This window comes from Choloepus didactylus, chromosome 6, assembly GCF_015220235.1.
Source record: "Choloepus didactylus isolate mChoDid1 chromosome 6, mChoDid1.pri, whole genome shotgun sequence".
Classification (NCBI taxonomy): domain Eukaryota; kingdom Metazoa; phylum Chordata; class Mammalia; order Pilosa; family Megalonychidae; genus Choloepus; species Choloepus didactylus.
The window spans coordinates 30,316,294-30,388,382 of record NC_051312.1 but is presented as its reverse complement, the minus strand read 5'-3'; the positions used below and the strand labels follow the sequence as shown (position 1 = coordinate 30,388,382).

At 37.4% G+C, this 72,089-nt stretch overlaps 2 protein-coding genes, 1 long non-coding RNA gene and 2 pseudogenes across 3 annotated transcripts; 4 read left to right on the top strand and 1 right to left on the bottom strand.

Annotated features, from left to right (window-relative positions):
- Positions 1–4,076: 4,076 nt before the first annotated feature.
- On the top strand, positions 4,077–5,058 carry LOC119536868 (olfactory receptor 4C5-like). Its single transcript, XM_037839577.1, has one exon. It carries the CDS (start codon positions 4,114–4,116, stop codon positions 5,056–5,058), a length of 945 nt encoding a protein of 314 aa, XP_037695505.1. The 5' UTR covers positions 4,077–4,113.
- Positions 5,059–43,086: 38,028 nt separating this feature from the next.
- LOC119537952 lies at positions 43,087–53,576 on the top strand. The gene is made up of 3 exons (XR_005217490.1): positions 43,087–43,671; positions 50,193–50,280; positions 53,536–53,576. It is a non-coding gene; the product is annotated as an uncharacterized LOC119537952 (long non-coding RNA).
- On the top strand, positions 46,359–47,857 carry LOC119537950 (olfactory receptor 4C5-like). The gene is made up of 2 exons (XM_037840593.1): positions 46,359–46,564; positions 47,104–47,857. The coding sequence occupies exons 1-2, from the start codon at positions 46,359–46,361 to the stop codon at positions 47,855–47,857; spliced, it is 960 nt and encodes a 319-aa protein (XP_037696521.1).
- A 12,990-nt stretch (positions 53,577–66,566) lies between the features above and the next one.
- LOC119535886 lies at positions 66,567–67,448 on the bottom strand (annotated as a pseudogene).
- A 2,158-nt stretch (positions 67,449–69,606) lies between these two features.
- LOC119536867 lies at positions 69,607–70,418 on the top strand (annotated as a pseudogene).
- The last annotated feature ends 1,671 nt before the right edge of the window (positions 70,419–72,089 follow it).

Below are 72,089 nucleotides of genomic sequence, written 5' to 3'. Positions count from 1 at the left end.
AGTTCTCTTTTCCTCAATGGAGGATGACAACAGACAACAGTTTCCTCTATGCCAGAAGCCATTTAAACATTCCATGCATTATCTCAAATAACCCCACTAGGTCCAATAAGAAGTTTTTCTATCATGCTCTATACTCATATGTGGGAAAGGAGGCATAAAGAAGCTGAGAAACTTGTCTGGTTGCATAGATATTAAGTAAAACAGCCAGTCCTAGGGGGTGCAGTTTATTATACTCCAAAGCTCTTGCTCATAAGCATAATTCATAATTTTAATACTTTGCAGCAGTTTTTGTAACCTACATGTGTTTGTCCTTAGACCATCAACCAAAGCATAAACTTTTTCATTAAACTAAGTGTTTCATTTGTTATCTTGATCAATCCCCCCCATAACTCAGTGAGTCAGATAATGTTAGGATTGTTTTATGTGTTCTGATAAGCTCATGCACCCTTACTCCCATGACTAGAATATTCTGTGCCCTACTTCTAGACTGTAAGATCACTTACCAACCATAACCATAGAGAGAATGCTAACCCACCCCAGCTGTCTCTCCTCTCACACCCACCTCCTTGGTGTCACAGGTGTCACAGCCACAAGAGACAACAGGATGAACTCAGTTGGTTGCCATTTGGCTGAAGTTGCTAATTCTAATCCTTTGGGAGCTGAAAGTTCAGCACATCCCTGACTCCTTAGCTGGAGCACTGTCTATTTAACTATTTCCCCATAATCGTGCATGAAAACGCTGGGGATATTTGAGATTAGAGACCACTTCACAAAACCAGTCAAAGATTATAGGTGTTGTTTGTTCTTAAGTTTCCAAGCTATTTGGATCTAGACTCAAGGGCCAAAGGACCTATCTATAGGATGAGTGTAGGGTTTCTAAGAAAAAAGGCTTAAAAGAGCTGAATTCAGGGAGCTGTTACTCCAGGGTAAATTCACCTAATTGCAAAGTGTGGTATTTGCAATCTCTAAATATTCTGCTTTATCATAGTTTGCTCTTTTCAGGATTATAATCAGGTTAGTTTTGTTCAAGTGACTTATATAGCATAAGTCATCTTGTCACCAACAACACAAGAATGACAAACATGTAGGAAAGAGACCTAGGAGAGATGGCCTCCAATAGTCAGATGTTGCCCCATCTGTGTATTGTGAAGCCTAGAGATTTGCACACTCTGACTAAGGAAATTCCTATCTGAGCTGGGATATTGTGGCCCATGTCCACAGGATGGTGTGAGACCCAAGAGCAAAAGTAAACTCAGTGTATGAACTCATTTACTTGGACAGTCACTCTTAGCAATTATTTTTAGTCAATAACTGAGGAAAACATGCACTGTACCTAATGTAACAGTGGATGAACTTGCAAAGCAGCAGTTAATGATGGGTCAGTGGTTGCTAAGTCCACGCAGAGTGTTCTCTAAAAACAAGACACCTTGTCATAGACTGAGCCCATTACGTCTCCAAACACATTCAGAGAAGTAAGTACAAACAATTCTTTATTGATATTTTTCTCTATAGGTGACACTAGGGTTCAATTTGCAGGTAAGTTATATGTAAAACATATGTTTCCACTATAACAGATTTTTAAGAGTAATGACCAGAATATCCATTACTTAAAAAAGCAGTCACTCAAGTTGTTACAGACACAGACTGAGATAAGAAGATAAAACTTCTTTAATTAAATTATTTTACTAAATATTAAGGCAATATATTCTTTATAGAAAAAGATCATAAAATTTAAGAAAGCTGCCTACCAAAATTGCCATTAATACCATAAATCACATAGTAAAATTATTGTAATATACTGTTTTTAGACACTTTTCTACATACATATGCTATTTTATACAATTGATAGCCTGATATATATGGTATTTTATTTCTTTCATTTTCCACTCAGTATTATATTGAAAGTACTTTTCCACATCATTAATTCTTCTTAAAATTCACTTAAATGTCCACCTGATGTTTATAATTGTATATCTTAATTCATTTAATAGTTTCCTTTAAACTATTAGACGTCCTAATTTGTCTTCACTTTTCTACAATTATAAAAAAAAATTATGACATACCACCTGCATGTATAATTTTTCCCCATTATTTTATATCTAGAATAGATTTTTTGAAATGAGGAATAGTAGACTAAGGGGATGACCAATTATAAAGCCCTTACTACATAGAGTGAAATTTATTTGCAGAATATTCTAAACCAACACACACAAGCCTTGGATAATATAGTTCTCATATATCCTTGCTAATTTGCCAGTTAAAATTATTTCACATTATTTCACATAGAAGATTCTTCATGCCTTATTTTTCCTGAAATTATATTTTCATTATATCTGCCTTTTTTGTAAGTGGTGTGAGTAGACTTTTCTTTTTTGTAAATGCTATTTTTATAGAAATAGTTGTTGGTCATACTTTTCACAATTATTTTCAAGTGTGTTCCAAGTCTTTATGTCATTGAAGCTATCATATTTGTCCTATGTTTTATACATTTTGCTTAATATTCCCTTCCTAATATAGGTATGAGATACATACTTATCTCATTCTTTTCTATTTTTTAATATATTTATGCTTTTATTTAAGGGTTGAATGCATACAATCATTTTTTTTTATTTTTTTGTATCTTTTTTCCATTTTTTTTATGATAATATGAAGAGAAGATTTTTGTTACTTTGAAAAATTCCTATTAGTTACTGATAAACATTTATTACCCCAGTGCTATAGTCATAATATCCTATTCAACATGCTTTAAATTGATATCCTTTTAGGAATTGATCATATATGGTTCTTATTCAGTTTATATGTGTTCATCACTTTTGATAGTATTATTTAAATACCAGTAAGCTTTTGAATATATTTATCAAATCCAATATTTATCTATTTTCTTATATATCAATTTCTGCATTCAAAATTTATCCTGATATAACTGGTAGTTTCTGACTTCTTGAGGTGAGCATTTATTTCATTTATAGTCTCTCTTATTTCATTTATTTTCCTTCCTAATATAATATTGAGCAAATATACAAAGATCGGAATATTAATGTGCATAACATAATTTTTGTTCTCTTATCAATTATTTGGAATATAATTTTACCATTAGGGGACAAACTGTGACATAAGTATAACAATGCTCTTCAATTCATCTATGCCTTTGTTATTCTTATGTTATGTATGAAAAAAATTAAGCTCAGTAATATAAAGCATCATACAAACTACATGGCTATTCATCAGTGAAAACAAAATACAAGAATATTCTACTCTAAAGAATATGCTCTGTCCAAAAAATTGTGGGACTTTTGTTTCATCAAATTTAAGTATCCGTTTTCAGAACATGGTCAGAACATGTTTCATAATCTTCCTCAATGAATATTGATTTGCAAAATACCTCTGAAATCTAATTATATCTGAAGTTCCACAATAGTGAATTCAGGCTTTTCAAATAATTTGGGTGTTTATGCATTGCATCTTGCTGTCTTATTCTCTACAGGCTATCATGCCTTTGGAGATTTTGAAAAAGAATCTGTGGTTTTCTTATAAAATTCTCTTTTGATGTAGCACGAGCTCACAAACATAACTGTGAGGGTGTATCTTACTGCAGCTAAATATTCACTCATTTCTGTTGATTCTAAAATCACTACATCATCTCTAATTTCATTTTGAAATCACTTGATGCTGTCTATTCACCCTGAAAAACGGTAAAATTAGCATGCAGCGTAGCCTTCTCAACTTGTGTGATGAGAAGGAAACAAGGCAGAAGGGGCTGATAATTCCAGTCTCTGCTTTTCTTTCATTTTGTTCCTGTTTTCCTATGCAGAAAATACTAGGGCAGTGATTGAAAAGTATCCATCCATGTACAATTGCAGGAGATATCCCTGGCACTGAAGCAGTCATAAAATGTTGTGTATATGTGTGTATGTGTGTCTCTGTGTGTGTTCAGAAGAGGGCAATGTAATCAATGTGTGACTAATACTATGGCCCAGCTTTAAGGCTGGGGTTTATCTGCTTGACCAATCCTACAGGAACAAATAATCATGGGAGATGTATTATTTGCTTGATCAAAATTTATCTATCACGATTGCAATCCTTGTGCTCTTTGCAGACAAATCATTTGTCCAAATGACAAACTGGATTCATCAAGCAATGAACACCGTGACAGAATTTATCCTGCTCGGCCTAACACAGAACACAGATGTACAGAAACTCCTGTTTATTGTGTTTACACTCATCTACTTTCTCACTCTGACAGGCAACCTACTCATTTTAATGACAATCACTACCAGCCCACTCCTGGAATGCCCCATGTATTTCTTTCTATCTTTCTTATCTTTCATAGATATTTGTTTCTCATCTACCATGGCTCCCAAAATGATAAATGATTTACTTGCTAAGAAGAAAACTATCTCCTTTGGTGGGTGCATGACTCAGGTATTTACAGAGCATTATTTTGTGGGAACTGAGATCATCCTGCTCATGGTAATGGCCTATGACCACAATGTGGCCATCTGTAGGCCCCTTTACTACATGACCACAATGAGCTGGTGGGTGTGTGGCCTTCTAGTGGTCCTGTCCTGGGCTGGGGGATTTCTTCATGGTCTGATTCAAATACTTTTCATTGTGTGGTTACCCTTCCGTGGCCCCAATGTCATTGACCATTTCGTCTGTGACCTTTACCCTCTGCTGAAACTCTCCTGCACTGACACTCACATCTTTGGACTCTTTGTTGTCACCAACAGTGGGCTGATGTGCATGCTCAGCTTTTCTATTCTTATCACTTCCTATGTCTTTATTCTTTCCTCCAACAGAACTCACAGCTCTGAAGGACAGTGGAAGGCCATCACCACCTGTGCCTCCCATATTACTGTCACCTTCTTACTCTTTGTGCCCTGTATATTTGAGTACATTCGGCCCATGATCACCTTCCCCACTGATAAAGCAGTGGCCGTGTTTTATACTCTAGTAACACCCATGTTAAACCCTTTAATCTATACCCTCAGAAATGCAGAGGTGAAAAATGCCATGAGGAAGCTCTGGAGCCAAAAGATGATCTTGTGTATCAACTAATGTGAATAAAGTAGTGAATAAAGTAACTAAGCAATGAGCCAAATACTTAAAAAATATTTAAACAGAAGTGGATGATGGATATCTATTTTGCTAAAAATTCATGGTTTTTATGCCAATTGCTAAAGTTTTGGTGGACTTTTTTGAAAGATTGGAATCAACCAGAAATGAACCCAATTGGGAGATGAAAGTCCTAAGGTCAGACTTATGCCAAAATAAATGTTCCTATGTTTCATAACTTGAGGAAGCCCCATTTACATTGTAATCTGGGAGGACTTTTCCATGAATAAATTATTTTCTCTGGCTAAAACCAAGGCAGAATATAGAATTATTCCATTTATAGCCATAGAGCAAATTTGCACATGGTATTCCCAGTTAAAAGATACACGTAGAACACTTTTTCTTTCAAAAACAGCCTTCACAGTTCTTCATCTCCAAAATAAATCTTATAAGATGGATTTGTGCCTTAATAAATGGGACCAGAAGTAGCTTGCAAAAAAATAAAAATGGCTGTTCCAAAAGATATCTCAGTAATCATGACAGAGAGTCTGTGCTTTCAGATTTTAAGAGAAAATGCTAACCAGTTGCAGACCAATGAAATGGGGAGTCATTTGACACATAGACACTTAAAATTGCAACTATAAAAGAAAGACTCAGATGGAAAAAAAAAAAAAGGATCCATTCAAAGCCAGAAGAAGTCTGCCAATCTTCATGACCACTGTTATTTCTTAAGAATTGAGATATCACAAATTGTTTAATTGCCATGCTAAATCGTAGGCTAAATAAATATTACAAAGAAATTAATATTCAACAGTTTAGTAAACAATTTATTACATACAAGAAATTGGTCTTTCAATGATGGCTAGCCCATGCACATCAGCATATATCCCTGTGCTGCTCCCATCATATTTTCTGCTCTCTTGTATTTAAGTAAGACCATGTGCCCAGCTCACAGAAGTGATGTGTGCCTCACTCAATGTGAATGATTCAGGAGCCAATGTGTTACTATCCAGCTTTCCCCCTTCTTTGCCAAGCATTAAAATGGAAAAACTACACAGAAGAAGCATCATGGATTACTGATTATTTATATGGAGGACAATTACCCTACAAGACCACCCAACTGTCAGTGGATTTTACCTGATAAGGAAACAAAATTGTATGTGATAAACCAAAGACATTTCAGGATTCATTTATTACTACAGCAAAATACATCTTATTATGACTAATACATTGACTAAATTTATCTTTACAAAGGCCTATAGGTATTAATAAGAGAACCAGTTAGCATAGTCTTTGCATTATCTTGATTGTGAAATAGAGCAGAATGGATAAATAACAGTCCTTACAGAACAAATCCAATTAGAGCTTCTCCCTGCTTTGAAGTAACACAGTATACCAACAAAATATTTAGACAATAAATTTATACATCACTATTTTCCCTTTACTTAGTATGAAGGCAAGTCTGAAAAAGCTGTGCAATCATAGTAACAAGAACTATGAACTCTAGTGTGAACTCAATCTTCAATGCTTCTTGAGCAGATTTCTGGCTTCACTATGTGGTTCCCTCTTCTACATATTCTTCTCAGCATATACTCCAATTTTATACCAGTTTCCTACAAACCTCATTCCACAAATCACTCTCTCTTCTCGGAAGATAATTCCTCCTATTTATCAGAATATAGGGACCGGTTTTCCAAATGGAAGTCAACCCATTTGATGCTGGTTAAACCATTTGATACTCATCAAATATCCATGTTCTCCCACCATAATTTCATCCCACTTTTATTTAAGCGGGACCATGTGAATAGCTCACAGTAGTGATGTGTTCCACACTCGGGAAGAAATGTTTAGGAGTCAGTATTCCAAATGTCCACTTTCTTTTCCCTGCTGCAACAAAACTGAAAGACAGGCACTGCAATGGCAGGAATACACAGAGGAGGCAACCAGGATCACGGATTAATTAAACAAGAGACAAAAATGTCCTAGAGGATCATCCAACCCTCAGGGGATTTTGCTAGAAAAGGAAATAAAATTGAATATGTTAAGCCACTCAGATTTCAGGATTCATTTGTTACCACAGCAAAATGCAGCTTAACCTTATTAGTGCATTGACTAACTTCATCTTTACAAAGACCTATAGTTATTCATAAGAGAACATATTAGCATAACTTTTGCAATTTTCCTGATTCTAAAACAGTATAGAATGGATAAATTGCAATCTTACAAAACCAAGTCAAATTAGGACTACTCTCTGATTTGTTGTAACACACTACCCAACTGATATAATTAAATCATAAATTTATACATCACCTTTTTTCCCCTTTACCAAAGATGTAAGGTAATGCTTAGGAAAACTATGCTATCATACACTAGGGGGTGCAATAACAATTATGAACTCCAATGTGAACTCTTTCTCCAGTGTTTATCTAGCAAATTATCTGGCAGTTCCAGACAGTTCCCTCTTCTACACATTCTTCTTAGTGTAAGTTCCAATTTTGTTACAATTTCCTGTAACCCTTATCCCACCAATTCTCCTCTCATCTCAGAAGAAGACTATGCCTCCTACTTTTCAAGAAAATAGGGACCATCACAAAATCATTATTTCAATCTCAAGCCTCCTCACCAGTAATTATGTCTAAAACCCCTTTTCCCTATTGCCTTCCTGCCCAATAAGTAAAACACATGCAGGTACTTCAATCAAATTTTTAATGCAATTTTTTTTATTATTCATTTTATTGAGATATATTCACATACCACGCAGTCATACAAAACAAATCGTACATTTGATTGTTCACAGTACCATTACGTAGTTGTACATTCATTACCAAAATCAATCCCCGACACCCTCATTACCATATACACAAGAATAACCAGAATAATAATTAAAGTGAAAAGGAGCAACTAAAGTAAAAAAGAACACTGGGCACCCTTGTCTGTTTGTTTGTTTCCTTCCCCCACCTTTCCACTCATCCATCCACAAACTAGACAAATGGGAGTGTGATCCCTGTGGCCTCCCCCAATCCCACTGTCACCCCTCATAAGCCACATTTTTATACAATTGTCTTCAAGATTCATGGTTTCTGGGTTGTAGTTTGATAGTTTCAGGTATCTACCACCAGCTACCCCAATTCATTAGAACCTAAAAAGGGTTGTCTATATTGTGCATCAGAATGCCCACCAGAGTGACTTCTCGGCTCCTTTTGGAATCTCTCTGTCACTGAAGCTTATTTCATTTCCTTTCACATCCCCCTTTCGGTCAAGAAGATGTTCTCCATCCCACGATGCCAGGTCTACATTCCTCCCCGGGAGTCATATTCCACGTTGCCAGGGAGATTCACTCCCCTGGGTGTCTGATCCCACGTAGGGGGGAGGGCAGTGATTTCACCTGCCAAGTTGGCTTAGCTAGAGAGAGAGAGGGCCACATCTGAGCAACAAAGAGGCATTCGGGAGGAGGCTCTTAGGCACAATTACAGGGAGGCCTAGCCTCTCCTTTGCAGCAACAGTCTTGCCAAGGACAAATTCCATGGTAGAGGGCTCAACCCATCAAACCACCAGTCCCCTATGTCTGTGGTCATGTTAGCAACCATCGAGGTAGGGCAGGCCAATACCCCTGCATTCTCCACCAGCTCCTCAAGGGGGCTCGGCATATTTTTTCCTTTTTTTTTTTTTTTAACTATTTTTTTTTTCTAAATCAACTGTAGGAAAAATAAAAAAAATTTAAAAAAAAATTAAAAAAAACATACAATAAAAGAACATTTCAAAGACACCATAACAAGGGAGTAAGAAAAAGACAACTAACCTAAGATTACTTTACTTCCAACATTTTTTTACTCTACTCCAAGAAAGTAACCTAATATAGCAACATTTCTGTGAACTTGGTCCTACTATACCCATCAGAAATTAACAGACCATAGTCATTCCTGGGCATTCCCAGAACATTAAATTTACCCATGATAGCTTATCTGTTCTTCTTGGATTATTGTTCCCCCTTCCTTAATTGCTCTCTACTGCTAGTTCCCCTACATTCTACATTATAAACCATGCGTTTTACATTTTTCAAAGTTCACATTAGTGGTAGCATATAATATTTCTCTTTTTGTGCCTGGCTTATTTCGCTCAGCATTATGTCTTCAAGGTTCATCCATGTTGTCATATGTTTCACAACATCATTCCTTCTTACTGCGGTGTAGTATTCCATCATGTGTATATACCACATTTTATTTATCCACTCATCTGTTGAAGGACATTTGGGTTGTTTCCATCTCTTGGCAATTGTGAATAATGCTGCTATGAACATTGGCGTGCAGATATCAGTTCGTGTCACTAATGCAATTTTATTGAGATATATTCATATACCATACATACAAAGTGTACAATCAATTGTTCACAGTATCATCACATAGTTGTGCATTCAACACAATTAATTTTTTAAACATTTTCATTAATCCAAAAAATAAGAATAAAAATACAAATAGAAGTAAAGAAGAACACCCAAACATCTCATACTCCTTTTTCCCCTCTATTATTCATTTAATTTTTGTCTCTGTTTTTCTACTTATCTGTCCATATATTGGATAAAGGGAGTGTGAACCACAAGGTTTTCACAATCACCCAGTCACACCATATAAGCTCTATAGTTGTATGATCATCTCCAAGAATTAAGTATACTGGATTGCAGTTCAACAGTTTCAGATACTTCCTTCTAGTTATTCTAGTATACTAAAAACTATAAAGAGATATCTATATAATGCATAAGAATAACCTCCGGAATGACCTTTCTATGCCATTTGAATTTTCTCAGCCACTGAAACTTTATTTTAGTTTCTCTTCCCACTTTTTGTCAGGAAAGCTTTCTCAATTCTGTGATGCCAGGTCCAGGCTCATCCCTGGGAGTCATGTCCCATGTTTCCAGAGAGATTTACACTCCTGGAAGACATGTCCTATGTAGCAGGGAGGGCAGTGAGTTTACCTGCTGAGTGGGCTTAGAGAGAGACAGGCCACATCTGAGAAACAAAAAAGTTTCTCTGGGGGTGACACTTACACACAATTAAAAGTAGGTTTAGCCTCTCCTTTGCAGTCATGAGCTTCATTAAGGTAAGCCCTAAGATAGAGGACTTGGCCTACAAAAAATGTAGTCCCCAATGCTTGTGAGAATATCAGGAATTCCCCAGCTGGGGAAGTTAAATGTCTCTACATTTTTCCCCAGGGGGCCCTGTAAATACTCCTTACTCTCTGTGCAAATTACTCTGGAATATATTGGGTTTCAAGCTAACCTGTACAAACCAACCAGATCTCACCCCCTATTCAAGGTTCCATGTAATTATGGTGTACAAATAAACTGACTATACAAATTAAATTATGTAGCATCTTATAGAAAGTACAGATTTTGCACCAAATAAATATCTCTTCTTTTGGTGTGACATAGAAGTTGAAGTTTTAAAACACAGTCAATATCATCCTTTACTATTTAGTGTGGTTTATCATTTAGTTCTAATCAAGTCCATTTTGTTCATATCTTCAATTGAAGTCCGATCTCTCTCTCAGCTCTTTTAACATTTCCTTATGGGGTAATGCTGACATTCTTGGCTGCTGAACTATAGCTCTGAGTCTTGAGTGTCACACAGATACCAGAAGTTACAGGGACTGAACAGGTTATACACAAACAACTCAGCATCTCAGAATTTAGAGATAGCCACTACAACTTATGAACAAATGTAACTGCTAAGAGCTTACAATCTAGGAACCTTCACCACGAGCCTTCCCCTGACAACTCACACTCTTAGATTCAACTCTTAGGGTCTGCACATTATAGTTAGTCCACATTAGTGAGGCATTATAAGGTTTGTCTTTTTGATTCTGGCTTATGTCACTCAGTATACTGTCCTCAAGGTCCATTCACTTAGGTGAATACCTCACAACTTCATTTATTGTTACCGCAGCTCAGTATTCCATTGTATGTATACACCACAGCTCACCATTCCATTTATCAGTCAACGTACCCTTAGGCCACCTCCATCCATTGCAAACCATGAATATGGCTGCCATAAATACCAGTGTGCAATGTCCACTCATATCCCTGCTCTCAGTTCTTCCAGGTATATACCCAATAACGCAGTTGCAGGACCATATGACAACCCCATAGGTACCTTCCTGTGGAACCACCACACTGCCCTCCAGCTAGGCTGTGCCATTCTTCTTCCCTACCAACAGGGAATAGGTAAATCTCTCTCTCCACATTTTCTCCAGCACTTGTATTACTGTTTATTTTTTAACAATTTTATTCACACACCAATACAATCTACCCTAAGTAAACAATGATTCCCAGTATAATCACATAATTTGCATTTACCACCACAATCTATATGAGGACATTTCCATCTATTCCCCAAAGAAAGAGGAAAGGGAGAAAAAAATAGAAGAAAAATACCAAAGATAGGAGAAAAGTAAAAATAAAATACAATGAAAAGTTCAAGCAACATCACTACCACCAAGAATCTCATATCACTCCTTCTTATAGGCATTTAGCTTTAGTATACTGCCTTTTTTACAATTAATGGAAGCATTTTACAAAGTTACCATTAACTGTAAACTCTAGTCTGCATTGATTGTATTTTTTCCCCTATACCATCCAATTTTCAACACCTTGCAATGTGGGCATTAATTTGTTCTCCCTCATTTAAAAACATTCTTATATTTTTACATTTGGTCACCATCATTGACCACTCTAAGTTTCAGTAAGTTATACAATCCCAGTCTTTATCTTCTGTCTTTCCTTCTGGTGTTGTACATACCCTTAGCCTTCCTCTTTCAACTGTACTCATACTCATCTTTGTTCAGAGTACTTATGATATTGTGTCACCATCACACAATTATGCTATCCATTCCATTTCTGGATTTATACACTCAATCCTCTTGAACCTCTGTACTACTTCAGCATCAAATGCCCAATCTCCAACCTCCTTCTACCTGCTGATAACCTGTATTCTCAAGTCTCAGATTTCACTCATCAATGTTAGTCCATGTTAGTGAGACCCTACAGTATCTGTCCTTTTGTTTCTGGCTAATTTCACTCACTGTAATGTCTACTGTCTACCATTTTGCCTTTTGGATTTAATATGTCATATCTTATTTTTATTTTTTCCTCTCTCTCTCTTCTTACCCTTACTGATAATCTTCATTTCTACACTCTTCTCCAAACCTCTCTCTCCTGTCTTTTCCCATGTACCTGTAGTGCTCCCTTTAGTATTTCTTGTAGAGCAGGTATCTTGTTCACAAACTCTCTTAGTGTCTGTTTGACTGAAAATATTTAAAAATCTCCCTCATTTTTAAAGGACACTTTTGCTGGATATAGAACTTTTGGTTGGCAGTTTTTCTCTTTCAGTATCTTAAATATATCACACCATTGCTTTCCTGCCTCCATGGCTTCTACTGAGAAATCCACACATAGTCTTATCAAGTTTCCTTTGCTTTCAGAATTCTGTCTTTGACATTTGATAATATGATTATTAAGTATCCTGCAGTCAGTCTACTCAGATCTATTGTCTTTGGGTCACACTGTGCTTCTTGGATCTGTACTTTGATGTCTTTCATAACAGACTGAAAATTTTCAGTGATTATTTCCTCCATTATCCTGTCAGCCCCTCCTCCCTTTTCATTCTGGGCCACCCATGACATGTATATTCAGGTGCTTCATGCTATCACTCGGTTCCCTGAGACCCCACTCATATTTTTCCATTCTTTTCCCTATCTGCTTTCTGATGTGTAGGATTTCACATGTCCTATCATCCAGTTCATGAATCCTTTCTTCTGCCTCTTCAAATCTGCTGTTGTATGTCTCCATCTTGTTTTTCATCTCCTCCACCATGCCTTTCATTCCCATAAATTCTGCCAATTGTTTTTTCAAACTTTCAAGTTCTTACTTATGTTTGTCCAGTGTCTTCTTTATATACTTAATCTCTTTTGCCATATCTTATCTAAACTCATTGATTTGAATTGATTTCAGAGATTTGTTTGATTAATAATCAGCTACCTTGATTCCTGTATCTCAGTTGAAGTGCAAGTTTGTTCCTTTGACAGGGCCATATTTTTGCTCCTCCTAGTGAGATCTGTAATTTGCTGTTGTCTAGGCAACTTGTTTCCCCAATCAGATTTTCCCAGAACAGACAGTCCCACGTCTCAGGAGGAGGCTGTATTCAGTATCAGGTTTCCCTGAGGGTGAGACCCAGAAGAGTGTCAGACTTTCCTGTGAGGCCTATAGACTCTGTGCTTTTCCTATCCTGCCCAGCAGGTGACACTTGTCAGCCCACAGTTCCCCACCAGTATAAAGAAGTGTGGTGTATTTAATTTTCCATGGACCCTGTCCTGGCTAGATGCTGAGGGTATCAGAAACCAAGCTTCAGCTGTTTTTGTTTTATACCCACCCCACCCCCCAGGTCCTAGATCTGAGTTCCCTGAGGCAGGGCTGTTACTTGAGCTGGGCCCTGCCCACCTCCTTTTCTTGGAAGATAAGCCCTTTAGGGAATTGTCTCCTTCACTCTCTGACCATCTTAACTCCATCCTTGCCTGGGTCAGTGATGACAACTGCAATGAGCTACTTAGAATGAGAGAGAGAAAAAAAGGAAAAAAAGCAAGAAGTACCCTTTTCAGAGCCAGTCCCCAGCCCTCCAGTTCACCAAGCAGGAACTGGAATTGGTACTCAGTTTTATGTGCCCCTTTTCTTGGGACACAGCCCTTTTCCAGTATTCTGGGCTCAGTGGACTATCAAAGCCTCAGTTTTGTTCATTTATGTTTTTATTGTCCATCAGTCTCACCTCCTCTCTGCCAAGAGAAACCTCTGGGTTCCTTTCCTGCTTGCTCTGGGTTTATCTGTGCTCATAGCACATATTCAGTAGTCCAAATTTGTTAATTAAAACTGCAGTTGGAGTTTGGTTAACCTACATTCCTTTACTCTGAGCTGGGACTGCTTTTTCCTACAGCAAAGTTTTGCAACTAGCCTGCCATGCCAGTGGGGGAGTGGCACCAGCTCCACACTGTGGGGAGATTTACTTACATTTCTATGCTGTGATCTCAGCTGTTCCACCCATTCATATATGATGTACAATGTTGTCAGGTCACAGATGTCCCCCTATCTGTTGCTCCAGACTACTTTCTAGTTGTTCCTGGCTATTTACTAGTTGCTGTAGGGAACTAACTAAATTCCACACCTTACTATGCCACCTTCTTGCCCCACCTTCCAGATTTGGTTTATGCTTCAATTAAATTTTAATGTGTAGTTATTTGATCAGTATACAGGTCCTTCTTGTCTCCTCAGAAATTTTTATTTCTAACTCCTATCACCAGAGCATCCCCAAAATATTTGTGAATTCTGCTAAGGTTTAATGAGGGGTTTCACTCCAGCATTAAGATAATAGAGGTGATTACAAAATCCAGTTCCTTCTTTATCAGTATGATAATGAGAGAGTTAGACATACAATTAGAGTTGTTAGAGTTATTTTGTGCCATTTTGAAGAATTCTCACTACAGTTCATTCTCATACTGGCTCTACAGACATCTTTTATATAGACAGAACTCCAACTAAGCAATCAAGTTAACAAAGCCATGACTGACATCAATGAATAAGTGTTTCATTGGATCTCCAAGGACTCTTGTTATGCACCAAAGGTGAATCCTTGTCCAATGCACACAAGAGACAATTCAGTGACACCAAGATTTCAAGAAAAGAAAGAATTTACTGGCAAAGGCCAGACTCCCTGAAGACTGGAGGACAGTTCCTCAGATCTGTCTCCCTGAAGTCAAGTGAAGCAGCATTATATTGATTTTTTTGGTGGGTAGAACGGAAGGTGGGTTAGGATAATGTGGATTAGGGGATGCATGAGGGAATGAATACCTTGAACAGGTGAAGCTTTGTTATAGTTTGCTAATGCTGCAGAATGCAAAACACCAGAGACGGATAGGCTTTTATAAAACGGGGGTTTATTTCGCTACACAGTTACAGTCTTAAGGCCACAAAGCATCCAAGGTAACACATCAGCAATTGGATACCTTCACCGGAGGATGCCAATGGCGTCCGGAAAACCTCTGTTAGCTAGGAAGGCAGCTGGCATCTGCTCCAAAGCTCTGGCCCCAAAACGGCTTTCTCCCAGGACGTTCTTCACTAGCAAGCTTGCTCCTCTTCAAAACACCACTCCCAGCTGCACTCACTTTTCTCTCTTTGAGTCAGCTCATTTATATAGCTCCACTGATCAAGGCCCACCCCGAATGGGTGGGGCCACACCTCCATGGGAACATCTCATCAAAATCATTACCCATAGTTGGGTGGGGCACATTGCAAGCAAATCTAACCAGCACCAAACATCTGCCCCACAAAACTACAAAGACAATGGCATTTGGGGGACACAATACATTCAAACCGGCACAAGCTTCTATTTGTGCTAAAACATGCTTCTACATATGTTATATATTAAAAAAATGGCATCTAAATTCCTCCAAGAGGCAGAGAATTTACTATTATAATGAGCTAAAGGTAATACTATGTCATGAGTTTACCAAACTGGGCATGTTCCTAAAGCTTGGTTAGATCAGTTTTTTTTTACTTAAGGGGAAAACAGAATCTTGCAGTTTGCTACAGAAATTTGCTTTCACTTATGACTGGGTAGAGGGTCTTGGGGTTAGGACCTAGCAGGTGCTGAGCTAAGGGTTGCTCAACAGAGCCTAGCAGGTGCTGAGCTTGGGGCTGCTAAACAGAGATTGGGGGTGGTGATGGCTCCTAGGCAGTTATACTCTCACTTCTTGTCCAAAGAAGGTTTTGAATGGTGGATCTTTCTGTGAATGAGGAGGGGGCCCATCCCTATCCCTCATCATCTCCTTAAGTACAGGTACAACCTGAACCCAAAGTTTCAAATGAATTACAACCCAAATGATTCTTGGCAATATTACAACCACATCCACATTAGAGGCTGAGGGATGGGAAATGGAAATGGAGCCCTCCTTCCTGCAGAGTTTTTCTTCTTCATTCTCTAGGTATATTTTATAAGGGGTGGGTAACTGTCATTTTCAGTGACTTCTTTATAAACACAGGCCTTCACTCTAATTCTCCATGTATTTCCATCTGTGGGGTGGAAGAAAGGCTGCTCTATTAGTCCACATCTTTCATAATATACTGACTCTAAGCACTTCATGCATAAAAAATAAAAACTAGTGTGTTCTCTTAACCATCTGCGCATTCCATCTAAATGTTCATGTTCATGCATACTTATTTCAAAAAACAAATCTTCTCAGTCTTAAAGGAAAACTGTTATAAAGAATTTCTTTCATACTGTAACAGTGAAGTGCTCAAATAGTTTAACAAATTGCATAAGAAGTATACAAGAAGTATTACAATAATTAAAAGAAATTTTCTATCTTTCTGTTCAGCTAAATTTGTCATATATTTAGAAATTAAAGTCCCCCCAAAATAACAATGTTATCACTATCCATGTTATATCCTAAAAATGCTAATACTGATCTGTACAATGTTAAAAGTTACAGATCAATGAATCCACCAAATTTACTGGTCAGTTATACTACTTTGCTCTAACACTTCCAAAATTTAAGTTTTCTGTAGTACACTATATAATTATATCCTATATAGCCAAGGTATTTAAACTACATAATTCAACTTTATGTAACATAAAATCCAGAATAAAGAATAAAACCTCCATCAGAAAATGAAAATATTTGCAAAGTTCCTTGAGGCACTAACGAAAAGTGTAAAATATGAAATCTCTCCACCTGGGGAATTCCCACTAATCTCTGAAGCAATAGGAGCTCCCAATATAATAAGCCAAGTCCTCAAACTTAGGGCTTGCTCTTATGAAACTTATTTCTGTAGTAGCAAAGCTAAGCCTACTTATAATTCATATCTAAGAGTCATCCCAGAGAACCTCTTTTCTTGCTCAGGTATGTTATCTCACCAAGTCAAATTCTGCAAATAAACTCACTACCTACCCCCTATGTGGGACAACTTTCAGGGGTGTAAGTCTCCATAGCAACGTGAAACATGACTCCCAAAGTTGAGCCTGGTCTTTGCACCATAAAATTGTTAACTAAATAGGGGAAGTAAATTTAAGTGGCTAAGAAGTTTCAAATAGTGTCAAGAAGTCATTCTTGAAGTCTTTCTTGTGCAAATTTCACCCAGATATTGCAAACTGTCATAGAAGGCCAAGTCCCAACCAACAGTGCTCCTAAAAACTCTAGAGAATACCCTGAGCTCCATCTTGCTCCTGCTTCGGTTCACACTGTCCACACAATTTCTCACCCAGTTTGTTTCTTTCAGATTGGAAAGCCTTTCACAATAAACATCTCCTCACCAGAGGCCATGCTCCTGTCCCCTGACAACCACCCCCCCCAAATGCATACCTACCTCCAGGCACTGCCCCCTGAAAGAAGGGAAGGAAGGAGAAAGAGTTTCAAACAGGGAAGGGGGAGGATGAGTAAGTAAAGCTAATCTATATTTCTAGGGCCTCTTGCCTCTCACCCTTCTTTTGTGAGAGACCACGTCTTCTCACATGTGTATTCAATAAACTTTCTACCTCCTTATTCTAAAATAATTAAGTAATAGGATGTTTCATGAGCTTTCTTTTGTATCTCTCACAATAACATTATTTTATTCAAGGCAATTTAAGTGGCCCTAGAAAGTTGATTGAGATTCATGGAGTTGTCTTATTTGTAAGTGGAAGGACTGAGAATCATACCCAGTTTCAAGTCTTTCAGTTATAATTCAACTAGGATGCTAGCATGGACCATTTATGCAGAGGATGTCCCTGTTCATAAGTGTGATCTTCTGTTTAGACTTCCCTTACACATGAAGCCAACAAGGAATTCCAACATCGAACATGCCAAGGCCGAGCTTAGGAAGGTACCAGGTTAGGTACCAAAGATAGGTATGAGGAAGTTAGGAGATGTTCTCTTATCTCCACCCTCTTTTCTGTTCATCTTCTGAACACGGGCTCTCTTGAAGTAAACTCCACCTGCCCCTGGTGGTAGAACCAAAGCTCCTAAACAACTTAGACCTGCTCTGAATGTGTACTTCCTCTCCCATCACATCCCATGGGTCACACAAAACACAGCACTAGTTTCCAATGAGCTGCAATAACACCATGATTAGAGCTCAGGATTAGAAGTCAGATAACTTGACTTAAATCTGAGCACTACTAATTATTAGTTTTTGACCATGGCCAAATTTGCTTTTATATTAAATGGAAATACATTAATAGCTTCATCATAGGGATTATATGGGGTTCAGATGAGATACACTCTTAGAAAATTGACTGATATATAAAAGTGCTCATTACATATTAGTTCTCATGATATTCACATTTGCTTTATCCCCTACAACCTTTTCTGGGAATCTCAACTTAACTGTTAGATATTTTAGTGGGGTGAACAAATACTCCTTGAAAGATTCAGAATTATAACTACTCATGAAACATTACTGAATACTTATAACCTTGAACTTTCTTTTCTCCACTTGCCCAGAATCCTACAATCCACAGGAGAAATGAAGACAAACTACCCATAGGAGTTGAGAACATTTTTGCTAGGACCTTGAGCACCATCACACCATGAGCCCTTTTTTTCCTATTCAGATGACAAGAGACAACAGCGAGTTTTCTCTATGCCAGGTGCCATTTTAAGCATGGCATGAATTATCTCATATAATCCACAACAGTCTTATGACATAGGTTCCTTCCTGTCTCCTTTGAACACATGTGGAAAATGAGGCATAAGGAAGCTGAGAAACTCGTCCAAAGTCACATAGTAGTAAGTAGAAGAGCCAGCCCTGGGAGGAGCAGTTTACTGTAAGCCAAAGATCTTCCTCTTGTGCATCTCAGGATTTTAATATAAGAGAGCAGATTCTCTTGCCTGCTGTTCATACCATTGAGGGCATCAACAGTAGAATCTCATATTTTAATAGCCTAGGTGTTTTCACATTTATCTGTTCAATCCTTCCTATAACTCTGTAAGACAGGTAACAAGATTGTTTTAGATGCTCTGATAAGCTCTTGCACCCATTCTCCCATGGCTACGCCCCAGACTCTAGGATTACTTCCAGATCACAGAAATAAGATGCTGCTAACCTGCCTCAATTGGCTCGCTGCCCGCCCACTTGGTCACAGATGCCATAGCCACAGGAAAGGATGGGGTAAACTCACTTAGCTGCCAACTTGGCTGAAGCTGCTAATTCTAACCTTCTGGGGAGTGAAAGTTCAGAACATCCCTAACCCCTTATTGTGCTTGAGCAATATCCTTTTAAACATTTACCTTTAACCATACATGAAAATACTATTATGACAGACTGGGGATTCCTGAGCCTAGAACGCCACATAAACATAACCAGCCACAGATTACAGATGCTTTTTGGTTCTAAATTTCCAACCCACTTGTATTCAGACCTTGAGTGACCAAAGGAGCTATCTCCAGTGCCAGCACAGGGTTTCTATAAAGAAAAGACTTAAAAGAGCTGACTTCTGAGACCTGCTCTTCCAGGGCCACTTACATTTGTTGCTGAGTTCATGGAACTTGCAGTCCCGAATTACTCTGCTTTAGTGTAGTTTGCTATTTCCACTTCTTTAATTCAGGTTAAAGCAAAGATAAACTCACCTGCAAACTAAGATTTAGATAGGAAATCTCCCATAGCAATCATTTTCAAGTCACAAATTGAGGTTACAAAACACTACATTTAAGGTAAAAATGAATGAACTTGCAAAGCAGCAGTTAGTGTGTGGTGAGTAATTGCTAATGCCACAGAATATGTTCTTCACAAATAAAATGCCTTTTCATGAAATGAACTTGTTACTTCTTCCACAAATGCATTCAGAGAGGGATGTACAACCAGTGACTTTTTAATTAGCTTTTTCTTCTCAAGGTGACACTAGCGTCCAATTTAAAGGTAAGTTATACTTGCACATGTATATACTATCACTGATTTTTATGACTAATGACTGATAAGCCCAATGAACTCAGAATAGCATTAACTCAAGGTATTATGGACACAGCCCTGAGATAAGACAGTAAAACTTGGTTTATTATTTTACTGATTATAACAGCAAAATATTCTGTTTAGGAAATTGGAATAAAAATTAATAAAAGATGAAAACAAAAATTGTCCTTAATCCTATAAATCAGATAAGCACTATTAGTCTTTAGTGTATGTTCTTTGGGTACTTTTCTATGTGTAAATGTCTCTTTAGACAATTGAGATCATAAGATATAGCTTTATTATATGTTGCATTTTCTACTCAGTGTTATATTGAAAGCAACTTTCCATGTCATTAATCTTCCTACAAATCACTTTAATGTCCCCCTGATATTTCATATCTATGTATCATAATTCATTTAAATTTACTCTCTTAAACAGATACTAAGGTTATCTTTCTTTTACACTATCATTTTTAAAACTTGCAAATAAAAACTTGTATGCATAATTTTGGCCATATTTTTACTAGAATAGATTGTAAGAGTAAGGAATACTGAGAATTTTATACGTATACAAGCACCAGATAATCTATCTCTCTTAAATCTTTACTAATTTGCCAATTAAAATATTTTGCTATTACTAAATTGCATTTCATGACTTCTGATATACAGGATCTTTTAGATGCCTAATTTTTTCCTGAGAATTACTTTATAATTAATTTTGCATTTTTGATAAAGTTGTGACTAAACATATTGCTTTATTTTTGAAAGTAATTTCTATAATAATGGTTGTCTGTCACACTGGTTGTGATTATTTTTCCATTGACTTCATGTATTTTAACCCATCATTTTTGTCCTTTATGCCACTTTTTTTTCCCTTAACATGTTTTTCTCCCTCTAGAGATCAGAAGCATATTTATCCTTTTGTGCTTTTTTTTTTAAATTTTTGTACAGATTTATTGGTTTACTTTAACATTTTAATACTAATAATTCTTTTTACTTTATTTCTTTTTTGAGAATTGGCATGAAGGCCGACTTACCTTTGTTTGGAAAAATGCCTATCAGTTCCTGAAAATCTTTTATTATCCCTCTGAACTATTGCCAATATTTTTTTAAGCATTTCTTGAATGAAGTTCTTTTGGGGAATTGACTATACTTACCTCTTATTGAATTTTTCAGGGTTAATCAATTTTGTTAATGTTTTTTAAACCCAATATGCTTTTGAATTTATCATCTAAATATTTTTCCATCTGTTCTTGTATAAGTGATTCAAACATTTTTCCTAATTTTATTGGTTCTTTTTCTAACTTCTTCAGTTGAGAACTTAGTTCCTTTATTTTCTCTCTCAGTTCATATATTTTCTCTCTTAATGTTAAGAAAGCAAGTATTTCAATGATAAAAACATTGATATGTGTTTTTCTCATTTTGTTCTTACTGATAATTTGAAGTATGTGGAAAACTATATATTTTTTTGTTTTAGGCTACTAATTCTGACATAAATAGTAATGATATACTTACATTCCTCAGTACTCTTGTTATTTTTCCTATATTATATATTAAAAAGCTAGGCTTAGTAAGATTAAGGCCCATACACACACGACAGGACCACTAGTCAATGAAAACAGAATTCAAAACTAGCCAGTCCATTCTAAAGAACACGTATCTTGCAAATTGTCATGCTTTTGTTTCCTTGGTTAGATGTATCTGTTTTCTGAACAGATCCAGAGAATATTTAATAAATCCCTTAAGCTGAGTTTTACTTCAAAAAGGCCCCTAAATTTAAAATACAACAGAAGTTCCCCAGATAGAGAATTCTGGAGTTTCAAATAAATTTGGAGAAAATTGAATTGCTTCATTCTGCTTTTTTAGTCTAGTCATAATAAACTTCAAACAGAGGTATTCAATAAAGAATCTATGATATTCTTATTAAATTTTGTTTTGAGGTAGCATAAGTTCACAAATCTAACCACCAGGGTGAATCTTACTACAGCTTCAAAAATATTCACTCAGTTCATTTGATTCTGAATTGTGACTACATCATCCCTAATTTCTGATTGTACTTGATGCTTTATATTCACCCTAAAACAAGCTAAAAATATCACAGAAAGCAAACTTTGCAACTTAGTCTCATTGGCCTGGGTGAGTAGAGAAGACACACAGGAGAATGGGCTCCCATGGATGCCAGCCTCTACTCCAGGTTGCATGTTCTTTTTATACCTGTTTTCCATGGGAAAAATATATTATGGCAGTGACAGGGAGAGGATTGACCATGTACAATTGCAAGGAAGTTGCCTGGCATGACAACAGTCATAAAACCATCTGTGTCTGTATCTGTGTGTCTATGTATACAACATGTCACTAAAAATATCACCCAATTTTAATTGTGAATGTAGGAATCAACACATCAGATATAAAAAAGACATTATATTTGGTGAATAGAATAAAAAAATCTTACTGGTATTTAACAAATACAATTAAAACAGATACAGACAAGCACAATAGAAGAAAATATGGTCAAATCCAAAGAACATCAATTTAAAGTATATTTTTTAAAAATTGTGAATATAGCAGCAAAGGTAATAAAAACTTCCAGCAACTAATACAAATTTTTCAAAATAAAGTAAATTTCTTCATATTACCATCAAAAAGAAAAAAAAATAATTAAAAAAATGAATATCGTGTATTAAAACTTTAAGATAAAACATAAATCTGATAATATGCAGAAAAACAGAGATAAATAAATACCTGATCTGGATGGGGAAGGGCATGTTAAGCAAAAATGCAATGCAAAAAAAACAGGCCAAATAATCATCAATTCAGCTACATAATATCAGGGAACACACTTAAGTGCAATAATTTTGACAGGAAACCAATTCTATAAACACAGCTTTATTTTAAAAATGGTCTACTCACACCATTATAAATATTGGCAAAAGTAATTCTCAAGTATTTTTGAGGAAAATTGAGATGTTCATAAATCCTCTATTATATAAGCTATCAAAGAAATACACTTTAAAATGTGAAAAATATGTTAACGGGTAAATCAATCAATATGTAAAAGCTATTTGTCCAATGCTAGTGGGTGTTTTGGTATTAAATAATCTGCAAATAAATTTTATTTCACATAATAAGGGCTTTATAATTTGTCCTGTACCTTTTTCCAGCATTCCTTACTCTTAGGAATCTTTTTCTGAATTCTTTTATAAATTAAAAAGAAATAAAAGAGCCGACTATGAAGTTGTGATGCCCTGAAAAAGATGAAGGAGATATAGGAAATGTGAATACCAAAAACTAATAAATAATATGCACTTTTTGTTCAAGAACTCTGCTAAGAATGGTATTTCCTCTGAGTCTCTTATAATTCCCATGAGGGAGATAATATTATTTCCATTTTATATATAAGGAAATTTGGCCAAGGTCAGTAGCTAATATAGTAGTGCTTGGATTTAAGTACAGCCTGATCTAATTTCTCATCTTGAGCTCTAATCGTTGTGTTGTTGTACCTCATCAGACATTGGGGCTGTGATGTGCCTACACACTGATGTGACGGGGAGGACGTCCTGACTCAGACCAGCTCTCCATTGTTTAGGAGCTTTGGTTCTACCACCAGGGGCAGGCAGGACTTACTCCTCAGGCAGATCCCATGTTCAGCAGCTGATTAAGAAAGACAGGGTGGAGAAAGGAGTGTTTCCTAACTTCCATTCTTATGTTGGGCCTCCATTCTGGTCATCAGTCTAAGTACAATCTAGACAGCTTTGATTTTAGAATTTTCTGATCACCGCAGGTAGACAAAAGTCTAAGCAGAAATTTAGATTTAGGCACAGGGACATCCTTTACATGAATAGGTTATGTTAACATCATAGGGGATTATATACCAAAAGCATGGACCCACATTACCAGTTCTTCTATTTACAGATATATGATTCTATAAATGTAAATTAATTTACTGGGACCTGTCAAACAGTCTTAAATAAAATAGACTTATTTGGAGAAATACAAAATAATAGCATGTGAACACATGAAGCGAGTGTATTTTGAATACAAAATGCTTAGAAACTATTTTCTGAATTAAATTGAGAGAAATGTTTGCATGGCAGACATACCTACTAATATGGCATTGATGGTTGCCATTTTTTGTATCCTGCACAATCTGTGTCATCTTGGCATTTACTTATCTTCTCTGTGCATTAGTGTCCTCTTCTGAAAAGAACAAGGTTGCAAAAGCAATGCTTGTGTAGAAGATAAGAAAGACGTCATTCTACATGTCAGAACAAATGCAGGCAAGGACACAGTGAAGAGCTATGTGAAATAAAGTTTTCCAAAAGAAATATTTGTCATGCTAAAATACATACAGAGCAAGGAGCTCTTTCAAAACCGAATACAAAATAAAGTTTTCTCATGACTATAAATCAAAAATAACTCAACAGCAGCAGACTCAAAGTATGAGATATAAAAAAGTTCTCAGGAGAAGGGCAAGTGATATGTGTGTGTGTGTGTTTGTGTGTGTAAGAGGACTATGTGTTAGATTAGCGACTAAAAATAGGGCTCTAATTTAAGGCTGAGGTTAATCTGGTTGGGGTTTCCATCTATATTACAGGAAATGAAAACTTCTGATAAAAATAGTATTCTGGGGATCAAAATCAATCTATCCCCATTGCAATCTCTCTGCTATTCAGAGATAATTTTTTTATCCAAATGCCATAGTGGATTCATGTAGTGATGAACAACATAGCAATTCATCCTGCTCAGCCTGACACAGAACCCAGGCATGCAGACTCTCATTTGCTGTGTTACACAACTCATCTACTTTCCTACTCTGGCAGGCTACCTACTCATTGTAGTGACACACCACCATCCCAGCCCTGGGATCCCCATGTATTTTACCTGCCTTTTTTGTCTTTCACTGATTATTCCTTCTCTTGTGCCATTATCCCTAAACAATATTTGATTTATTCTCAGAGAAGAAAACTATCTCCTTTGGTGGATGCATAAGTCAGCCCATTGCAGAGCATTTGCTTGGTGGAATTGTGATCCTCCTGCTCACGGTTTTGGCTTATGACTGCTACATGGCCATCTGCAGGCCCCTGCACTACATGATCACAATGAGCCACTGGTGTTGGCCTCCTGGTGACCATTTCCTAGGCTGAGGGATTTCTGCATACTCAAATTCAAATCTTTTTTATGCTGTGGTTCCCCTATTGTGTACATAAAGTCATTGACCATTTCATGTGTGATCTTTACCCTCTGCTGAAACTCTCCTGCACTGACACATCTTTGGAATCTTCATTGTCAACAACAGAGGGTACACTCACTTTTTCACTACTTATCTCTTCCCATGTCCTCATCTCTTCCTCCTTCAGAGCTCACAGCTCTGAAGAGCATCAGAAGGCTCTTTCACCTGTGTCCCCCATAACACTGTTGTCATCTCATTCTTTGTACCTTGTGTATTTGTTTAGCTTCCACCCATGACCACCTTCACCTGTTTTATACTGTGATATCACCCATGTTAAACCCTTGAATTTCTACACCCTCAGAAATGCAGACATGAAAAATGAAATGCTTTGAGGTAGGCTAGAGACACAGAGTGATCCTTGGTAACAATTAACATGAAAAGAGATCATAAACTACTATCCATTCATTTTGTGTGAGTTTCAGTGTATGACATTCCTTCCTATTTGGAATCTTTAATGCTTCCTCTTTCATAAAATATCAATATTTTGTGAAATAATGATTAAGTCTTCCAGTTAAAACTTTTTGGCATTTAAAATTTATTGCCCAATGAACAATATTAATTGACATAAAATTGTCACAATATTTGGATAATCCAAGGTTTTATAAATTCAATAGAGCTATTGTTTGAAAAACTTCAAGTATGGCATATATAACCCATAGCAAATGTACTTAAAAATATTTAAACTGAATTTATGATGAATAGATATTTTGCTGAAAATTCATCCTTTTAATCCAACTGCTGGAATCAGGGAAAAAATATATTATGCGAGAGAGAGCAATCAACCAGATTTGAATGGGTATGAAGGATGAGAGAAAGTCGTTACAGCAGGACTCATCACAAAACTAATGTAGTGTTGAACAACCCAAGGAGTATAATTTCCTCTGTAATCTGGGTAATTTCCAGAATAAATTGTTTTCTCTGCCTGAAGTCAAAGTGGGATATAAAAATATTATATTATAAAGTGTTATGGGGGCACAGGTGAGAGAGCCTTCTGATGCTCTTCAGAGCTGTGAGTTCTGAGGGAGGAAGAGATGAGGACATGGAAGAGATAAGTAGTGAAAAAGTGAGTGTACCCTCTGTTGTTGACAACAGATCCTAGAGCAACTTTGCACATGACATTCCCCGGCAGAAGACAAATGTGGAGCATATTTTCTGTTAAAGTCAGCATGCACAGCACTTCACCTCCAAAACTGGTCTGATGGGATGGTTATAAGCCCTAGCTAATAGCAAAAACAGCAGCAGGTGCTAAAAAGGGCTGTTGCTATCTCAGCATTTGTGGTGGTTTGCATGTATTATGTCCCCCAAAATGTCATGTTCTTTGATGCAGTCTTGTGGGGGCAGACATATTAGTGTTGATTAGGTTGGAATCCTTTGATTAAGTGTTTCCATGCAGATTTGACTCAATCAACTGTGGGTGAAATCTTTGATTAAATAATTTCCATGGATGTGTTACCCCACCCATTCTGGATGGGTCTTAATTAAATCACTGGAACCATATGAAAGAGCTGACAAACAGAAGGAACTCAGTACAGCTGCAGCCAAGGGAGACACTTTGAAGAATGCACAGGAGCTGGGAGTGGAGCTGGAACATAATCTGAGATCAGCAGACACCAGCTACATGACTTCCCAGCATAACAGAGGTTTTCCAGATGCTATTGACCTTCCTTCAGTGAACATATACTAGTGTTGATGCCTTCATCTGGACATTTTCATTGCCTTCAGACTGTAACTTTGTAACCAATAAATCCCCTTTATGAATGCCAATCCATTTCTGGGATTTTGTGTAATTGCAGCATTAGAAAACTGGAACAGATTTTGGTACCAGCGAAGTGGGGTGCTGCTGAGATTGCAAATACCAAACTTGTTGGAATAGCTTTTTAAATGGATAAGGGGAAGATTCTGGAAGAATTGTAAGGAGCTTGATAGAAAAGGCTTAAATTGCTTTGAAGAGATTGTTTCTGGAAATATGGACTCTAAAGATACTTCTGATGAGGCTCTGAGCAGAAATGATGAATGTGTCATTGCAAAGTGGAAGGAAGATGAGCCTTGTTTTAAAGTGGCAGAGAATTTGGCAACATTTTGTCCTGGTATCAGGTGGAAGAAAGAATTTTACAAGGAGGCTTAGCTAACTGTGATTTGTGATCTTCTTAATGACTTCTGCATAAAATGTTAACCCTAATTCTACATCCACATGATTCTCCAACCTTAGAGTAGAAAAAAGTGCTCTGTTCCTCCAAATAGGTTAGGATATACTTTATCCTAGGCACCACCGGAAAAAATAAATAAATATTGTAGCATTTCCACATTGTTAAATCACTCACCTGGAGGAAGAGAACTGCTGGGAGTATTGTCTCCCAGTTCCTTTAGGTCAGCCATTCATTAAAATGTCTCACTCTCCCAGGACATAAAGACAATGTTTATTTTTGTTTGACAATGAACGATATTTTAAACTGATTTAAGAAATACAAGAGAACTCTTATATATTTGCTCATGTGGTTACCACACTTGTTCTCTTCACTCATTTGTATGGATACCAATTACCATATAGGATCACTTTCTTTGGATTGAAGACTTTCTTTAATATATTTTGTAATGTGAGTCTCAATCTGAAGAATTCTTTTAGGTTTTGTGTGCATGAAAACATCTTTTTTGCATTTTTTTTTTTTTTTACTGTATCTTCACATCAATGATACAGGTCTTTTTTATTGCAATTTTATTGAAGTATATTCACATACCATACAATCATCCATAGTATATACAATTGTTCACAGTATAATCATATAGTTGTGCATTTATCACCACAATCAATTTTTGAACACTTTCATTACTCCCCAAAAATAAAAATAATGGTTAAAAAAACACCCAAAACATCCCATGCCACTCCTTCCCTCTGTTATTCATTTACTTTTGGTCCCCATTTTACTACTCCTTTGTCCATACACTTGGTAAAGGGAGTGAAAGGTACAAGGCTTTGACAATCACACAGTCACACTATATAAGCTATATAGTTATATGATCATCTTCAAGAATCAAGGATACTGGATTGCAGTTCAACAGTTTCAGATATTTCCTTCTAGCTATTCTAATACACTAAAAATTAAAAGGGATACCTATATATAATGCATAAGAGTTACCTCCAGAATGACCTCTCAACTCCATTTGAAATCTCTCAGTCACTGCAACTTTACTTTGTTTTGTTTCTTTTTCCCCTTTAGGTCTAGAAGACTTTCTCAATCCCACAATGGTGGTCCAGAATCATCCCCAGGAGTCATGTCCCACATTGACAGGAAGATTTACACCTGTGGGAGTCATATGCCACATACAGGGAAAGGCAGTGAGGCTACTTGCAGAGTTGGGTTAGAGAGAGAGGCAATATCTGAGAAACAAGAGAAGTTCCCTGGGGTGAATCTTAAGCACAATTATAGGTAGGCTTACCTTCTCCTTTGCAATAACAATAAGGATGAGCCCCAAGATCAAGGGCTTGTCCTACTAAACCTGTAGTCACCAATGCTTGCAAGAATATCAGGAATTCCCAGCTACAGAAGTTTAATATCTCCACATTTTTCTCCAGAATATCAAGGGGGCTTTGCAAAAACTTTTTATCTCTGTCCAAATTAGTCTGGGTTGTATGGGGCTTCATGCTAACTATACAAACCAACTAGATATCACCAACTATTCAAGGTTCCATGTAATTATGGTCTTTGAGTAAACTGACCATACAAGTTAAATTATATAGTGTGCTACAAAAAATACAGATTTTGCATCAAATGAACATCACTTCCTTTGGTCTCACACAGAAGCTGCAGTTTTAAAACACAGTTAAGACTAGATGGTCAGGGCAAGATGGCAGAGTGGTGAGGTGTGGGTTTTAGTTACTCCTCTAGGGAAGTTGGTAGAAAGCCAGGAACTGCATGGACTGGATACCGCAGAGCAATTTGACTTTGGGCATACTTCATACAGTACTCATGAATGAGTGGAACAGCTGAGATCAGTGAAATCTGTGAGTTCTTGTGGCCAGGGGACCCATGCCACTCCCTGCCAGGCACAGTACGATGGGAGGAGGGGCCATCAGTGCTGGGAATCAGGGAGGAGAACTGCAGTTGTGGCTCTCATTGAAAACTCAGACTGCTGATCAAAAACTCCAACCATAGACTAAGACCAGACACTGGAGAATCTAGGAGCAGTCAGCTGGTGAAGAGGAGACAGGGCTAGCAAAAACAGCAAAAAGAAAAACAAACAAACAAAAAACAAAAATAAAAACAGAGACTTTTTGGAGTTTGGTGAACGTAGTACAGAGAAGGGCAGGGCTCAAACAGAATCAGGCACATATGCAAATCCAGAGGGAGAGGACACTTGTCTGAAGAGCCAGTTTCTCTGCTTTCTTGATTGTTCCTTAATGGCTCTCAACTCCTGCACGGATTGTAAATAGTTCATACTGGGCCCTTCTTTTCTTTGTTTTTTTTTTTTTTTATGTTTCTCTTTTTTTCTAAATCAATTATTCTAAGAAGCCCATTAAAGAAATCCTCAAAGATTTGCAATTTGCATCCAGGCAAGAGCAGAGCTAAGATAGCTCTGAGAGACAAAGCAATAAATCTAGTGGTCGAGAAAATTCCCTAAACACCATAACTTCCAAAAAAAGTGGGGGCATGGCCAAGCTCTAGTGGCAGCCCTCCTTCTGGGAACACAGATGCCAGGGGCTGGAATTCAGAAACCAGCTTCAGTCAGCCAAATCCCTGACAGAGTCAGGGTCACTAGAAGAACTAAAGGATCCACAACTCCTTACACTGGTGGGGTAACTGCAGGCTGGCAAGCATCACCTGCTGGACAGCATAGGAGAAGCATAGACTCTAAAGGCTTCACAGGAGGGTTTCATTCTCAAGAAAACTCCATACCCTCTTCCTTAGACCTGGGCCACTCTGGACTGGGAAAACCTAACTGGGATTGACAATATCTGAGGAGACCATCACACAAGAAGGCTAAATAGAGGCAGGGCAAGAAACAGAAAAACAAGAGTTGAAAAACTCTGGTCAACTAAAGAGAATCTAAGTTAAAGGTCTAGAATAGGCTGAACTGAACACCATGGTTAGACGACAATGCCAACCAACAAGAAAACCCTAAGTAGAAGAGTGAATACAAGCTCCAAAATAAACTAATCAAGAAAGTCAGTTGCCTAGACAGCTTAAGATAACTAGCCATCCTGGAAACATGAAAATATGGACCAGCCAAAGGAGTAAACTGATAGTTCAACTGAGACACAAGAGTTGAAGCAATTATTGCTAAATCAATTCAATGACCTGAAGGAAGAACTAATTGGAGATATTCAAATAAAGCTAAATCAATTCAAAAATCAAGTCAATGAACTGAGGGAAGACATAGAAAAAGAGATGAAGGATATAAGGAGGACACTGGGTGACCATAAGGAAGAATTCATAAACTTGAAAAAGCAAATGGCAGAACTTATGGGAATGAAGGGCATAATGGAGGAGATGAAAAAGACAATGGAGGGATGTAACAGTAAATTTGAACAGGCAGAGGAAAGAATCAGTGAATTGGAAGAGCAGATATCTGAATTCACACATACACACAAACAGATGGTGAAAAGAACAGAAAAATATGGGCAGACTCTCAGGGAGCTGAGTGACAACATGAAACACACAAATATATGTGTTATGGGTGTCCCAGAGTGAGAAGAGAGGGGAAAAGGGGCAGAAAGAATAATAGAAGGAATAATCACTGAAAATTTCCCAACTCTTATGAAAAACAGAAAACTAGGCATTCAAGAAGTACAGCACACCCCAAACAGAATAGACTACAATAGACCCACTCCAAGACACTTACTGATCAGATTGTCCAATGCCAAAGACAAAGAGAGAATTCTGAAAGCAGCAAGAGAAAAGCAATCCATCACATACAAGGGAAGCTCAATAAGACTATGTGCAAATTTCTCTGAAGAAACCATGGATGCAAGAAGACAGTGGTATGAGATATTTAAGATACTGAAAGAGAAAAATTGCCAACCAAGAATTGTATATCCAGCAAAACTGTCCTTCAAAAATGAGGGAGAGATTAAAATATTTCCAGAACAACAGACACTGAGAGAGTTCATGAATAAGAGTCTGATGCTATAAGAAATACTAAAGGGAGTGCTACAGGCTGATAGAAAAAGACAGGAGAAAGAGGTTTGGAGAAGAGTATGAAAAGAAGAATATCAGGAATGGTAAACAGAGAGAGAGGAAAAAATAAGACATCATATAAAATCCAAAAGACAAAATGATAGAAGAAAATACTGCCCTTACAGTAATAACACTGAAAGTTAATGGATTAAACTTCTCAATAAAAAGACACAGACTGGCAGAAAGGATTAAAAAACAGGACCCATCTATATGCTGTCTACAAGAAACTCACTTTAGACACAAGGACAAAAATAGGCTAAAAGTGAAAGGGTGGAAAAAGATATTTCATGCAAACAGCAACCAGAAAAAAGTGGGAGAAGCTATATTAATACCAGACAAAGTAGACTTCCAAAATAAATAATTAAAAGAGATAAAGAAGGACACCATATATTAATAAAAAGATCAATTCATCAAGAAAATATAACAATCATAAATATTTATGCACCAAGCCAGAGTGCCCTAAAATTCATGAGGCAAACACTGAGAACACTGAAAGGAGAAGTAGATAACTCCACAATAATAGTTGGAGACTTCAATACACTGCTCTCATCAATGAATGGAACATCTAGACAGAGGATCAACAAGGAAATGGAGATTTTGAATTGTATGATGAATGAGCTAGACTTGACAGACATTTTTAGAACACTACACCCCACAATAGCAGGATACATGTTTTTCTCAAGTGCTTATGGAACCTTCTCTAGGATAGACCATATGCTGAATCACAAAGCACAACTCAACATATTTTAAAATATTGATATTTAAAAAAAAAACCTATCTCAGATCATAATGGAATGAATTTGGAAGTAAATAATGGCAGAAGATTGTAAAATTCACAAATATATGGAGACTAAACTACACACACTTGGAAAACCAGTGAGTAAAAGAAGAAATTACCAGAGAAATTAGTAAATACCTCAAGGCAAATGACAATGAAAACACAATATGTCAAAACTTATGGGATGCAGCAAAGGCAGTGCTGAGAGGGAAATTAATTGCCCCAATCACCTATATTAAAAGAGAAGAGAGAGCAAAAATTGAGGAATTAACTGTCCACCTGGAGAAACAACAGAAAGAACAGCAAATAAACCCCAAAGAAAACAGAAGGAAAGAAACAACAAAGATTAGAGCATAAATAAATGAAACTGAAAACAGGAAAACAATAGAATCAACAAAACCAGAAGGTGTTCTTCAATAAAATCAACCAAATTGATGAACCCTTAGCTAGGCCACCCCCCCCTCAAAAAAAAAGTGGATGCAAATAAATGCAATCAGAAAAGGGAAAGGAAACATAACTAGTGACCTTGCAGAAATAAAGGAGATAATGAGACAATACTATAAGCACATATATGCTAATAAACTAGACAACATAGACATAATGGACAACTTCCTAGAAAAACATAAACAACCAACATTGACTTGAGAAGAAATAGACAACCTCAATAAACTAATCACAAGCCAAGGGATTGAGTCAGCTGTCAAAAACTCCCCCCAAAAGAAAAGCCCAGGACCAGATGGCTTCACATGTGAATTCTACCAAGCATTCAAGAAAGAATTAATACCAATCCTGCTTAAACTCTTCAAAAAATTGAAAAGGTGGGAAAGCTACCTAACTCATTCTATGAAGCCAACATCACCCTAATAACAAAATCAGACAAAGATACTACAAAAAAAGAAAATTATAGACCAATCCCTTTAATGAATATAGATGCAAAAATCCTCAACAAAATACTCACAAATAGAATCCAGCAGCATATTAAAAGAATTATACACCATGACCAACTGGGGTTTATTCCAGGTATGCAAGGCTGGTTCCACACAAGAAAATCAATTAATGTAATACACCACATCAATCAATCAATCAAAGCAAATGAACCACATGATCATTTCAATCAATGCAGAAAAGGCATTTGACAAAATTCAACATCCTTTCTTTATGAAAACACCTCAAAGGATAGGAATAGAAGGGAACTTTCTCAATATGATAATGGCACAATATGAAAAAAGCCACAGCTAACATACTCAGTGGGGAGACATTGAAAACTTTCCCTCTAAGATCAGGAACAAGACAGGGATGCCCACTGTCACCATTGTTATTCAACATTGTGCTGGAAGTTCTAACTAGAGCAATTAGGCAAGGAAAAGAAATAAAAGGCATCCAAATTCGAGAGAAAGAAGTAAAACTTTCACTGTTTGCAGATGATATTCCATATGTAGAAAATCCAGAAAAATCTACAGCAAAGCTATTAGAGCTAATCAATGCATACAGCAAAGTGTCAGGCTACAAGATCAACAAGCAGAAATCTGTAATGTTCTTATACACAATAATGTGCAACAAGAGGAAGAAATAAAAAAAAATCCATTTACAATAGAAACCAAAAGAATCAAGTATTTAGGAATAAAGTGAACAAAGGCCAAAAAAGACCTATACAAAGAAAACTACAAGAAACTGCTAAAAGAAATTGAACAGGACCTTAGAAAAATGGAAGAATGTACCATGTTCATGGATTGGAAGACTAAATATAATTAAGATAACAACTCTACCTAAACTGATTTATAGATTCAATGCAACACCAATTAAAATCCCAACAACTTACTTTGCAGAAATAGAAAAACCAATAACCAAATTTATTTGCAAGAGCACCGTGCCCCAGATAGCCAAAAACTTTCTTGAGAAAGAGGAATGAAGTGGGAGGTCTCAAACTACCTGATTTTGAAGCATATTACAAAGCTACAGTGCTCAAAACAGCATGGTACTGGCATAAGAACAGAGACTGAACAATTCAGTCAAATTGAGTGATCAGAAATAGACTCTGGCATCTATAGACAATTGATCTTTGATAAGACAGTCAAGCCAAAGCAACTGAGACAGAGCAGCCTCTTCAACAAATGATGTTTGGAGAACTGGTATCCATTTCCAAAAGAATGAAAGAGGACTCCTACCTCACACATTATACAAAGATTAACTCCAAGTGTATCAAAGACCTAAACATAAGTGCTAAGACCATAAGACTCTTAGAAGAAAATGTAGGGCAATATCTTAAAGATCTTGTGATAGGAAGTGGTTTTCTAGACCTCACACCCAAAGCACAAGCAACTGAGGAACAAATAGACAAATGGGATCTCCTCAAAATCAAACATTTTTGTACATCAAAGGACTTTGTTAAAAAAACTCAAAAGGCAGCCTACACAATGGGAGACAATATTTGGAAACCACTTATCAGATAAGGGTTTAATATCCCAAATATATAAAGCAATCATACAACTCAACAACAGAAAGACAACCCAATTAAAAAATGGGTAGAAGACATGGACAGACACTTTTCTGAAGAGGAAAAACAAATGGCTCAAAAACAAATGAAAAAATGCTCAACTTCACTGGCTATTAGGGAAATGCAAATCAAAATCACAATGAGATATCATTTCACACCTATCAAAATGATGATTATCCAAAAAACAGAAAACTACATGTGCTGGAGAGGATGTGAAGAAAGAGGCACACATTCATTGCTGGTGGGAATGTAGAATGGTGCAACCAGTCTGGAAGACAGGTTGGGGATTCCTCAGGAAGCTAAGTATAGATCTGCCACATGACCCAGCTACTCCATGGCTAGGTATATACTCAAAGGAACTGAAAGTTAAGACACAAATGGACATTTGTAAACATGTTTATTGTGGCATTATTCATGATTGCCAAGAGATGGAGGAAACCCAAAAGTCCATCAATGGATGAGTGGATAAGCAAACTGTATATACACATGATGGAATATGCAGCTATAAGACAGAAAAAAGGCATGGAACATAAAATAACATGGATGAACCTTGAGGACATTATGTTGAGTGAAATTAACCAGAAACAAAAGGACAAATACTGTATGGTCTCTCTAATATGAATTAACAGTGACAAGCTTTGAGAGTTAAAATCTGATAACACAGGCTACTAGAAGATAGAAAAAGGGTAGAGATCAGGCATGTGATACTGAAGGACTACAGAATGTTCAGAAGGATTGATTGTATAGATCCAGAAATAGATAGCATAATACTGTGTGATGGGAGTACAATATTGTAAGTACACTGAACAAAGATGTCTGTGAGTAAGGCTGAAAGAGCTGGGATATGGGAATGCATTACACCAGAGTTAAAGATAGATGATGAAACCTGGGACTGTATAACAGCAAAAACTGGAGTGGCCAATGACTGTTACTATATGTACAAATATAAAAATGTTCTCACATGGGGGAGAACAAGTGAATGTCAACATGCAATGTGTTGAAAAAGGATGGTATTTGGGAAAAAAGCATAACCAAAGCAAACTGGAGTCTATGGTCAACAGTATCATTGTAATATGCTTCCATTAAATGTAACAAAGGCAATATACCAAAGTTAAATGTGCATGAGAGGGAGATAAAAGGGAGGGATACGGATTCTTGGTAGTAGTGTTTTCTGTCCTTATTAATATATTGCATTTTATGACACTTTATTTTTCTTTTTATTATCTTTTTTATTATTCACCAAAAAAAAAAAAACTTTTTCATAAAAATCAATATGTTCAAGTGATGACTGTGGTGATAAATGTACAACTATATGATGATACTGTGAACAACTGACTGTACACTGTGGATAATTGTATTTTATGTGAATATATCTCTATAAAATTGTAGGAAAAACTATAGAGGTAAAAGTGCTGGAGAAAACATGGAGAGAGGGATGTACCTATTTACTGTTGAGGAGGAGGCAGAATGGTGTAGCCTTTCTGGAGGGCACTGTGGTGGTTCCACAAGAAGCTAAGTATGTGGAGGCCATAATGTCCTGCAACCTCATTATGGGGTATATACTTGGAAGATCTCAGAGCAGAGACATGAATGGGCATTTGCACATTGGTGTTTATGGAGGCAGTATTCATGATTTGTAGTGGATGGAGGTGGCCTAAGGGTATACTGACTGAGGAATAGAATGGTGAACTGTGGTGTATGCATGCAATGGAATATTGAGCAACTATGAGAAGGAGTGAAGTTGTGAGACATGCAAGGAGGTGAATGGATCCTGTAGACAGCATTGTGAGTGAAGTATGCCAGAAACAAAGGCAAATGCTATAATGCCTCACTGATAAGAACTAACTACAGTGTGTAAACCCAGAATTGAATCTTAGAGCACAGCCTAACTTGGAAATGATTATGTAATGGTCTCTAGATTGCAAGCTCTTACAGCAGTCAAATCTATTCCTGAATTGTAATGGCTATCTCCAAACTCTGATATGTAGATCCCTTGGTGTATAACCTGATTGGTCTCTGGAACATTGGATATCTGCGTGAAACATGAAACTCAGAGGTAGAGCTTGGCAGATATGAATGTCAGTATTAATGCATAAAGCAACTGTTAAAAAAGAAGCTGAAAAAGATCCCAGACTTCAATTAGAGATATGATTGAAGAAGATCTTGTTAAGACTAGGGCAAATCAGGCAAAAGGGTAAAGGTAGAAACTGTGTGTTAAAACTTCAACTTCCATGTGAGACCAAGAGAAGAAAAGTTGTTTTTTGTTTTTTGTTTTTTGTTTTTTTTTGTATAAGATCTATATTTTCTAAACAATATAACTTCTAGAGTCAGTTTGTTCAAACACCACAATTACATGGAACTTTGAACAGGAAGTGAAATATGGTAGGACTATATAGGTTAGAGTGAAATAGCAACATATCCCAAAGTAATTTGGGTGGAGAACAAATATATGTATCTATTCAAGGCCCCCCTGAGGAGCTGGGGGAGAATGCAGAGGTGTTGGACTTCCTCATCTGGATTGTTGCTGATGTTCTCACAAACACTGCGGACTGATGGCTAGACATGCTGAGCCCTCTGTCTTGGGGCTTGCCCCTATGAAGCTTGTTACTGCAAAGGAGAGGCTAAACCTGCTTATAATTGTGCCTAAGAGTCTCCCCCTGAGCCCCTCTTTGTTGCTCAGATGTGGCCCTCTTTCTCTAACTAAGCCAGTTTTGCAGGTGATCTCACTGCCTTATGTGGGACCTGACTCCCAGGGGTGTAAATCTCCCTGGCAATGCAGGATTTGACTCCCAGGGGTGAAGCTGGACCAGGCATTGTGAATTAAGAACATCTTGACCAAAAGGGGGATGCAAAATGAAACAAAATAAAGCTTCAGTGGCTGAGAAATTGTAAATGGAGTCAAGAGGTCACTCTGGTGGACATTCTTACTCACTATATAGATAACCCTTTTTAGGTTTTAATGTATTGGAATAGCTAGAAGTAAATACCTGAAACTACAAAACTCCAACCCAGTAGCCTTGACTCTTGAAGATGATTGTACAATAATGTAGCTTACAAGGGGTGACAGTGTGATTGTGAAAACCTTGTGGATTGCACTCCCTTTATCCAGTGTATGGAAGGATGTGTAGAAAAATTGGGACAAAAACAAAAAGAAAAATAGGGTGGGATCGGAAGGATGATTTGGGTGTCCTTTTTTATTTTTATTTTTTATTCTTATTCTGATTCAGGTATAAGGAAAATGTTCAAAAATAGTTTGGGGTGATGAATGCACAACTATATGATGGTACTGTGAACAGTTGATTGTACACCATGGATGATTGTATGGTATGTGACTATATCTCAACAAAACTGAATTTAAAAAAAAACACAGTTAATATAATCCTGTACCCTTTAGTCTGATCTACCCTAATCTTAACAAAGTCCATTTTATTCATATCTCCAATCAAAGTCTGATCTCCTTTTCAGCCTCTTTAATAGCTGTTGCATGGGGCAATACTCTAAGTCCCAGGCACCACACAGATACCCAAAGCTCCAGGAACTGACCAGGTCACATACAAACAGCTCAGAATCTCAGAATTTAGAACTAACTGCTACAACTCATGAATATATGTGACTGCTGTAAGAGCTTACAATCTAGGAACATTTAAGTAAACTTTCCCCTGATAACCCATGCTCCCAGACTCAATTCTCAGAGTTTGCAAATTATTGTTAGTCCATATTAGTGAGGCATTATTATATTTGTCTTTTCATTTCTGGCTTATTTCACTCAACCTCCTGTCCTCACACTCCATTCACCTAGTTGTGTACCTCACAATTTATTTCATTCTTGCTGCCCACTCATGTAAAAACATTCCTATATTTCTACATTTAATCACACTCATTGACCACTCTAGGTTTCACTAAGTTATACAGTCCAAGTCATTATCTTCTATCTTTCCTTCTGCTCTCACACATACCCCCAACCTACCACTTTCAACCATATTCATAGTTACCTTTATTCAGCATACTTGCAGTGTTGTTCTACTATCACACAGTATTGTGCTATACATTTCTGGATATACAATCAATCCTGTTGAACCTTCTATACTCTGTCAATATCAAATTCATGATCTCTACCCTCTTTCTATCTCATGATATCTTCAATTCTACAATCTTCTCCAAGCTTCTCTCTCCTGTCTTTTCCTACTGCCTATAGCACTCCCTTTAGTATTTCTTGTAGAGGAGGTCTCCTGTTCATGAACTCTCTCAGTCTCTGTTTATCTGTAAATATCTTAAACTCTCCCTTATTTTTGAAGGACAGTTTTGCTAGGCATAAGATTCTTGGTTGGTAGTTTTTCTCTTTCAGTATCTTGAATATTTCTTACCACTGCTGTCTTCCCTCCATGCTTTCTGTTGTGAGAGCCACACTTAGTCTTATAGAACTTCCCTTGTATGTGATGGATTGCTTTTCTCTTGCTGCTTTCAGAATTCTCTCTTTGTCTTTGACATTTGAAAATCTGATTAATTAGTTTCTTGGAATAGGTCTATTTGAATCAATTCTGTTTGAGGTATGTTTTACTTCTTGAACATACAATTTCATGTCTTTCATAAGAGTTGGGAAATTTTCATTGATTATTTCCTCTCTTATATTCTTTCTGCCCCCTTTTCCCTTCTATTCTCCTTCTGAGAAACATGTAACACATATATTCCTGCACTTCATATTGTCATTCAGTTCTCTGAGGCCCTGGTCGTATTTTTCCATTATTTTCCCTCTCTGTTCTTTTGTATGTAGGATTTCAGATGTCCTGTCCTCTAGTTCACAGATCCTCTCTTCTGCCTCTCCAAGTCTACAGTTGTATGTCTCCACTGTGTTTTTTTTCTCTTCTATTGTGATTTTCATTCCCATAAGTCCTGCTGTTTGTTTTTTTAAGCTTATGAATTCTTCCTTACGGTCACCCAGTGTCTTCTTTATATCCTTCATCTCTTTTGTCACATTTTCTTTCAACTTGTTGATTTGATTTAGGGGATTTGAATGAACATCCTTAATTAGATGTCTCAACTCCTTAATCTCAGTTGAGGTATTAGTTTCTTCCTTTGACTGGGCCATATCTTCCTGTGTCCTGATGTGACTCATGATTTTTTTCTGTCTAGGTATCTGGTTTTCTTGATTGGTTTTTTCTGGAGGTTGTTTCCTCTCTTTTTCCTAGGGTTTTCTTGTTGGTTTCCCTTGATTTCTTTCCTTTCTTTGTTTCTCTCACTGGCCAGTATTCAGATTGGCTCTGCCCCTCAGGTTTCCCTCAAAAATCAGGCCTACCATGGCCTGCCACAGGAATGAGAGGTAGGCACTGAGGTCCCCAGAAAGTTCACTGTGTTTCATAATATAAATCTGTTTTCCACCAGCTAGCAAGATCTGGGTTTGTTTTAGAGGCCTGCTTTAGCAGTTGGGTCTTCCATAATTCTCAGCCCAAACAGGGTCAGGTTTCCATACAGGGCAAGCAAACCAGCTCCTGTGCTCCTAAGAAAGGGTCTGGAGCATCCTTTTAAAAGTGATTTAATTTCTTTGCACCTTCTAGACTGTCCATGTCATGGCACTGTTCAGTAATGTAATCACCGCCAGAAGTTGCTTTGCCTCGAAGCACAGGTTGCATCTACACAGGTGAGGTGAAACTGCAGGATTACTATGCCCTCACTTTGACAACCAAAATCTACCTCGATTTCGGGGACAACCTGTGGCAAATTACTCTCTCAGCTGACAGTACTCCAGCTGTCTCAAAAGCAAGGAAACGGTTGCTGGCTGCTGCCCCTCGAGAATGGAGGAAGAGCTTTCAGACTCAGTGCTGGAAATGCAGTCTCTGTCTATGTTTTCTCAGTCTCTTTGTCCCTCACTGATTGGGATCTTGAAATGTCCTCCTCTGACCCCTGGGTCTTCAAACAGTGGGGGTATGTCTCACTGCTGTGAGAGATTTTACAGTCTGTGTCCATGTGGGAGGAGTCCCATCTGCTGATTCTGTGCCTTTCCAAAACTGACAAGAAGTGATGGGTATGGAAGAGGACTAGCTTGTCCAGGACAGAAGATTCCTACCTGATATTTCTTCTCTTTTGTCAATTCAGAATTTGCAGGGTCTTTCTCCAGTCTATATCCTCCTGTAGAGTTTCAAACAATTCAGAATTGTCCTTGTTTTTAGATGAATCTCTGGAGAGAAGCTTCAGTGGCTGTTTACATTGCCATGTTAATCTAGCACTTGTTTTTGAAAGAACTTACTGTGTCTGAAATCATAACTTAAATTTTCTTTAGAAAGTTTTCTTTCTTGTGATGCACTTCCTTGTCTGTGTTCATTCTCACAAGGAGAATGATATCATGTTTATCTTCTCCCTATATACAACTATATTTTTACCAACTTCTACTTTGCAGGAAAGGAAACTGAAGCACTGAGCTCTTGTATAATTTCCACAAGATTACACAGCTTGCCCAGGATTAAAAAATGATAACGAAAACTGTTATATTAGTGATGTATCTAATGTGCAAACATTTCTTTCCATTTAACTCAGAAAATATTTTCAAAGCATTATCCCTGCATAACACACTAGTTTGATGATTTCACAAGATATATTTTGGTATATCTGGCTCAGGTAAGTTAAATAATGTTCATAAGGTCATATGATCAGTGAGTGGAAGAATTGGGAAACATACGCAGCTTCATCTCTTTTGGATATAAGTTTCCTAGGATTCTAGCATGGTCCATGCATGTACAGAATGTCCTTATTCTTAAATCTGAATATCAGCATAGACTTTTCTTCCACCTAATACCATCAAGAAATCCCCAAATCAAAGTGTTTAGAATGTCCTTAGGGAAGTCACCTAGATGGGGGCCAAAGGTATGAAAGAAAGTTAGAACTTTCTTCCTCCACCCCCTTTCTCCTGTTCAGCAGCTACACATGGATCTGCCTGAGGAGTAAGTCCAGTCACCCCCCGGTGGTGGAACCAAGGCTCCTGAATGATCCTGAGCTGGTCAGAGTCAGCACTTCCCCTCCCACAACATCCAGGGTGTAAGACACATGAGAGCACCAGTTTCATATGATGTAAGATAATGTCATTAACAGAGCTCAGGATTAGAAATCAGATCACTCTGGGCTTAAATCTGAGCATTACTAATTGCAAGCTTTGGTTCTTGGCCAAATTCCCATAGATATTATCTCACTCATGGGAATTACATGAGAGTCAGATATTTACCAAATTTAGCAGAGTGACTGATACTTGAAAGTGTCCATTTCTTAACAGTTCTCATGATACTCTCATTCCCTTTATCTCCTCCAACCTTTTCAGGAAATCTCAACTTCATTGTTGGATTTTTTAGTTGGGGGTCAAATATGCCTAAAATATTTCAGAATTGCAAGGATTTGTGAATTTGCATCGAATACTTTGAAACTTGACATTTATTCCATCCTGCTCTCTGCATTTATCCTAAGATAAAGAAAGCAAGCTACAAATTTGAGTTGAGATAATTCTCGACAGAACATGGATCAGTCACAACATGAGCTCTCTTTTCCTCTATGGAGGATGACAACAGATAACAAAGAGTTTCCTCTATGCCAAATGGCATTAAGCATCCATGAATTATCTCAAATAACCCCAGTATATTTTATATGAAATATAAAATGGGAAAGGAGGAATAAAGAAGCTGAGAAACCTGCTCATGGTTGCACAGATAGTAAGTAAAAGAGCCAGTCCCAGGAGTTGCAGTTTACTGTACTCCAAGCTCTTGCTCATAAGCATGATTCACATTTTTAATATTTTGCAGCAGTTTCTCTAACCTACATATGTTTATCCTTAGGCCATCAACCATAGAATGAAAGTTTTTCATTAGGTTAGATGTTTCACTTATCTTAATCAATCCTCCTTATAACTGAGTCAGAGAATGTTCAGATTGTTTTATGTGTTCTGATAAGTTCATACATCCTAACTCCCAGGACAAGAACATTCTGTGCCCTACTCCCAGACTAAGATCAGTTTCCAACCATAGCCATAGAGAGACTGCTAACCCACCCCAGCTGTCTCTCCTCTCACCCCCATGCCCTTGGTGTCACAGGTGTCACAGCCACAAGAGACAACAGGATGAACTGGCTTGGCTGACATTTGGCTGAAGTTGCCAATTCTAATCCTCTGGGAGCTGAAAGTTCAGGGCATCTCTAACTCCTTGGCTGGAGCACCATCTGTTTAACTATTTCCCCATAATCATGCATGAAAACACTGGGGATATTTGCACCAAGAGACCACTTGATATAACCAATAGGAGATTACTGTTTGTAATATTGACAAAACCAGTCATAGATTACAGACTCTGTTTGTTTCTAAGTTTCCAAACTATCTGGATCCAGACTCAAGGGCCAAAGGACCTAGCTACAGGATGAACATTGGGTTTCTAAGACAAAAGGCTTAAAGAAGCTGAATTCAGGGAGCTGTCACTCCAGGGTAACTCTACTTAATTGCAAAGCATGGTATTTGCAATCTCTAATTCTCTGCTTTATCATAGTTTGCTCTTTTCAGGGTTGTAATCAGGTTAGTTTTGATCAAGTGACTTCTATAGTATAAGTCATCTTGTCACCAACAATGCAAGAATGATAAATGTGTAGAAAAGGGACCTAGGAGAGATGGCACCCAATGATAAGGTATTGCCCAATCAGTTTCTTTTGAAGCCTAGGGAATTGTAAGTTCTGGCTAAGGAAATTCATATCTGAGCTGAGTTGCTTGAGGCCCACATCCACAGGATGGTGTGATCCTCCAGAGCAAAAATAAACTCAGTACTTGAACTCCGATTTACTTGGGAAGTCACTCTTAGCAATAACTGAGGAAAACTTATACTATAACTAGTGTAACAGTGGATGAACTTGCAAAGCAGCAGTTAATGACAGGTCAGTGGTTGCTAAGTCCACGCAGAGTGTTCTCTAAAAACAAGATGCCTTGTCATAGACTGAACCTGTTACTTCTCCAAATGCATTCAGAGAAGTAAGTACAATCAATTCTTTATTGATATTTTTCTCACTAGGTGACACTAGGGTTCAATTTGCAGGTAAGTTAAATGTAAAATATATGTAAAATATATGTTATGAATAATAACCAGAGTACCCAGTACTTAGAAAAACAGTCACTCAAGTTGTTATGGATACAGAACTGAGATAGGAAGATAAAATTTCTTTAATTAGATTATTTTACTGATTATTAAGGCAATATATTCTTTATAGAAAAAGTAGATCATAAAATTTATGAATGCTGCCTACCAAAATTGCCATTAATACCATAAATCAGATAGCACTATTTATTTTAATATACTGTTTTTAGATACTTTTCTACATACATATGCCTTTTATACAATTGGTAACCTGATATTTATGGTATTTTATATGTTACAGTTTTCCACTCAGTATTATACTGAAAGTACTTTTCAACATCATTAATTCCTCTTAAAATTCAACTAAATGTCCACCTGATATTTATAACTGCATATCTCAATTCATTGAATAGTTTCCTTTAAACTATTAGACATCCTGAATTGTCTCCATTTTCCACTATTATAAAAAAAATTATGAGGTACAACCTGCATGTATAATTTTTGCACATTATTTTATATCTAGAACAGATTTTTTAGGAGTAAGGAATATTAGACTAAGGGGCATGACCAATTATAAAGCCCTTACTACATAGAGGGAGATTTATTTGCAGAATATTCTAAATGAATACACACTTACAAGCCCTGGATAATATAGCTCTCATATATCCTTGCAAATTCACCAGTCAAAATTGTTTTGCATTTTAAATTTCATTTTTTGCTATTTTAAGAAATAGAAGATTCTTAATGCCTCATTTTTTCCTCAAATTATATTTTATTAAAATTGTCTTTTCTTATAAGTAGTGTGAGTAGAATTTGTCTTTTTGGTAAATGCTATTTTTATAGAAATACTTGTTGGTAACACTTTTTACAATTATTTCCAAGAGTGTTCCATGTCTCTATGTACTGGAAGCTATCATATTTGTCCTATGTTTTACACATTTTGCTTAACAATCCCTTCCCAATATGGATGTAAGATATATATTTATCCCATTCTTTTCTATTTTTAATACATTTACACTTTTATTTAAGGGTTGAATGCACACATTCCCTTTTATATTTTTCTTATTTTTTCCATTTTTTAATGACAATATGAAGAAAAGACTTATGTTGCTTTGAAAAAAACCTATTAGTTATTGGTAAACTTTTATTACCCCAGTGCTATAGTCACAGTATACTGTTCAATATTCTTTAATTGATGTCCCTTTAGGAATTGATCATACTTGATTCTTATTCAGTTTATATATGTTCATCACTTTTAATAGTATTTTTTAAACAACAGTAAGCTTTTAAATTTATTTATCAAATCTAATATTTTTCTGATATATTTTCTGATATATCAATTTCTGTATTGAAAATTTATCCTAATATAACAGGTAGTTTTTCTAACTTCTTGAGGTGAGTACTTAGTTCATTTAGAGTTCTGTTATTTCCTTCATTTTCCTTCCTTATATTGTATTTAACAAACATTCAAATATAAGAATATTAATGTACATAATTCAATTTTTGTTCCTTTATAATTTATTTGGAACATATTTTTACTATTAGGTTACAAACTGTGACAGAAGCATAACAATGCTCTTTAATTCATCTATGCCTTTGTTATTATTCCTACATTATATTTGAAAAAAATTTAAGCTCAATAATAAAAAGTCCATACAAACTTCATGGCAACTCATCAGTGAAAATAAAATACAAAAAAAAAAAAAAAAAAAAAAAAAAAAAAAAATATCTATTCTAAATAACATGCTCTCTCAAATAAATTGTGGTGCTTTTGTTTCCTAAAATTACAGGATCTGTTTCCAGAACATATTCAGAGAATGTTTCATAATCTTTGTCAAAATAAGTATTGATTTGCAAAATACTGCTGAAATTTAAGTGTTACTGAAGTTCCAGAATAGTGAATTCAGGAGTTTCAAATACATTGTATCCCACTGTCTCATTCACTACAGGATGTCATGCTGTCAGAAGTTTTGAAAAAGAACCTGTGGTATTCTTATAAAATTCTCTTTTGAGGCAGCACGAACTCACACATCTAACTGTGAGGGTGGAACAAACTGCAGCTAAGTATTCACTCTTTACTGTTGATTCTAAAATCACTACATCATTCCTAATTTCACATTGAAATCACTTGATGTTATCTATTCACCCTGAAATAAGGTAAAATTAACAAGTTTAATCAACTCTGCAGCTTAGCCTTATCAGCTGCTGTGATGGGAATGAAACAGGACAGAAGGCAATGAAAATTCAAATCTCAGCTCCTGCTCCTTTTTATTCCTGTTTTTCCTCTGGCAGAAATCACTTTGCAGTGTTTGAGAAGTATCCATCCAAATACAATTACAAGAGATATGCCAGATGTTGAAACAGTCATAAACAAATGTTGTCTGTGTGAGGGGGGTTGTGCTCAGATAAAGGCTGTGTATTCAAGATGGGGCTATTGCTGTGGCCCAACTTTAAGGCTGGGGTTCATCTGCTCGATCAATCTTACAGGAACAAATAATCATGACAGATGTATTATTTACTTAATAAAAATATAGCTATCACTATTGTGATCCCTGTGCTTTTTGCAGAAAACTCATTTGTCCAAATGATAAATTGGATTCATGAAGCAATAAACAACATGACAGAATTCATCCTGCCCGGCCTGACACAGAACCCAGACATTCAGAAACTCTTGTTTATTGTGTTTACACTCATCTACTTTCTCACTCTGACAGGCAACTTACTCATTGTAGTGACAATCACTACCAGCCCACTCCTGGAATGCCCCATGTATTTCTTTCTCTCTTTCTTATTGTAAGAAAGGAATAAGTTTAGCTTTCACATAGAGACAGCATGGAATAAGGGAAATGGAGGCAAAACCAGTTTAAACAAGCCCCAGACAAAGAGAAGAAAGAGAGAATCTGCCTGCTCCTTATATGGAAAAGTAACCATAGTTACTGGAATGTAAAGAGATATGAGGTAAAATTAGAGGCAGGAACTCACAGCAAAAAAAAAAAAAAAAAAAAAAAAATTTGGGGGGGATAGGCTGATCAGTTCAAAATCTCAATAATGAGCTAGTTGGCTCTCTTGGATAGGCTGTACAAATTAAAATCTCAAAAGATGAATTAGTTAGTGTTCTTGGATAGGTTGTAACCTCTGTAGTACCCAGTCAATGGGGAAACAGGGGAGGGACTTGCAAATTAGGAGTAGGAGATTTAAAGATCGCCATTCTCTTCCTCTGGTGTGCCAGCCTACCACGTATTTGGCTGGACGCCCTATCTTGCAAGATCGTAAATAAATTCTTTTCTCCTCCAGAACCAAGTGAGCATTTATTCCCTTACAGGTACCACTTTATTTCTGACATTATCTTTCATAGAAGTGTGTCCCTCATCTACCATGGCTCCAAAAATGATATCTGACTTACTTGCTGAGAAGAAAACTATCTCCTTCAGTGGGTGCATGATTCAGGTCTTTGCAGCGCATTTCTTTGCGGGAGCTGAGACCATCCTGCTCATGGTGATGGCCTATGACTGCTACGTGGACATCTGCAGGCCCCTGCACTACATGACCACAATGGGCTGGTGGGTTTGTGGCCTCCTGGTGGTCCTCTCCCGGGCTGGGGGATTTCTTCATGCTCTGATTCAAGTCCTTTTCATTGTGTCGTTACCCTTCTATGGCCCAAATGTTATTGATCATTTCATCTGTGACCTTTACCCGCTGCTGAAACTCTCCTGCACTGCCACTCACATCTTTGGATTTTTTGTTGTTGCCAACAGTGGGCTGATGTGTGTGCTCAGCTTTTCTATTCTTATCACTTCCTATGTCTTTATTCTTTGCTCCATCAGAACTCACAGCTCTGAAGGACAGTGGAAGGCCATCTCCACCTGTGCCTCCCATATTACTGTCATCATCTTACTCTTTGTTCCCTGTATATTTGAGTACATTCAGCCCATGATCAGCTTTCCCATTGATAAAGCAGTGGCCGTGTTTTATACTCTAGTAACACCCATGTTAAACCCTTTAATCTACACCCTTAGAAATGCAGAGGTGAAAAATGCCATGAGAAAGCTCTGGAGCCAAAAGATGATCTTGGGTAACAATTAATGTGAATAAAATAATTAAGCAATAAGCCAACTACTTAAAAAAATAGTTAAGCTGAAAGGGATGATAGGAAACTATTTTGATGAAAATTCATGGTTTTAATGGAAACTGCTAAAGTCATGGTGGACTTATTGTGAGAGATAGGGATCAACCAGAAATGAATTGATATGGAAATGAGACAAATTCTAAGGCAGAACTCCTCTCAGAATTAACATTCCTATCTTGCATGACTTGAGGAAGTCCCATTTACATTGCAATCTGGGAGCACTTTTCCATAAATAAAGTATTTTCTCTGGCTAAATCCAAGGAGAGATATAGAATTATTCCATTTCAGCCACAGAGCAAACTTGCATATGATATTCCCAGATATAAATACATTTGGAGCACTTTTTCTTTCAAAAACAGCCTACAAGGTACTTCACCTAAATCTCATTAGATGGATTTGTATCTTAACTAATAGGACCAGAAGTAGCTTGCAAAAGAATAAAAGCAGCTGGTATAAAAGAGTTTATTTTATCTCAGTAACCAAGACAAAGTCTGCGTCTTCAAATCTAAAAGAAAATGCTAACCAGTTGCAGACCAATGGGGAGTCATTTGAGATGTGAACACTTAAAATTACAGCTCTAAATGAAAGACCTCAGGCAAAAAGAACAGGATCCAGATCAAAATCAGGACAAAAGTATGCTAATCTTCCCGACAGCTGTTATTTCTTAAGAATTGAATTGGCGTATATTATTCAATACCCATGCTAAATCTTATATTAAATATACATTACATGCAAATGAATATTCAACAGTTTAGTAAACAATTTATTCCAAATGATAAATCAGTCTTCTCAATGACGCGTAGTCAATTGTGAATCAGCATATATCCCTGTGCTGCTCCCATATTTTCAGCTCTCTCATATTTAAATAAGATCATGTGCCCAGCTCACAGAAGTGATGTGTGCCTCACTCAGTGTGAACTACTCAGGAGCCAATGTGCTGCTATCCAGCTTTTTCTCTTCTTTGCCAAGCATTAAAATGGAAGGACAACACAGAGGAAGCATCTTGGATGCTTCAGAACCACCCAACTCTCAGTGGATTTTACCTGATGAGGAAATAAAATTGTATGTGATAAACCAATGATATTTCAGGATTCATTTATCACTACAGCAAAACACATCTTATTCTGATGGAGACATTTATAAAATTTGTCTTTACAAGGACCTATAAGTATTAATAACAGAACAGATTAACATAGCCTTTGCATTCTCAAATAGGGTAGAATGGATAAATAGGAATCCTTACAGAACAAATCCAATTAGATCGTCTCTCTGCTTTGATGTCACACATTATGCCAACTGAAATATTAAGCCATAAATTTATACCTCACTTTTTTCCCTTTACCTAGTATTGAAGGCAAGGTATTTCTATGTAAAAAATATCATATAATCACAAATTGGGGTAGAAGGAAGAATTATGAACTTCAGTATGAATTCTTTCTTCAATGCTTCTTAAGAAAATTTTCTGGCTTCACTAGAGAGTTCCTTCTTCTACATATTCTTCTCAGCAAATGCTCCAATTTTGAACCAATTCCTGTAATCTTCATCCCACAAATTGTCCTCTCATCTCAGAAGATAATTCCTCCAACTTGTCAGGAAAGTAGGGGCCATCACAGTATCAATCTCTCATCTTCAAGCCTCTTCATCAATAAATGTATCTATAAACCCTTTTTATCTTTATGCCTTCCTTCCCAATGAATAAAACATGTGCAGGGCTCCTATCTAATTTTGATATGTCAACATGTGTGGCATACAATTCCATCCTGCCTCCTCAGGATTTTTACTTCTAGCTCCTATAACCAGAGCACCTCCAAAATGCATAATAAGCCATAATGAGGATTTTGGCCTCAGAAGGAAAAAATAAGGGGAAGGGATTACCAAAATCAAGTCTCTTGTTGTTTGTATGATAAGAGAGTAAAAGTTAGAGTTAGAGTTAAAGCTACAGATGCTACAGCTACAACTACAGCTACAGCTACACCTACAGCTCCAGCCAAAGTTGGAATTGGAGCTAAAGTTAGAGCTTCAGTTAGAGTTAGAGCTAAAGTGGAACTAGCTTTAAAAATAGGGTCAGACATAGAGTTGAAAGTGTTAAAGTTATTCCGTGCCATTGTCAGGAAATTCTCACTAACGTTAGTATTGCTTGTCTCTGTTGACATCCTATTACTGAGACAGAAGTAAAACTAAGAGATCAGGTTGAAAAAAAATCTTGCTGTACATACATAAATTAAGTGTTCCACTGGACTCAAGAGGATCACCTTCTTGCTCAATGTTTTCTAATGGTGTATTTTTCTATAGGTGGAGGATGCCTACAATACTCCTCATCATCTCCTTAAGTACAGGAACAGCCTGAAATCAAACCACCAAGTGAATTACAGAAACCAAGGTGATTACTGGAAAGGATACAAACAAGTCCACATTAAAACTCAAGAGGAGAGAGAAAGGTATTAGGATTGCTGTATAAACTCTGACTGGCTCAAGTACCCATACTTCCTAGAATAAAAATTTTGTGCCTTACTTACCAGACTCTAATATCTCTTCCAAATCACAGGCTTAGGATGCTGATAACCTACCCCAGCCTGCTTGGTCATGGATGTCACATCCACAGAGACAACAGGATGAACTAGTTTGGCTGCCATTGGGCTGACTTTCTTAATTTCAATCTCTGGGATCTGAAAGCTCAGTGCATCCACAACTCTTTGGGCTGAGCAATATCCACTGAGATATTTTCCTTTAATCATACATGAAAATTCTATAAGGACAGACTCCAGGGATTCTTGAGCCTAGAAGATTACTTATCATAACAGCTAACAGCTACATATTACAGAAGCTGTTTGCACTGTTTCCAACCCAGTGGATCCAGGTTTCAAGGAACCAAAGAAGATATATCCAAGTGAGCACTGGGCTTCTGGAAAAAAAAAAAAAAAAGCTTGGAAGAGCTGAATTCAGGGAGCTGTTCCTCCAGGGCTACATTAATTTATTGCTGAATTCAAGGAACCTGCAATACCTAATTTATCTGCTTTCAAATAGTTTGCTATTTTAAGGAGTTTAAATTAGATTAGAGTTTTGATCAGGTGGTTTCTATACTGTACTTCATCTAATCACCAAGAAAGCAAGACCAGCAAATATTCAGGAAGGAGACTTGGGAAGACATATCCTCCAATGATTAAGTGTTGCCTCATCAATTTCTTTTGAAGACTAAAGCTCTGGAATTTCTGACTAAAGACAATCTTATCTGAGCTGGGATGCTAGAGGCCCACATCCACAGGATGGTGTGAGCCAACAGAGCAAAAACAAACTATGCACATGAACTCAGATTTATTTAGGAATTCTCTCTTAGCAATCATTTCACATCACTAATTGAGGAAAAGAAATACTATACTTAAGGTTAAAATGGATGAACTGAAAAGCAGTAGGTAATGATGGATCAGTGGATGCTAAGTCCATGCCAAATGTGCTCAAAAAATAAGATAGTTTGTCATATATTGAACATGTTATTTCTCCAAATGCATTCAGAGAGGTAGATGCAACCAGAACTTCGTTATCAGTAGTTTTCTCTCAAGGTGATAAAAGGTGATTCAATTTATAAGTAAGTCATATTTATACATAGCAGGTTGTATGGTTTGGGATGTAGGGTACATAAGGTTTACTCTTGGGAGTATGGGTTCACTAGCCAGTCAGAGTCTATAAAACAATCATAATACCTGTTTCAGAGTTACAGGGAGGATTGAGAAAGATAACAAGGGAAAGTATATTGGTCAATGAAAGCTTTTTATGCATGCATACATATTCTGTTAAATATAAATTACATACAGATTAATCTTCAACAGTTTAGTAAACAATTCATTCCAAGTGGGAAACCAGTTTTCCCAATGGTGGTTAACACATTTGATGTTCACCAAATACACATTCTCCCACCATAATTTCATCCCCCTTGTATTTAAGTGGGACCATGTGAATACTTGCAATAGTGTTGTATTCCACACTCAGGAAGAAACATTTAGGAGTCAGTATTTCAGACTCCAGCTTTCCTTTTCCCTGCTGCAACAAAACTGAAAGACACACACTAAGTTGGCAGAAAAATAGAGGAAACATCCATGATTACTGAATAATGAAACAGAGACAAAAATGTCCTAGAGGATCATCCAACCCTCAGGGGACTTTGCCTGAAAAGGAAATAAAATTGAATATGTTAAGCCACTCCAATTTCAAGATTCATTTGTGACCACAGCAAAATGCAGCTTAATCTTACAAGTGCATTGACTAACTTCGTCTTCACAAAGACCTGTAGATATTCATAAAAGAATAGGTTAACATAACTTTTGCAATTTTCCTGATTCTAAAACAACATAGAATGGATAAAGAGCAATCTTACAAAACTAAGTCAAACTAGAGCTACTTTCTGATTTGGTGTAAAACATTACCCAACTCATCATACATGAAATACATGTGATGGGTACTACAGATCAATGTACATGTAATTAAACCCTTAATTGCTCTTTCAAAGATTGCATAATTCAAAGGTGGTGGTCTGTGTTCTGCATCACTAAAGTGATAACATGAATTGTTCTCCCTGCCTTTTTGCAAGTCTTCAGTGCCCACTCAAAATCATTATACAATTATCTCCTGCATTTCTTTGACTCTTAAGCTTATTTAATTGTCATCTCAGACTACTGAAATCTTTCCACAAGAAACTGAATATATTTAATATATTCATGTAAAAATGTTTTAATTTTTTAAAATTAAATTTATAAATAGAACTCAGAGGAAACAAAACTTGTGAATGACCTGCCAGCTGTATTCTTACCCTAGAATGTAGTTCTCATGCTAATATTGTGGTTTGTCTCCTTGTTGGTACCACCACTCTGAAAACATTATTATCAACTATGTCTTTTACATGGTATTGCTCTAGTAGCTGTAGCTGATGACACTGATGAGCAAAACAAAAAGTCCCTTGCTCTCTTTGAGCTTTCATTTTGTTAGTTGGCATATACGCTATGTAGAATTTTTACATCCAGCAAATGAAGGCAGAGAATGTATACACCTATAGTAGTTGAAGGAGATACAATATAAGGAGCAAAGCATTTGTGTTTAGAATGATGGCAGACCTAGAAAATCCTAAACATTTCTTAAGATAATTTTTTGTTCATGGGACATATTATTTGGAGAGGAAAAAAGACTTCTCTTAATGTTATTATATAATCTAGGGTATAAATAAGTTTTTTTTTTTTTAATATTCATGTTCTTGTCTCTCCAAATAACTATAAATTCCTTATATATAATTGTTTATTTCTCAGCACATAACAAAACAGAAAAAAAAATACACATGGAATTTGGAAGGTAAATGCAGATGAGTGAGTGATGTAGTGGGCTAATCAAAACCATTCTTTTCTTTTAAGGGGAATAACCATGGGAAAGAAATTCTAAAGATCAGTATTGACCAAAAAACATTTTTTTAAAAATTCTGAATTGAGACTCATGTCTGTCAGAATGTAAAAGGGAACAAATCAGAGAAGTGAGAGGATCCCTAGCATAAGCCATAATAAAATGACTTCGCTCTCTAAAAATGGAGGCATAATGGGAGATGGATGGAGGTGTGTGATCCTTGGATGTCTCAGAGTACCTTTATATTTCTTCACAGGTCTATCACCTTGGAGAGTTGTCACCCTTTCAAAAACCCTGGCTCTTCTGTTACATGCTGAATTGAGACATGTGACTTATATTCATCATTCTTTCTCTCTCATGGGAGGGAGATTTTAGTCTTCTCTCTATCCAGAAATCTTTCATGTGATATAATAAAGATATATCCAACTTCAAAAAAAATTTATATGTAATATTTGATCAACATTCAGCTCCTTCTTGACTCTTCAGAAATTTTATTTCTAACTCCCAAAATATTTATGGATCCTGTTAATTTTTAATGAGGGTTTTTACTCCAGAATTAAAATAATGGAGGGGATTACAGAATACAGTTCCTTTCTTATCAGTATGACAATGACAGAGATACAGTTAGATATAGAGTTAGAGTCATTAGAATTATTTGTGCCATTTTCAAGACATTTTCACTAGAGTTTATTCTCATACTGCCTCTACTGACATCTTCTTATAGAGACAGAACTCCAACCAAGCAATCAGGTTAACAAAACCCATACCCTATATCAATGAAAAAGTATTTCCTTGTATCTCCAAGGGCTCTTGTTATGGACCAAAAGTGAGTCCTTTTCCAATGCACACAAGAGACAATTCAATGGCACCAAGATTTCAAGGAAAGAAAGAATTTATTGGCAAAGGCCAGCCTCACTGAAGACAGGAGGACAGTTCTGATATCTGTCTCCCTGAGTTACAAGTGAAGCAGCACTACATTGACTTTTCTGGTTGGTGGAAAGTTAGGTGGTGTTAGGGTGATGTGGATTAGGGACTAGATGAAAGAGTGATTATCTTCCACATGTGTAGCTTCTATTCATGATAAAACAGTCTTCTGCATACATCATGTGTTCAAAAACTGGTATATAAATTCCTCCCAGAGGTGAAGAATTTGCTACTATAATGAGCTAAAAGAGACTCAGGTCAGGATTTTACCTAACTGCTCATGTTCCTAATGCTAAGTTGGGTCAGCTTTTTTCATTAAGGGGAAGAATGGGATCTTGTAGTTGGCTGCGAAAATTTGCTTTTGCTTATGAATGAGTACAGGGTCTTGTGGTTAGGGACTAGCAGGTGCTGAACTAGGGGTTGCTAAGCAGAGATTGGGAGTGGTGATGGCCACTAGGCTGTTACTCTCACTTCTTGCTCAAAGAAGTTTTCTAACAGTGGTTCTTTCTGTGGGTGAGGAGGGAGCCCATCCCTATCCCTCATCATCTCCTTAAGTACAGGAATAACCTGTAATTCAAGTGAATTACACCAACACAAATGATTCTTGGCAAGATTGCAACCAAGTCCACATTAGAGGCTTAGCGAGAGGAAATGAGAATGGAGCCCTCCTTCCTACAGAGTTTGTCTTCTTCATCCTCTAGGTGTATTTAACAAGGGGGGCCTGGGTGACTGGGATGTTTTCAGTGACTTCTTCATATAAACACAGGCCCTCACTCTATGCCTGCATGAATTTCCATCTGTGGGGTGGAAGAAAGGCTGCTCTATTCCTCTATATCTTTTATGATGTACTGACTCTAAGCACCTCAGGCATGAAATTTTCTCTGTCCATGCCTTTTAAATAGTTCAATTGAGAGAAAGAATGCTACAAATCCAGTCTCCTAAGTTTTCTCAGTTATTTATTAATGAAAAGGTCACAGTCATCAGGATATTTAAGTGGTGTTTATCTTCATTTTAGTAATGAATAATATATTAAATAGATCCCAGTTTTATGAGACAAAGCATATATTTACTCATAGATTTACCATTTTTTATCTTTATTCCCTTGTAGAGATTCATATTTCCCTCTATAATTAAGTGTTTTCTGACTGAAAGCCACCTTTAAATCTTGTGCTGAGTATACTGAAAATGAATTCTGTTAGTTTTTGTATGCATGAAAACATATTCATTTTCTCTTTGTTTTTGAAAGATGCTCTTGTAACATTTGTATTAGAGCCTGACAATTTTTCTGTTCATAAATTTTTCTTTCACAAGGAGCCCTACTGTCTCTGTGCTTGCATTGGTTCTGACATGAAGAATAAGGTCATTCTTATCTTCTTCCCCTGTACAATGATTTATTTTGCAACTCTGTACTCTTCAGAAGAGGAAACTGAGGCACAGAGAGCCAGGAAATTTGCCTAGGCTGACACAGATAAGCCAGGGTTTAAAAAATGACAACCAACCTTGTTAGAGTAATAGGTCTGTCAGCAATGCAAACATTTTCCTCAAATTTAATTCAAAAAATATATCCCAAGCATTTTCTATGCAAAATAGACTAACTTGCTCTCTTAAGCATCTAAGTACTCCATCAAAATGTTCATGGTGACCTTATCATTTATTCCAAAAGACAAGTCATCTCACTCTTAAAGGAAAACTGTTACAAATGATTTGTTCTTTCACCCTGTAACAGTGAAGTGCCAAAATAGCTTAACATATTGCATAAGAAGTGTATAAGAAGTATTACAATACGTAAAAGAAATTTTCTATCTTTCTGTTAAGGTAAATTTGTCATATATTTAGAAATTATGTAAAGTTCCTAAAAACTTAACAATGTTCTTACTGTCCATGTTATATCCTAATAATCCTAATACAGATCTCTGTATATTGTTATAAGTTACAGATTACGGAAACCACCAGATTTACTTGTCAGTTACACTACTTTGCTCTAATAATCCAAAATTTAAATGTTCTGTAGCACACTGTTTAATTATATCCTGTCTAGTCAATTTATTTAAACAACACAATTCAACCTTATGTAACATAAAATCTAGAATAAAGAATTAAATCTCCAACAGAAAATGAAAATATTTGCAAAGTCCCTTGAGGCACTAAAGAAAAGTGTAAAACTATGAAATCTTTCCACCTGGGGAATTCTTACTAATCTCTTAAGCAATAGGAGCTCCCAAATATAATAAGTTAAGCCCTCAAACTTAGGGCTTGCCCTTATGAAACTTATTTCTGTAGTAGCAAAGCTAAGCCCACTTATAATTAATATCTAAAAGTCAGCCCCAGAGACCCTCTTTTCTTGCTCAGTTTTGGTCTCTCCATCTCTAAGCCAAACTCTACAAATGAACTCGCTACATTCCTCCTATGTGGAACATGACTTCCAGGGGTGTAATTCTCCCCAGCAACATGAAACATGATTCCAAAGATGAGCCTGGCCTTTGCACCATAAAATTAGTTAACTAAAAAAGGGAAATAAAATTTCAGTGGCTAAGAAATTTTAAATAGAGTCATTCTAGAAGTTTTTCTTATGTAAACTTCAGCCAGATATTGCAAACTGTCATAGTATGCTAAACCCTAAACAATAGTGTCCCTAAAATCTCTAGAGAATACCCTAAACTCCTTCTTGCTCCTGCTTCTGTTCATACCATGTATACAATTTTGTCACCCAGTTTGTCTCTTCCAGATTAGGAACCTTTCACAACAAATTTCTTGCCGGAAGCTACATGCCTGTCCCTGACACACTCCTCCCCCCCAAAAAAATGTACCACCTACTACCAGGCCCCACCCCACAGAAAAGGGCAGGTAGGAGAAAGAGTCTCAAATGAGGAAGGGGAACTGAGAGTAAGTAAAGCTAATCTATAAAAGGAGATTGCCCCACATTGCTGGGTCTTCTTTTCTCTCACCCCTCTTTTCTTGTGAGAGTGCCTGCATGTCTTCTCACATGCATATTTTAAAAACTTTCTACCTGCTTACTCTAAAAAAAAATGGACTAAATTGAAGTTATCATATGCAATCTTTTATTTCTCTCCCAAGGCCATTTACCTGGCCTTAGTAAGTTAATTGAGATTCATATTATTTGTATATGAAAGGATTGGGAGTTATATTCAGATTCATATATTTTAGATTTATTTCATCTAGGATGCTAGCATGGCCCATTCATATAGCAGATGTCCTTGTGCATAAATCTAATCACCTGCTTAGACTTCCCTTCCACTTTGCAACCATCAGGAAATTCCAACATCAAACATGCCAAGGTCATGCTTAGGCAGGTACCAGGATAGGTAACAAAGATAGACAGGAGGAAGTTAGGAGATGTTCACTTAACTCCACCCTCTTTCCTGTTCAGCTGCTGAACATGGGCTCTGTCTGTGGGTAAACCCCACCTGCCCCTGGTGGTAGAACCAAAGCTCCTAAGCAATCCAGATCTGGTCTGAATCTGCTTCATTTCCCTTCACATCCTGTGGGTAACACACACCACAGCACCAGTTTCTGATGAGCTACAATAACATCACGATTAGAGCTCAGGATTAGAAGTCAGATCACTCTGAACTTAAATCTGAAAATAAATTACTAATTATTAATTTTGACCATGGCCAAATGTGCTTTTATATTAAATGGAATTATTAGTAGTTTCATCATGGGGATTATATGGAGTTCAGATAAGATGCCACACTTAGGAAATTGACTGATACATAAAAGTGCTCATTACATATTTTTTCTCATAATACTCATATTTCCTTTATCCCCTACAACCTTTTCTGGGAATCTCAACTTCACTGTTAGATATTTTAGTGGGGAGATCAAACACACCTGGGAAGATTTCAGAATTACAGTTACTTGTGAAAACATTACTGAATATTTCTAAACTTGGCCTTTCTTTCATCCATTTGCATACAATCCTACAATCCACAGGAGAAATGAAGACAAGCTATACATATGAGTTGAGAACATTTTTGCCAGAACCTGGGTGCCATTACACCATTAGCCCTCTTTTCCTATTCAGAAGATGACAAGAGACAACCACGAGTTTTCTCTATGTCAGATGACATTTTAAGCATGGCATGAATTATCTCATAAAATCCACAACAGCCAAATGACATAGGTTCCTTCCCATCTGCCTTGAACAGATGTGGGAAATTAGCCATAAGAAAGCTGAGAAACTTGCCCAAGTTCACACAGTAGTAAGTAGAAGAGCCAGTCCTAGGAGGTGCAGTTTATTTTAACCCAAACCTCTTCCTCTTGTTCATCTCAGGATTTTAATATCAGAGAGCAGGTTCTCTCACCTGCTTGTGTCTATCCTGAAGGCATCAATAGTAGAATAGCAGATTTTAATGGCCCAGATGTTTTCACATTTATCTGTTCAATCTTCCCTATAACTCAGGTAACAGGATTGTTTTATAGGCCCTGATAAGCTCTTGCACCCATTCTCCCATGACTACATTAATCTGTACTCTATATCCCAGACTCTAGGATCACTTCCAGACCACAGAAATAAGATGCTGTCAACCTGTCTCAAAAGGCTCTCAGCCCACCCACCTTGGTCACAGATGCCACAGCCACAGGGAGGATGGGATAAACTCATTCGGCTGCCAACTTGGCTGAAGCTGCTAATCCTAACCCTCTGGGGACTAAAAGTACAGAGCATCCCTAACTCGTTGTATTTGAGAAACAGCCTTATAACTATTACTTTTAATCATACATGAAAATAATAATAACGATAGACCCTTGGGATTCCTGAACCTAGAACACCACATAAACATAACCAGCCACAGGTTACAGATGCTGTTTGGCTCAAATTTCCAATCTCTTTGTATTCAGACCCTGAGTGACCAAAGGAGCTATCTCCAGTCTTAGCACAGGGTGTCTATAAAGAAAAGACTTAAAAGAGCTGACTTCAGAGACCTGCTCCTCCAGGGCCACTTACATTTATTGTTGAGTTCATGGGACTTGCAGTCCGTAATTACTCTGCTTTAGCATAGTTTGTTATTCCCAGTTCTTTAAATCATATCCTGCATTGCCAAGGAAATTTACACCCCTGGGAGTCAGGTCCCACTTAAGGGGTGAGGGCAGTGAATTCACCTGCTGAGTTGGGAGAACCCATACCTTTGCCCCTTTATGCCACTTTTTTTTTTCCTTAACATGTTCTTCTAGACCTAGAAATCAGAAACATGCTTATCTCTTTTGGGTTTCTTTTTTTTTTAACAGATTTATGAGTTAATTTAACATTTTAATGCTAACAATTCTTTTTTTACTTTATTTCTTTTTTGAGGATTGGCATGAAAGGAAGTCTTAACTTCTTTTTGAAAAATGCCTATCAGTTACCGGAAATCTTTTATTATACTCCCTGAACTATTGCTAATATTATATTAAGTATTTTTTGAATTAAGGTCTTTTGGGGAATTGACTATACTTACTTCATATTGAATTTATCAGTGTTAATCAGTTTTATCAGTATTTTTTAATCCCCATATGCTTTTGAATTTATTTGTCATCTAATATTTTTCTGTCTGTTCTATATATAAGTGATTCAAACATTTTTCCTAATATTAATTGGTTGTTTTTCTAACTTCTTGAGTTGAGTACTTAGTTTGTTTATCTTCTATGTTCATTTACTTTCTCTCTTAATTTTATAAAATCAAATATTTCAAGGATGAAAATATGATGTGTTTTTCTTTGTTCTTTTACCAATAATTTGAAGTGTGTGGAATGCTATATTTTTTAGTTTTAGGCTACTATTTCTGACATAAATAGTAATGGTATACTTAATTCCTCAATACTTTTGTTATTTTCCCTATATTATATATTAAAAATAGGCTCAGAAAGACTAAGACCCATACACACATTATGAGCCACTAGTCAATGAAAACAGAATTCAAAAATTGTCTGTTTATTCTAAAGAACACATACCTTATAAATTGTTGTGTTTTCTTTCCTTGGTTAGACATATCTGTTTTCTGAACAGATTCAGAGAATGTTTCATAATCCATTAAATTGAATTTGACTTGCAAAAGGCCCCTAAAATCAAAATATATAGAATTTCCCCAGATAGAGAACTCTGGAGATTCAAATAAATTTGGGGAAAATTGCACTGCATCATTCTGTCTTTTTAAATCTATTCATAATAAACTTCATCCAGAGCTATTCAATAAAGAATCTGTGATATTCTTATAAAATTTTGTTTTGATGTAGCATAAGTACACAAATATAACCACCAGGGTGAATTTTACTGCAGCTTCAAAAATATTCACTCAGTTCATTTGATTCTGAATTGTGACTTCATGATCCCTAATTTCAGATTGTATTTGCTTGATGTTTTATATTCACCCTGAAAAAAAGTTAAAAATATCAAGAAAACAAACTTTGCAACTTAGTATGATCAGCCTAAGTCACTAGAGAAGACAAACAGGAGAATGGGTTCTCATGAACGCCAGCCTCTATTCCTGGTTGTAGGTTCTTTTTATACCTGTTTTCCATGGGAAAAAAATATGTAATGGTAGTGACAGGGGAAGGATTCACCATCTATGAGTGCAGGAAATTGCCTGGCATGACAAAAGTCATAAAACCATCTGTTTCTGTATGTATGTGTGTGTGTATGTGTGTCTGTGTGTGTAGAAGAAGGTTATTGTACCACGTCACTAAAAACATGGCCCAACTTTAAGTCTGCACTTTATCTTCTCATATTTTCCATCAATCCTACAGAAAACAACATGACTCATATTATTTTCTTGCTCAAAATTTATCTAACACCATTGAAATCCCTGGGCTAATTGCAGATAAATCTGTTATTTTAAAAGCAAAATGGATTCATCTAGTGAGTGAACATGACAGAATTGATCCTACTTGGCTTGACATAGAAGCCAGATGTGCAGGAACTCTTGTTTATTATGTTTATACTCATCTACTTTCTCACCCTGGCAGGCAATCTACTTGTTGTAGTGACAATCACAACCAGCCTAGCCCTGAACTACTTCATGTTTTTGTTCTGTCTTTCTTCTCCTTCTTAGATGGCTATTCTTCTACCATGGCTCCAAAATGATATTTGAATTACTCACTGAAAAGAAACTATCTCCTTTGTGGGTTGCATGACTCAGGTTTTTATGATGCATTTCCTTGGGGGAGCTGATTTCATCCTCCTCATGGTGATGGCCTGTGACTGCTGTGTGGCCATCTGCAGGCCCCTACACTACATTATTGCAATGAACCGGTAGGTGTGGTGCCTCTTGGTGGTTGGGTCCTGGGATGGGGGATTTCTTTATTCCCTGATTCAAATCCTTCTCATGCTGTGATTGCCCTTCTGTGGCCTCAACATCATTGACCATTTCATCTGTGATCTTTACCCTCTGCTGAAACTCTTCTGCACACTCACATCTTTGGACTTTTGTTGCCATCAGTAATGGGTTTGTGTGTATGCTCATGTATTCTGTTCTTATCACACCTCCTATGTCCTCATTCTTTGCTCCAACAGAATTCACAGCTCTGAAGGAGAGTAGAAGACTCTCTCCACCTGTGCCTCCCATATTACTGTCTTTGTGCCCTGCATTTTTGCTTACCTTCAAAAATGCCCCCTTTATAAAAGCCAATCCATTTCTGGTATTTTGCATAACAGCAGTATTAGCAAACCAGAACACCATAGTATCAACAAAATGCAGCCCTCAACCAGAATATCTGTGACAGGAAATTCAAAAGGCTCACACACAAGTATAAAGCAAAGCCATCCCATCATAACAAGTAGCTAAGAGCAAGCATTTTATCAAGTGGATTAGAGAGAATGAAAGCCTCCTTGATGATATACCAGATTGATGACTCTAAATTTGAACAAATGCATGATCAGAAACTGACAATAAGAATATTGATAAAAGGAAGCCTTACAAGCAGAGGACATAAGTAAAACACACAGAGGAAGATCGTGAAGCACTCTGCAATTTGCCAAGATCAGACCTGAAGATGGAAATAGCTTGACCTAAATTCCAGATCAATATTTGTTAACCAACTCAAGCTTCTAGAAACAGCTGTTTCTTCATTTCAAAGACAAGTGTCTCCTCCTTGTGAGAACAATATGAGATCCTGTCTATAAAGTCATTAGCACAATGCCTATTTGACTTAAACTCAATAAATGATAGATCATTTGTATGTGTATATGTATGAGGTCACATGTACATAATATTTTGACACATATTTCAGAATTTCACAGCATATTATAATTTATGTATGATCATGCTTATGCTAATTTGCATATAAATCTATTCTATACAATTCCATAAATTGAGTTCAATTATTCCCCATCTTATTTTGCTGTACTCTCAAAGTCCCAAACTGCTTCCTTATGATCTCACTGTAGACAGAAATCAGGTATAGGTGAACCATCAATAACTATTGTGATCAATATTCTGGTGTCCAGGGTTAGAAGATGAGGTGTTCCGGTTTGCTAAAGCTTCTAGAATGCAAAATACCAGAAATGAATTGGCATTTATACAGGGGATTTGTTAAGTTGCAAATTTACATTTCTAAGACCATGAAAATGTCCAAATTAAGGCATCAAGAGGTACAGACCTCTGAGGAAAGGCCAATGGCATCTGGGGTTCTTCTGTCACATGGAAAGGCACATAGTCAAGTCTGCTGGGGATTTCCTGGGTTAGCTTCTGGTTTCCTTTGCTTGCTCCAAAATGTCTCTGGACTTCTGTCTCAGCTTCTCTCTCTCAGCTCCTGTGCATCCTTGCTTGTTTCTCCAGGGTGTTTCTCTCTAAGCATCTGGGGGTCCTCTCTTAGCTTTTCTGGGGCAAACTCTGGATTTCATCTCTTAGCTTCTCTCCTGGTTCTGGGTATAACAGCTGTCTCCAAAATGTCTCTGGGTGTTTCCTCTCTAAGCATCCGAGTCTGTGTCAGCTCTGAGCTCTCTCTCCCTCCCTTAAGGACTCAGCTCTCTTAAGGACTCTAGTAAACTAATAAAGACCCATCTTGTATGGCAGGGTCACATCTCCATGGAAAGAATCTAACCAAAGGGCCCCACCCACAACTAGGTGAGTCACATCTCCATGAAGAGAACCTAATCATAAGATTACACCCACAATAAGTATGCCCCCACAAGATTGGATTAAAAGAACATGCCTTTTCTGGCATACATAATAGATTCAAACCACCACACCAGGGTATTCGCAATTTAACCAGATCCCATATTAATAAAGTAAATGTTAGTCTGAGTGTAATCTGGAGGACAAGCATCAGATGTTGAATACACCAAAATAATTTGGATACCTGTACCAAGTCAATAATGGAAGGTACTGAGGTTTATTAAATTATTGATAATCTATTAAATTAATGATATCAATCTTCCAAACTGAACTAAGTTATACACGCCTTTGTTTTTTTAATTTGGTTTTATTGAGATATATTCACTTATCCATGGTGCACAATCAACTGTTCACAGTACCATCACATAGTTGTGCATTCATCATCCAATCTACTTTTTGAAAATTTTCCTTATACCAGAAAAAGTAAAAATAAGATTAAAAAAATAAAAGTAAAAAAGAACACTCAAATCATCCTCCCATCCTTTCCTATTTTTCATTTAGTTTTTGTCCCCATTTTTCTACTCATCCAGCTATACACTAGATAAAGGGAGTGTGATCCACAAGCTTTCACAATCACACTGTCACCCCTTGTAAGCTACATTGCTATACAATCATATTCAAGAGTCAAGGCTACTGTGTTGCAGTTTGATAGTTCCAGGTATTTACTTCTAGCTATTCCAATACATTAAAACCCTAAAAAGGATTATCTATACACTGCATAAGACTGTCCACCAAAGTGACCTCTCGACTCCATTTGGAATCTCTCAGCCACTGAAACTCTGTTTTGTTTCATTTCACTTCCCCCTTTTGGTCAAGAAGATGTTCTCAATCCCACAATGTCAGGTCCAGGCTTATCCTCGGGAGTCATATCCTGCATTGCCAGGGAGATTTACACCTGAGGAGTCAGATCCCACGTAGTGGGGAGAGCAGTGAGTTCACCTGAAGAGCTGGGTTAGCTAGAGAGAGAAGACATATCTGAGCAACAGAGAGGTCCTCAGGGAGACCCTTAGGCAAAATTATAAGCAGTTTTAGCCTCTCCTTTGGAGTAAAGAGTTCCATGAGGGCAAGCCACAAGATAGAGTGTTCCGCATACCAAACCACCAGTCCTCAATGTTTGTGAGAACATCAGCAACAATCCAGGTGAGGAAGTCCAACACTTCCGCACTTCCCCCTGGCTCCTCAGGGGGACCCTGCATGTATATTTTTATTCTTTTCCCAAATTACTTTGGGAAAGTAATTTATTTGGGAAAAAAAACACATTTATTTGGAAAAAATGGTTTTAAACAAGATTGAATAGAAAGGAATCTTAAGATTATTGGAGGACATGGATTAAAAAAATGAATGTGGATCAGTAGCTTTGGTGGTACCATGATCAGCCAGAGATATACCCAATCTAAAATTACAACCACAGTAAGAAACATCATTTTAACAGGATTGTAGTGTGAGTTTTCATTCATTTATAAATTGTTTCTTGTAGGCAAATATATGAACTTGTATCAACCTTCCAAACTAAACTGTGAGGGAAAAAAGTCAAAATTCTAAAGAAAAAAGATTAAAATATTCTCTGAAAGTTGTCTGAAAATCAGATAGCAAATAGTTATAGGTATAATTTTGGAAAAGAAACCAAGACAAGCAAAATAAAGTAAAATATTTATGCTTAAGGATGACTGATGAAGTTGTAATCAGACATAAATAAGCAACAGTTGCATAATGCCCTGAAAGACTCATTTTATCTATCCATGTGAGAGTACATTTATTTAAGGCTCCTCTCTGACAAATTCTGTGGACATGGATATGAAGAGGTTCAGTGCTTCCCTGCAGCAAGTTCACAATCTAATGGAGACAGGCCAACAATCAGACAGTTTAAAAATGATATGCAACAAAGTGTGAAAGGTATGTTGGGGTATGAGATTGAACAAGTAGAAAAGGACAACATGATGGAGGGCTTTGTATATGAACTATTCAGTCAGGATATGTGTGGTTATTTGAAGCTGTATGTACCCCCTAAAAAACATGTTCTTAAATTTAATGCATTCCTATAGGTGTGAACCCCTTATAAGTAGGACTTTTTGATAAGGTTACTTCAGATAAGGTGTAGCCCACCTTAATCAGGTTGGGTGTTAGTCCCATTATGGGAGCTCCTTATAAGCAGAATAAAATTCAGATGGAGAGAAAATCACAGAGGGAGCAGACAGAAACTGAACATCAATGGAATCCAGAAGAGACAGAAGAGAACAGGAGATGCTGCCATGTGCCTTGCTGTAGGACAAGCTAAGGACCGAGGATCCGCAGCAGCCAGCCCCAGAATGCCACAGTCTTTGGGGAGAAAGCATCGCCTTGATGAAGCCTTGATGTGGATTTTCCCAGCCCCAAACTGTGAGTGATTAATCTCCCATTGTTGAGGACATAATGTTGACTGAAATAAGTCAAATACAGGAGAAACTTTGTAGGCTACCACTAATGTGAACTATGTGAAAAATGTAAAACAAGTATCTTATATTGTAGAATATAGGGGTCCTAGAGATAGGCAGCAGCTAGTGCAGGGGGAATGATAATCTAATAAGAACAGATAAGAAATTGAGGGTAAGCTTAATGATATGGGAATGCTCAGGAATGACTACGGCTCGTTAGTTTTCTTGTAGTATGGTAGGAACATAGTGAAAGCAATGAAGCTATTTCAGGATATTTGTTTTTCCTATTCCTTTGCTTGGTTTGGAAATGTTTTTGTTTGTTTGTTTGTTTTTATAAAGTAAATTTTTTAAAAAAATTCCCATTGTTTAACCTCACCCATTTCACAGTATTTGCTTGAGCAGCTAAGGAAACTAAAACAACAGGTCATGTAAAGATGCAGTAAAAAACAACCACAAATCTCAGTGACTTTGATTTTGTTCATGCTACACTGCCAACAGAGATTATCATCAAGGAGATTCTGCTCATCATAGACTTGGCACCCCAGGCTGATGAAGGCTACATCTCAAACACAGGTGAGGGAGAGAACATTGCGGTGCTCCCATGCTCTATGGGCTAAGGCAAACTGTTAAGAAGAAATTGAAGTGGCATATAATCATTTGCATTTGCTTGGACAATAAATTGGGGAATGGAGAGATTAGAAACAAATACAAGCATTCAAATCAGTATTATTCTGAAAACTTTTGATGATCTCTCAGCTCCCATCATGGCAACAGGTATTCTTACTATGAATGGCTCAATTATTTCTTTCCCTGCTGTGCCATATGTCCTGAATTACCATTACTCATTTTGTCCAGAGATTCTTCACAGCATCTTTTACTTCTGCATTCCTCAGGGTATAAAATCAGGGGGTTGAACATGAGTGTCAGAATACAATAAAACACAGCCACTATTTTGTCTATGGACAAAGTAGACAATGGTCGCATGTAAATAAATATACAGGGCACAAAGAACAAGGCAACAACGGTGAAGTGGGCCCCACAGGTGGAGAGGGCTTTGCTTCTCCCCTCTGCACTGTGGGACCTCAGGGTGCACAGGATGACGATGTAGGAGGCAGCCAGCATGAGGAAGTTCAACAGGCAAATCACACCACTGTTGGCGACCACCAGCAGACCAATGACATAAGTGTGGTGCAGGCGAGTTCCAGCAAAGGGTACAAGTCACAGATGAAGTGATTGATCACATTGGGCCCACAGAAGGGCAACTGAAGGGCGAGGAGGAGCTGAACCAATGAATGCAGGGAGCCCCAGAAGGGCACAGAGATGCCTGGTCATGATGGTTGTGTGGAGCAGGGGCCTGCAGATGGCCACGTAGCAGTCATAGGCCATCACTGTCAGCAGGATGATCTCAGTTCCTCCCAATAAATGGGCAACAAAGAATTGAGCCAGGCAGCCTTCAAAGGATAAGGCTCTCCCTTGGAGTCAGCAATGAGTTTGGGAGTTATACATGAGGAATAGCAAGTGTCAATAAAAGACAAACATGCCACGAAAAAGTACCTAGGGGAGCCCAAGGTGGGGCTAAAGATAATGGTGCTCATGATCAGTACATTTCCCCCAACAGACACCAGGTAGACTATAAAAAAGAGCACAAATAAAACTCTTTGGACCTTGGAGTTTTGTGAGAGTCCCAGCATAAAAAATTCTGTAATGTTCTGTGGACTATTCATCAATCCTGAGCTGCAGCAAGGAGATGGTGAAAAGACATTTACCTACAGGCACAAGAAAATTTTGTTACTATCTGAAAAGACTCATTTCTGTGTATTTCCTTCTAGTTCTTTGTCAACAAAGATATGTTGTTTTGATAACTGTAGTCATAACATAGGATGTTGCATTCTGATTGTTTTTTTTACTTACAATTATATTGTAAGCATTTTCCATGCAGTTTGTAGGTTTTATAGCCATCATTTATTATGTCTGCATCATGAACCATGGACTAACCATACAGTGATTTATTACTCTACTATGAGCTACTGTTAAACATTTAAGTTGCTTCCGAAATTTTGCCATCTCAAAGAAAAAAAAAATCTGCTTTTTCCTTGGGACACTTTACTATAAATCTGTAAACTAGAAGACATATATGAATACCTTAATACATATGGCCAAGTTTCTTCAAAAATAATAGTACTATGTTCAGACCATATAGAGGACCAAGTGAGCATGGGAGTGGGGGTGGCGGAATTGTTAAAGAGAGAAAGGGACAGACAGACAAAGAGACCTGAAAGAAAGCAAGAGAATCCCCAAGTGCCAGAACAAAGAGGAAATGAAAAGTCAGGGTACAGAGTAAGACCTGGATGTTTTAAAACAAATATACCAGTGACATCAACTTAAACACATACCATACATTATACAGTTATACTATTTCAACAGTGTGTTAAAGAGCCACTTTCTCTGTAATGTGGCCAGAATGTCACATCATAACTTTGGTTAAATAGGATAAAAAATGTACTTCACCTCCTGTGATAAAAATGTGCTTCTCTAGAAGGTATTTAGTCACATACATCCAAACTGATACTCGGTCACCCCACACATGATACATAAAGCTAGAGACACAGAGTCAAACATGCCAGTCACCTCTTCCCCAGAAATGTGATCCTTTATAAACATCTGGACTCCCAACTCCCAAGCCAGCCTCCTCTTTAGCTCCATGGATTCTGCCCAAGCAGCGGATGCCTTTCAAGGAATCCAAGGAGGGTTGTTTGTTCTGTGGGTAAAACGGACTGAAGCGGCGAGAATTAAGCTTCTCTGGAGGGTTAATGAGGTAACAGTTGGAAAATAATTTATGTCATGTCATACATGTGCCTACTTCATGCCACTTTCAAGACATTTCAAGACATTGTGGAAAATCGATGTTCCTGTAATATAATTAACCCAAATCCTGAATCTCAAAGCAAGGACTCACTAATAATGCAAATCATTTTCTGGGTTTCTAATTAGTTATTTTGAAAAAAATTAAAAGTTACATGATAGGAGTTGCCGGAATGTAGCTGGTGGCCCTGCAGCAGCGGCGGCGACCTGGGAGGGAGGGGAAAGCAGGGCAGGCAGTGGCCCCTTCCCCCGGGTCCGCCGCTGCCGCCCTGTAGTTGGCGCCCCCGCCGCGCGGAGAGGGAGGGTGGCGTGGGCGGAGGGAGAAGGCCCGGGAGCGCCGGCGCGGGTAACTGGGAGCTGCTGAGACTCGCCCAGGGCGCGCCGGGCCTGGTGCAGGAGCCCCGCCGCCCTCCCGCCTCCGGGACCGCTTTCCCCCTCCCCGCCACACACTCACAGGCCGGGCCTTGACGGTAACGTACGCAAGGAAACCGCAGAGACTCGGTGATGGCTGTCACCACCTGAGGGCGGACTCGCAGTCTTACCAGGCACTTAAGTATGATAGAAAAGTCGCACCAGTGGTGGTGATCACCATCATGAAAAGATGAGAGACGCTGCAGATCCTTCACCACCAAATAAAATGTTGCGGAGATCTGGTAGTCCTGAAACAAATTCAGTGACAGCACAGGTCACAGAAAAGCCAAAAACGTGCAGACTCACAGAGTTAGAGAGAGGAATGAAAGGAACAGTTACTCTCTACAAGAAAGTTCACACAACCAGTGCTCTTCATAGTTCAAATTCAGTGTTCTAATCCAAACAATAATGGAAGCAAAACTTATGATACTGCAGATGACTGGACTGAGCATATTATCGGACTGAGCATATTGTACTACTACAACTGTCGAACAGAAGTTTCACAACGGGGAAAACCAAAAGAGTAGCTTGAAAGAGCAGAGGCAAAAAGAAGCAAATAAGATGGCAGTTAATGGCTTCTCAAAAGATAAGGATTAAAGAAGACAGGTTATGCAAGCAACAGCCACCAGTGGGTTTGCAGGTGGGAAATCTACATCAGGGAACAAATTGGTATCACATTCTTGCACAACCCCTTCCACATCTTCTGCCTCCAGACTGAATCCCACATCTGCCCCTCTAACATCTGCTCCTGATGTCCCCATGTTGCCTGTCTCACAGTCACCAATACCTTCCTTACTACAGGACCCAGATCTTCTTAGACAGTTGCTTTCTGCTTTGCAAGCCATGCTGCAGCTTAATAATTCTGATGTGAGATATATGCAAAATAAATGAAGTTCTTACAGCAGCTGTGACACAAGTCTCACTCTGTAATTCAGAAGTTTCTGACTGCTGGACCCTCTACTTTCAACATAAATTCTCTGATTTCACAAGCTGCTCAACTTTCTACACAAGCGCAACCATCTAATCAGTCTACAACGTCTTCAACATCTGGTATGTCATCCCCAAGATCTTATGTGTCTCCAAGAATAAGCACACCTCAAACTAACAGTGTCTGTCAAACCTTTGATGAGTACACTTTCCATTTCATCACAGCCAAAGGTTAGTAGGCCAGTAGGTAAGCAAGAACCAGTTCCACAATCAACCGCTCAGCAATCTGTAACAGCTGGCAAACAGCAAGATCATGAACCTTCTCTCCTTGAAGTGTTCACTGCTCAACCAAGAGAAGTCCATTGTCAGGTACAAATCATACTTCAAGTAGTAATGCATCAAATGCAACAGTTGGGCCATGTTATAATAAACATGATAAAAAAAATTACATAATAGATAATAGTCCCAAAACATTACATCTCTTAACTTTATAACCAATAAAAATCAACTCTTTTTCTCAAATTGAAAATAACTTCAAGTGTTTTATAATAAAAATGATACATATATTTGTTAATTTCATTTATTAAATATAACCAGTCACAGGAAAATAATTCCCCTATGTATTTTTACAGTTTCTTTTTAGAGTCACCCTTCCAACTCCTAGCTGTACTTCTCAATGCACATGGAGGCATCTTCTTAAGAATTGAACCCATCACCTCACCCTGCCTCAATCTCCCCCCCTTCTGTATTTACCCTCAGAGCATTCTTCCACCAACCACCAGAAACATGGGGGTCATCCTTGACTCTTCCCTGTACTGCTCCATCTCATAGTTCCAAAATTAGTCACTGCATCTTTTCATATATTGTTATTTAGTATTCATCCATCTATCCATTCCTTCATTTATTCATTCCAAAAACATCTTGAGCACCTCCCATGACACAGTCCTAATTCTCAGCAGTAGCTTTAGAGCAATTAGCAAAACTGTTCCAACAGTGTCACACCTGGTCTCTCCCTGCCTCACCTCTCCCCAGATACCTGCTTCATTGTCCACACTGCAGCCTCAGTGATATGTATGAAAATTCAATCATTCAATCATGGTGTTACCTGGCTCAAAATCCTCCAGAGGCTCCTCTTCACCTACAGGACAAAATCTTAACATTTTAGCCTCATTATGAGTCCCTGGGACCTACTGACCTACCCACATTATCCTTCATCTTCCAACTCTTATGGTTTTTAGCTATACTAAACTATCCTAAGTTCCCTGATTGAGTCATGCTCACTCTGTAGTGGTAGCCTTTTAAATCTAACCTTAAAACTGTAAGCAAACTGTGAATTTGAGCTTTCAGTCTCACAGAGGAGCAATATGTAAATGTAAAGTCTACACCCAGATATGAATAAGCTTTCATGTGTCACCCCAGATTTGGAGGCATCATGCCCACATGTGTCACAGAGGATGTAAATCCTACAGGAAGTTGTAAGTAACTGTGATAGGGAACTAATGACGTTCTCCAGACCCCTGTTACCTGTTGGCCAATATGATTATTTTCTTTTTCTCTAATGTGCATAAATACCAACTGAAAAATTACTACTGGAGGAGGCAGATTTGAGAAGTTTCTCCTGCCCTCATGCCACAGGCATAAATAAACCTCTTTTTTTGTCCTCAGCCCATTCAGTGTGTCTGTACATTTAAACCATAATGAGCAAAGAACCCAGCTTTGGTGGGGGGGGGGGGGGCGGGTAGAGTTCCATATACAATTCACACCTCATTGCCTTCCTTGCATTATCCCTGTCTTACACATCCTTTCCCCATTCTTCTAACAGCTTACTCTTACACATCCCTCAAAACAAGGAAACCTCCTTAGCCTTCCTAGACTGAATATAAGGCTTTCCACTCTATTCCCATAGGGCCCAGATTTTATTGCCACCAGAACACTTTGCACACTGTGCTGTGTATGGTGTCCCTCTAACTCCCACCCTACAATGGAAATATCTTGGAAGCAGAAATCCGGTGTGCTTAATGTCTATATTCCCAGACCTAGAGGAATGTCTAAAAAGTATTTCTTAAATGACTAAGAACTGAAACCACAAAGTACAGGAAACTTACAATAACTAGATTGAAGGAAGCTAATAGCCTCTTACCAAAACTCTTACTACATCCTAACAC

What these genes read in the sequence shown, in the direction of transcription:
- LOC119536868 (XM_037839577.1), top strand. Translation starts at nt 4,114, where the DNA reads ATGACAAACTGGATTCATCAAGCAATGAACACCGTGACAGAATTTATC.
- LOC119537950 (XM_037840593.1), top strand. Translation starts at nt 46,359, where the DNA reads ATGATAAATTGGATTCATGAAGCAATAAACAACATGACAGAATTCATC. An exon ending in TATTTCTTTCTCTCTTTCTT is followed by an intron (nt 46,565 to 47,103) that starts ATTGTAAGAAAG and finishes TACAGGTACCAC; the next exon opens with TTTATTTCTGACATTATCTT.